The 71,629-nt window shown below is 43.2% G+C and overlaps 2 protein-coding genes across 2 annotated transcripts in view; one reads left to right on the top strand and one right to left on the bottom strand.

Moving 5' to 3' along the window:
* Positions 1–21,642, bottom strand: part of B3GNTL1 (UDP-GlcNAc:betaGal beta-1,3-N-acetylglucosaminyltransferase like 1) — a 123,951-nt gene extending 102,309 nt beyond the window's left edge. Inside the window, exons 1-5 of the mRNA XM_084298332.1 lie at positions 21,517–21,642; positions 17,286–17,402; positions 17,061–17,160; positions 11,506–11,570; positions 922–987 (exon numbers count right to left, since the gene is read on the bottom strand). Coding sequence (XP_084154458.1) covers positions 922–987; positions 11,506–11,570; positions 17,061–17,160; positions 17,286–17,402; positions 21,517–21,579 — 411 coding nt within the window. The 5' untranslated portion in view covers positions 21,580–21,642. The remainder of the gene's footprint in view (positions 1–921; positions 988–11,505; positions 11,571–17,060; positions 17,161–17,285; positions 17,403–21,516) is intronic.
* A 16,220-nt stretch (positions 21,643–37,862) lies between these two features.
* METRNL (meteorin like, glial cell differentiation regulator) lies at positions 37,863–62,176 on the top strand. Its single transcript, XM_084298210.1, has 4 exons — positions 37,863–38,100; positions 43,975–44,363; positions 60,547–60,606; positions 61,331–62,176. Exons 1-4 carry the CDS (start codon positions 37,988–37,990, stop codon positions 61,645–61,647), a joined length of 879 nt encoding a protein of 292 aa, XP_084154336.1. The 5' UTR covers positions 37,863–37,987; the 3' UTR covers positions 61,648–62,176.
* The last annotated feature ends 9,453 nt before the right edge of the window (positions 62,177–71,629 follow it).

The following is a 71,629-nucleotide window of genomic DNA, read 5'->3' as shown; positions in this document are numbered from 1 at the left end:
AAATGGTGTTTAATTCCCAGACAGTGATAATCTTCAAACCGTCCATTTTGTTCCAAGAACTGCAGGAAATATCTTCTTCACAGACCAAGTCAAATACCCTTTCTTTACCAGAAACCTCTGGCACACAGTTTTAACACCTCTGACATTTTCTCTTGCGAGATTTATTTCATTTATACCAATTTTTGCCAAACATTATTGATAGGAGTACAAGCTCAGTTTTCAGATTTATAAAGGAATGTATATGTCAGTAATATTGACAAAAAGTAACTGTCATAGAAAATTACTTTGGTTTATTATTTTCAGGTAAAGAGTACATACACACAAATTCTCTCCAAGGGATATTTGACTTAATCACAGAAATTGATTTAACATCATGATCAGACAGATCATAAAACAACTCTTTCATAGATTGCCTTTGATAGTTCATGTCACAAGAATAAATAATGGCATCCGACTTAATAATGTTTTCTTTTGCAGACACCAGGGAAAAACACTGATTTAACTGTAGGCCAGTTTATTAATGATAACACATGCATTCCTTACAGTTTCTTAAATATTTCAAACAGTTAGACCATTCTTGTAACTGATCCTTTATAGCTTTTCACATTACCTTGGAGAGCTATATCAAAAAGGCATTCTCCTTTAAGTTATACACACTAAGGAAACCTGTATACTTATTTGAGAAAGGGTACCACAGTCATAATGACGTTTGGTTTACTACACAGCGAAAAATAGAGGAAAAGAAGTTCAATCAAAGCTACTATTCAATGCAAGGATTAAAAATAAAGGAAAAGAATACACTGTGTATTGCTCTGCCTCCACCAGACCTACTGTGAAATTTTCATATCCTTTTAAAGATGTATCCGGCACTCTGTAAAAGAAAAAAAAGAAAAGCACAAACACACACAAGAAAGTACTCACACTGTTTGGGTGTTGAATGGCAGCTTCGTACTGCAGTCTAACCCTCTGTGGCATCATCACATCATCCTGCAATAAATAGCACACTGTTACTGAATATAAAAAGGTCACAGTACAGTACTCAGATACACATTAGAATATGCTGTTAAGTTAACATCATTTTACTGGCTTGCAGTCAGACGTACAAATGGAACAAATATGAAAGTCACTGTGCCCATTGCTTGTTTCTTTCAAAGAGCCGGAAGTAACACGTTTGCATCTAACTTCTTCAATGCCTCTGAGCAAGTGGAGTTAAAAATGAGAAAGAGCATTTTTTAAATGCATTCTTATTTTCATCTGCTACTTTGATAGATTAAAATAATTGAAAACCATTCCACTAAAGCTTCTCCAAGTAAGCTTTCAGTGCCTTCTTTAAAATGCACAAAGTGAAAATACCTATGTAGGTAGGAAAGAAGAGAGCCAACGGAGGAGTATATGGCAGGATGATAGTCACTAACAAGAAGTAAAATAATTTATAAAGTACAAATACCAATAAAACAGATATAGCTAATAACATTATCAACTCAAAAAGTTCTTCATTTTAAATGAAGCCCTCATTTCATGTGGAAACTAAGATTCTTGCTTTCTAACACATATTCCCATTCAAAGCACACAAACTTACTAATCAAGCAGATAGGCTACAAACTTGTATGTATACAGACTGACAGAATAAGGAGACAAGTCTAAAACAGTCTAGAGTATCTGCTAGTGGTATAAAAGCTGAAGACGTTAAATGATCTTGCTGTTGTCACCTAAAAGCAGACACAATGAGAGATTAAAGTTGCGTGTTAACCAGATTCATCAGAATCTTCCAGTCATAGCTGTGTATAGGTTGAGTCCTCAAACTTTAAGCAACATCAAAGAGTAAAAAACCCTTTCTTTGTAGGTCTCTGATTTTCCAAGCAATACTTGCACGTGTCTACAAAACCCAGCAAAACACTTATTTCTACCACTTTTCCACAATGCAAGTCAATCTCCAGTCAGATAAGAATCACCAGCAGTGCAATATATAGAATAAGGCTTTTCTTTCCTAGGTTGAGTCTTTCAGTGATTTCTGAGATAGCGTTACTTATCAACAATAACCTTGTTACTTATCAAAAACAATAATTAATAATAATCTTATTACTTAACAATAATCTTATCAACAACAATCACAAATAGCATTATTTATCAACAGGAGTTCAAATGCATCGGTGATAGAAATACAGACTGACTACAACCAAGCGAAGCATATTCTTGAGCACTGTGACAGCTCTGAGTACATACACTGAAGAGGTAACAAAACCTGAAACCTGCAGTAACTCAAAACACAGTAAAACGAAAAAACAAACAAAAAAAAAAAAACACACTGATAATGCGACTTGACACTTTACACTCTTAGTGGGTTAAACTCAATCCTGTTCAAACTGTAAATGGCCTAACTACTACATGACAGATGTTGCAATCAACACATTTCTTATGGACACTCACACATTTTACATTTCTAAAGACACCCAACATCTCTTTAACCACAAGCTCTAATAGCCATATATTGGCAGTGGATGTGGATAAGGAACTAACCTTGCTTAAAAGTATGAGATTTGAGACATGCTGGCAATACAAAGAAACATTCTTTGCGGTCTGAGCTGTACTGAGTCTCTCTTACACACTGGTTAAAGCTAATACAACCTGTTTCTCCTCAGTGTATTTCCAAATGTTTCTAGCTTATCAGGGAAACATAATTCATGGTTGGTTCTCGTTCCTGAGTTCCTGGTCTACATCCATTCTTTTAACCGTTCCTCACACTAAAATTATTCAAAGGAGATTTCTGCTAAAGCCAAAATACAAGTATTGAATTTCCAAAAACTTTCACATTAAAACTTTCAGTCAAATCAACAGCAACATTAGTGCTTGGATAAGTAGGGCTTGGAGGGTTGAATGATCTCGATATAAAGGTGACACGACAGTCTTACCAAAATCAACAGGAGAATGAAAAGAGCTTTAGAAGTAGCTCCAACTATTTAACACAATTGAAGGTTAAAGATAAAACAATAGAATAATAAAACTGACTTTTGTGGCATGCAAGTTCTTAAAAGAAGAAAGAGATATATCGGCAAAAGCATTTTTCTGTATCCAGGATATGGTTAGTAAAAATATAAGATTTTAATCATTTTCAAAACCAACAGTGGAAAAATTCTGATTTCTCAGCCTTTATTATAAAGGGAGAATGAAACTCTCTTCAACAGTTACTTCAGAACTTTGACAATAATATTTGCCATCTAATCTACTTTATCAAGAATTCATCAAGCAAACATTATAGCAAAACATTTACCCTTGCCTGTAAGAACAATAATCATATTTCTCTGTATACCACAGAGATATATTTTTTTTTAATTACAATCTGTTTTTTCTTACAAAATATAGGAGTTATATTTTAACTGAGCTTTATTCACACCTTGTTGTCTTCTTGTTAAATCCCTAAAAACCAAGAATGCAAAAAGAAATCCATCCAAAACTGAGGAATGAAAATGCTTAGAACAATGTTACTTTTATCGCTTACAATACACAACATAAGCTCTTGTGCTAAAAGGTTCCAGTTATGATCTTGCACAAGAGATAAATTTAAACGGGACTCATACACTCACAAAGATGAAAAATAATCAACTTGATTTAAATAATCCAAATGAAATCCAGAATTCTATTCACCATACAGGTCAATGTTATGTTTTTATCAACAGACAGCTTGGTCTGTTTCCCCCTAACAAAGCACTATGTCATGTGGACGCAATTGGCAAAACTAACAAGACTGCAGATTTGGGTCTTAGGCTATCACCAAGATCATCAGTATTATGTAAAATCCAGCCTAAGAGGGAGCACTATGACCGCAAAAACTTTAAAATGCTTTTTAAGAAAATAAATACATTTTTGTTCTCTAATATTCCAAAACTATGAACTCTTACCCTGAGTGACCTTTAACCTTTATTTAAAATATTTTTAAAAAGTCTCTCCATTTATCTATCAGTTATTATTTACAAGTTTTACATAATGCATTGCTGTTTAGTTCTGTGATTCTTCCTGGGATGTAAAAAAAAAAAAAAAAAAAAAAAAAAGAACAGTAGTTTAAGACTTATGTCTTAATCCCAAATAAAATAAAGCAATCAAATGATGAGGAAGAATGGTACAAAATACAAGTCACATCCCAGACAAAACTGAGTCAGTTCATCCACCTAGCTTTTTAATACTCAGGCTGGACAGCTATAAAAAAGAAAGCTAACTGCAAAATCAAACTTCAACGCATTTTGAAGATTCTTTACTGTGATGAAGTGGAAAAGAGAAAATAATCCTGAAGAAATAGTTCTTAGTAATGAGGTTGCATTCTATGTCAGTGATAGGAAAAAAAAAGAAAGAATCAAAGAAAGAAAGAAGAGATTAAGTTCTAATGAGTAAAAGCAGAAAGACAATGCCACAAAACCAGAGCACTTTACAAATTTCTCAATTTCATAGGCCAGTGATAGATAGCAGTGACACTCAACCACACACTGCACTGGTAAGAACTTACAGAGTTTCACCAATAGCAGATAATTAAGATGTTACATTTATAGAGCTGTACATTACATAATCACAGATTCCCTATCAAAGATATTGCATTTATGATACTGAATTCAGCAACTGTTGACAGATACTGGTTTCTACAGTCAACAGTTTGGATGTTTTTTGTTTAAAACTGTGAACAAAAGTTGAATAATTAAACCATTTTTCAGAATAATTTTCCCTCATGACACATCAGACAAAGAAGTGCACATCTGAATCTAGCTGCAAATGTATATTTAGTCTGTTTAGAAAAAACATACTACTGAATTTAGAAAAAGATGCTATTTAGAAAAACAGACTACATTTAGAAATAGCAAAGTACATTTAGTCCACTTCTGTCTCCTAGATGTGATTAGGGAAGATAAGGCTAGCAGTAAATTACATTGAATTTTAGTGGAAACTTCTGTTAAACTTCCTTTAAAAAAAAAAATAATTCATTTTTCCCTGCTAACATGAAAGCGTCTAAAGGTTGTCTCTTGGCGGACAGAAGGCAGACAGGATGAAGAGAAATTTTCCCTCACTGAAAGAATAACAAAAGAATATATTTAAAATAATGTTCAATAAATATGCTTCCACTAAGTATGTACTTACAGTAGGATAAGGAAATAAAAATAATTTGTTAATAAATCTACTTTCAGGTAACTGCATTCCCCAAACTTTGGAAAAAAATTAAGAAAAATCTCAGGTAGTAGCTGGGTTTACTGCCAGCTAAATACATACATATATACAATGCAAACAACGCCAAACAGGTAAATGACAAGCAATAAAGCAATATAAACAAAAGCCTACATTAGACACTGAAAACAACCCAGATTTTGTAGGAATTTTGTTGATTACAAACATGTTTCCTGTTCTCCAGTGTCCATTCTGAGTAGGGAAACAATTTGCTGAAAGATGGGAGAATGAAAAGGACTTTATTTCACATGAAAAGCCAGCAGGGATTTCTAAACAAGCCCAGATGTGTTTCTGCCAGTGGGAGGCCGTGATCTCCATCACCTTTCAGTCATACAGGCATTCTGCCTGCTTGCGGTCCTACCAATACATCCCTTCTGCAGAAAGCTGCCTTGCTCCTGTTGGGTTCTACACCACTTGCAGATGCTGTAGGACCAGAACCGCTCATTACACAGCTCTCAGCTACGTTGTTTTCGTTCCAACCAGAGGCAAGCACTCATCATAAACACACACAATTTACACTGAGCTAGTTCTTTTACTTTCCTCATATGTTTAGTCGAAGAAAAGGAAATCTAAGTCAATAATCCAAGTTTAAAGATACTATTCAAAGCTGTTTTTGCTTTATTATTTGCTTCTTAAACCATTCTGGATACATTTAAGTGACAAACATTCACTGGCCTCTTCAACCAGGCAGGCTGTCTGGACCACACTGAACTCCACAGTGATAATGATGATTTTCCCTTGAAACTGTTTTTTTTTTTACTGCAGAAAGTAAACACAAAACATACAACTCAACATACAATACGTCTTCACTTTTTAAAACCAAGGACAAGCTCACATAAATACTACACTAACTAAATACTACACTAACTAAAGCTCAGTACCGAAGTGCTTCCTTAAGCTCACATTATAGACTCAGCATCAAACACTTCTGCAAATTCCTTCATGATGCTGGAAAAAAAAAAAAAAAGCTGATATGCTCCATCCTGGCAGTAACAGCACTTTCTTGTCATTGCAGCTATTGCCCCTAAAATACAACCTGTAGCAGTACCAGGAGGAACATCTGATTCCCTAAGAAATGACACGGCATCTCCAGTCTTTCAATCCATCAAACGGGCATTCATTTACCCTGCACCTGCTCAGACTATAAGTGAAATCCTTCTTTGCTATTGTTCAGTCCAACTCCTTGAGCTAGAGAAGTAAAAGGCCTAAAGCCTCCACAAACTGGCCTGTCTGCAGGACTACCAAAGCAAATACGCTCATCATCGGCAGTGTTTTTAAAGAAGCCCCACGCTATCAAACCCATTAAAATCACACACTCGAGTTCCACATGTCTCACCTGAGCAAAACACACACACTGCCAGTACTTGCAATATCACAGGGAAAAAAACACTGCTCTTCAGATTCTACTTCTGAAATACCTTGAGAAAGAAAGGGACAACAAAGGAAACACTTCCAAGGCTAAGACACTGACTTTATGGTGCACCATTTCTTTCTTGAACATGGCAACAAAGAGCCCTAAATGGGAGGACATGTTTGGTGACCTTACACCTGGCTGACTGGCACATTCCAACAGCATAAAATTAACTAGAATCTTCCTATGGAATCTTTTACTTCAACATGACTATCAACTGATGAGAAATTTTTGACGTCAAGGCAATTCCCACCTTGGTGCATTTGTGCAGCAAGCGCAGACATATGCTGTTCTATACCTAACATTTCTGAAGTCACTGGGGATAGATTTTGGATCTTTCTCACAGTTCGATCGCTATAAAAAAGCATGGGAGTGCTTACAGACAGGGGAAGCAAGTCATTTACACTGCAACATCAGTAAACTCAGACCAGAGTAAAATCCTCCCTGTCAATTTCAATTACCCCCTTTAACTAATAAACTGATGAAGAAGTGTGGAAGGAGCTTATGGCAGCCAAATTCTAAAGGTTTGGTTATTTATGAAACAGACAAGTAACATTTCACATTCCAGACAGGGACATTTAATCCATTTTTAATACTGTTCTGTGAAGACATATACGTAAGAGGAATGATGCCTTCAAGTACTTCTTGTTTGTCCTCCACTCTCCCCCCCCCCCCCATTTTTTTTTTTTTTAATAATATTTTCGTTCTCCTTAGTGATTCAGAAAAAAGGTACAACTCTTCGGGGGAGAGGGAGCTTCTGGGAATGGAGTTCACCACTACATCCATTCACCTCCTGATTGAGTGACACTTTCTCTCAGTTTTTAAACTGAGGATCAAATTTGCAAGGAGTATTATGTCACAACAACAATAAAAAAGCAAATACATGAAGTCTGATCACTGCTGCATTTTTTAGGCTATACAAACTGTAATTTCCATGAAAGTGTTTCAAAAGGTTATTAACGCCTGCAAAGTAACTTAAAACACCAACTTCCAAAACCAGCAAGTGAAGGAGCCTATGTAACCAAGCAGCTATTTTAATAACTAAGAACTAGCTTGAAGGCTGGAGTCCCCGAAACACACCAAGCAGCTAGCTGAGGCCCAACCACCTTCTCCCAAGACCTTTAAGAACTCCCCTCACTGAAGTGTTTTTGAACCTGAAATTCAAGACAAGCTCATGCACCATTTGACAGCAACACTGACATTCTGCAACTGAAATCCTAAAAGCAAATCTCACAAATGGGAAAACACAGGTCGGCAGCTGCCAATTCAAACAGCAGAGTGCTGACTCTGATGGTCCACCCTCGATTTGGTGAATAAAGCTCAGCTGCTTCCCTGTGCTGGGACAGCACGGCACAGCCAACTCTGAACTGGCTAAGTAAGAATCTTGCAAACAGCAATATATTGCCAACAGAGCCTTTCAAAGGACTAAAACAAATGGGTCAAGGACTCAAGTAAATATGACTGGGCTAGAAATATTGCAGGTCAAATAAAGGACATGATTTTATATTTCTATATATTTACCTATATATTTATATAACCTCCAAAACCACCTTGATTAAACCTGAAATAATGGGAAACTACACAGATTCTTAGGATGGAATGAAAGCACATTCCTTTTGAAAGAAATGCAGTTTTATAGAAGGATAAGTATGTTTGGTAAGTGTCAAAGAAAATAGCACTTCAAAGAAAAAAAAAGAGTTTTCAGTATTACACCTCTCCTGTGCTAAATCTGGGTAAATGATTATAACAAAGATGGCAACCACCCCGGAGAGCTGACAAACTAAAATCACAATAAAACGCAACTGGTAGATAAAGTAACTACAGAAAATTTGAAAAGGAGGAAAGTAACTGTGAAATACATTAGCATAATTAGTGAACTCTGATGTCATTATGACCAAGATTTTTCTGGGAGTACAATAAGAACAATTTGTTAAGTATCTTCACATTTTCTGCTTTTGCTGGTGGGAAAAATGCCTCAGTAGCTTAGAGGTGAAATCTGTAACAACAGCTACAGCAAAGAAACTCCATAATAGCTATTAGTCAAACAGCTGCCACTTCATACTAGAATAGGCTGATCAAATTCTGACAGTTCTGAGCTCTGTAACCTTTTTTTTTTTTTTTTTTTCCCTCCACATTTCTTCCCAATTTGTTGTCCTCGCAAATCTGTGTTGAGAGACATAACACAAGCAGCTTGACTCCAGCTGGAATGGCAAGCAAAACAGTCTCTTCGGGACTAATACTCCCAAAGATGCGTAAGTGAAATGAACATATGAGGAGCCACAACACTTTTCTCCACCTATATGAAATGTATACAAGCTATTGACACAGCCCCATTTCTCTCTCCATCCACCTCTAGCAAAGCTTCAATTATGCCTGCACATCTGAAGGTCAATTCCTTGGCATTACTGCAGCACATTCCAAACGGCTGATATCAGCATTCCTTCCTATAGAGCCTGACGCTGGATTGGTGACTGAAACGAAGAAGGTAGGTGGTGTGTAGAAGCAGAGCTATTAAACAGCTGGCAACATCTGTGTTGCAGCTATTATCACACAGCATTTACTAACTATGGCCAAAATATTGAGCAATTTTTAGACTTGCAGCAGTTTCCACATTCATTTTTATTTCCTCCAATCTGTTTTCAGCAAACAATGGTAGCCACAAGGGGAGATGGTAGAAAATACACTTAAGTAATGCCAATCATTTAGCATTTCTTTGTACCAAGATTAGGCTTCTGCTAGATCAGAATGTCTTCTGTTCTGCAGCATGTAGCTCAATAGCAGGAACAGAAATGTGTAGAACAGAAAGCCTTGTTAGCTTCTTCCAAACTTATCCATACTGGAAGTCATAAAATTCTCAATCATAGCACTTTGACTAGGTCCTAATTATATGAAACATCAACTTATGCTAATAATAATCTTGCAGAAATTCAAAACCACCACGGATTTCATATTAGTTGTAATTTGTTTTCTCATATGCACAGCAAATAGAACAGTCAGCAAACAGAACACAGCAGCACAAAGAAGCATAGTTCATAAACTCCATAAAGCAAATAAATTAAGAATTCTGAAGATATCTCTATAGAAATATTAACTTGCAAACAACTACATCTGTCTGGATTGAAAGACTTACCTCTGTAAATTATTTTATACAGATTTGAGACAGATGTGAAGCTCTAAGGACAATACAACAGTATGTTAATTTCTCACTCATGCTTATGTGGACTCCAGCTAGCTTCAGTCAACGTAAGTATGTACACAACTCATCCCATGTATTTCCTGTAATACCCCATACAATGTAGTATTTATCCAAGCCTGGAACACCTGACCTTTACAAAATTTTAATATGTATTTCTTTCTTGTTTATATACGTAAGTAGTTTCACTGACTCACAATGTAGGAGAGTTAAATTCACAGAATCATTAATTTAACTGGCCCTGGCATCTGTGTCTACCTGAAGACAAACAAAAAGAACTGGATCCCAGGTATATTTGCATTAACAAAACTGCTATCATTTCAGCTACTTCATGGCATAATTTGTAAGACTCACACGCTCTTACAATCTGATGAATCATGAGATCAAAAACAGAGCAGTGGATTTCATGCTCATACTTCCTCAAAACAATCTGTTTATGAAACAGATACTGACACTCAGTGCTGAATATGAAGTACTTTTCTTTGACGTGTAAGAAGCTGACCTGTCCAAACACCCATTAATTTGTATGTGTGATTGTGAATTCCATGTGTCCAATAAATGCTCAAATTTTGTTTTCTGACATACCATTTTATACATATGCATATTGGATACTGCATTTCAAAGCTTCACCCTCCTTAAACTTGTACACAAAGATTTATATAAATATACTCTGTAAAAAAAATCACTAACAGGAAGATAGGATAAATTCAAATATACTCTTTTAAAAAGGCAAAGTGTTGATATATACTTTATAATTTAATAACAGCAAGAATAAAGGCCAGGAAAGCCAACAGCAAAGCTTAATTTCTTAAAAGTAAGACCAGAAACATATGCCAAATTGCCTTGGGTCTTGCAACAGTACACTGTTGGGAAAAAAAAACAACTGCATAGCTGGTACAACAAATAGAGTTTGCAAACTGAAAGAACATCCAAAGTGAAAGCTGTGTGATTATAAGGCTGTAGAGTTCACCTCCCTACTCTCATGAAAAAGATCACGCCACTTTCTAATGAGCACAGACAATCATAATGTTAACTTGTACCCTACCTGAAAGCCTACACTTCCTGCAGCCATTTCCTCCTAGTACTACACTAAACCATAGCCAATTCAGAGGAAAGTATCAATCTTCAGGTGAAATTACACAAGATCAGTGAGCCTTAAAGGTCTTGCTCTTTTTGCCTGATCCTAGCCACATGGCACCGTTCCTCAGATCAGCTATGCACATTTGTGAAACCCTTCACTGCATATTAAGCTGTACAAAGTCAGATAGCTATCTGTGGGTTAGTGAGCTGAATGGGTTCACAGAAGGTATACAACAAAGGATAAAGAAAAAAAAAAGCAAGATGGGAGATGAGACATCTCCTATTTTGCATTAAAAAGCCAGTAGATTAGCTCTTAGTTTCTCATCTGTATCATTTTCTGAAGCACATGGGAAAGCAAAAATTCTAAAAACAGCTAAACAGCAACCCTGCTCAACTCTGCTCGCAACCGCTTGTGAAATCCCATAGGATCAAAGAATGGTATGAGGCTGTGGACATGCTACAGGTTGGAAGGCAACTTTAGGGCTATAAATAGTAACCACCATGTTTAACACCCAACCACCTTTGAAGAGCTTGTCTTTAAAGCAAACCAACCATGACATCAAAAATGATGAGACAATCTTTTAGACAAAACTGAGTCAAGCATGATGTATCAACTTACTGAATCCAGAAAGCAGAGATAGGCTCCCGAGCTCTGTATTACTGCTTGATTTTTAGCAAATCCAACTGTTGAGAAAATAAAGATAAAATTATATAGTAGCTTTAACCTTTGAATTTTTAAGCTTACTGCAGTCAGGAACAGACGAAAGTATAAAAATCAGTACCAAGCAAAATACGGATTTTTCCATATTTTAAACCAGGTAACTTTTAAATATTTAAATTGTATGTTCATTTCAGTATTATTCTGTGTGGTTAATCAGATGTACATATCAAAATTCTACCACCAAGCAGAACTGAACTTTTACTACCCCTCCCCAAAGATATAATACATAATATAAACCTTGAAGAGTCCAGCTACCTAGGCCTCACATCCAGTACACATCCAGATGATGAAAAACCTTGGCTGAATATACATATTCATCTCTTTAATTGTAACAAATAGCAACAAATTCTGAATTAAAAAAAAAAATAATACTAATAATAAAAGAAAGCACAAGAGACTGCTAGTCAACTTGTTTTCCCTACCTGGGGGCCAAGTCCTCAGTACACAAAAACAGTTCTGTTCCATTTTGTATGTTAAATACAAAGGAAGCAAATACAAAAATTAAAACAAAAAAGTCTCATTAGGAAGTTAGAGAAAAATCAATGTTATGCAAGGAGGAGAGTACATGTCCAAAAAGCACAAATTTGTCTTATTTATACCATAACATGTTATACCATCTCTGGAAGACAACCCTAAAATATAAATTCAGTCAGATGACAATCCAGGCTTTTCTACCATGCCATTTCAGGAAGTTGAACTAGAAGAAAACTTTTTTGTCAGCTTAATTTCTGAAGCAGCACTGGACAGCACTGGAGGGTCAAACAAGCAACAAAGCAAAAAAAAAAAAAAAAAAAAAAGGAGGGAAGAGCAGGAATGCACGACCAAAGGTAAGGAAGGAACTGCAGCAACCAGCAGCAAGGTGAGTTCAGAAATGGAAACACATCTATGAGGAACAAGTATGAGCTGGTTTACCTGGGATCACTTTTTATACGTAGACAAGGCCTAAGTACATTCTGGTCTTTGAATTCTTGTTACAGACAGCATTACAAGAAAAGACCATGCTATATCATATTATTCTGAAAAACCCTACAGAAATTCTATTTGTTTTTTTTTTTTTATATATATATATATATATATATATATATATATGTAATCATTTAAGCTTTATTTAAACTATTTCTGAAACTCACTCAGAGAATCCAGCTCAAGATTGCTCTGATATGCTTGCTAACCATGTGATGCAATGATATTTAATACTGTTGTATTGATTTTTATTATTCTTTAAAGGGAAAACTGGAAAGATAAAGCCATGTCTCACCATGATATGGAGTCGGGTAGTTTTAAATATTATTATTCCTTAAGTTCCTGATTTGGCATTTCAAAAAATTCAAAAGCTTTCTCTGTTCTTTTTGTGAGATCCATGTTTAAATTTGCTCAGGAAACAAATTTAACTGGGCTCAAAGGTTCACTTAGTTTAATACACTTGCTCCTTGGCTATCTTGCTAAGTTGTCCAAGTAAAGAAAAAGACTTATGACTGCATTTCTGACTGCCTCAAAGGAACATTAGATCAACTGCCAAAGCAACAGTACTGATAAAGGCTCTTCCTTGTAACTGTTTTATTCTTATGTATTTCAAGTATTTTAATTCTCACTTTGTGGGTGTCTTTGAGTTACCTTAACTTCTCCATAGATTTCTTAGATTTATTACCTTAAAGCATATTTACATACAACTTTTTATACATGTATGAATATCTAATCTCATATATACAGTTACTCTCATTCTCTTTTTCTTTTGGCAGTAAAAAAGCAGCTGGCAAAGTCAGTACTTCACACAACAGCAGAGCTGGATCCTGGCATGAGTGATTTTAGTAGGAAACAACTGATGAAAGTTAGCAGGTCTGAACATGCCAAACAAGAAAAACCCTAATACTGCAGAGGTCCCTACTAAAGAAAGAGGAAAAAGTACAGGATAGAACAAAATTTGACCCAACATCAATCAAATCAATACTCGGATATACCATTACCAGCTGTAAAGCAGCCTGTATTTACATTTCAATCCTGCCATTAGTATACACTCCAACATTTCAACCATCTTCAGTATAAACTAACGAAGTCCAAGGAATCAATAACGAAGAAAAAAGTGAAGCAGATTCAAAGACAACTACAAGATGACAGTAATATTACTACATGAACTTTCTGAAATACCTCAGATCTTGTTTTCAAATAGAAACACTTAAAAAAAAATCTGAAGTATTAAATATTCATTATGAAAAAGAGTTGGAAAATATTTATTAAGATTAAAACAGAAACCATCCTGAAGCTTTTCTTACGCTAGCTTTTTTTTTTTTTAAATAGAGAATATGCATATTTAAAAAACTATTAAAATGAGATATAATTCCCTGTAGAAGAAACTAGATATTAAAAAGTTTTCACCACAATGAATCCTATGTTTGGCATGAGTTAAAGAATTTCTTTAATATTACTCTACTGAAGAAAATCAAATGTTTGTGCCAGGTCTCTGAGTTTTGTAAGGCCTGCTTACTTGGTGAAAAGAGCCTGTTACCATGGTTACAACCGTAAAAACTTAAGCCTCAGTGAGATATTAACATTCCTTACTCTTGGAAAGAAAAAGGTTTCCTTTTTTTAGGCGAGTGACCCTTTCTTTTTTTCTAGGTCCCCCCCTTTCTTTTACATGTTAGAAAAGAATCAGAAATAAATCCTAATCTTGTGTAAATAGTTGAAGATGTGAAGCCTGACTAGTACATTGTTTCTGTACTAAAGCATCTTCTATTAAAGGAAAGACTCCTTACAGTTGTAACTAGTCCTTAACATAATAAAAGTAAATCACTGAAAGCAAACAAATACTATGGATTTCAAGTAACCTGCTCCTAAAATGTAACAACCATGAAGAAAAGATGTCCTCATTTTAATGGTGACCTGAGAGTGACTTCCACATGAATAAGCTTTTTTTATTTAAAAAAAAAAAAAAAAGAACTATGCATTTCATCCTATTATTTAAAACAATGCTCACAGCTGTGCCCCCTTCCAACAATTTCTTAAAGATTTGTTCAGGTTTCAGCTATCCTAACACTGGCAAATACACGTTAAAACAAAAATTAATCTGACATCTCTCTTTAATGGCACAAGATACTCATTGTAGTTCACAACTCAAACTTAGTTTCAGTTTCCTAGAGTGCAAAGGTGAACTGACTTCGGAGTATTACCATAAATTATCGTCAAAACCTTGCACCTGTGTTCTTGCAAACTACAACTAGTTTACACATGCCATTAATACAAGTCTATTTGGAACAAGACTTTATACATAGGAAATATTTTATTAAAATGGAAACTATATAACAAGATGGCATTAACAATAAATCACAACCTCCTTAGCTTTTTAGATCATCAGCTACTAAAAGAGGTAAGATTTTAAAGAAGACAGATCACCCAGTAGTTAAGGTGGAAAAAAAGGAAAATAAATAAGCTTCCTGGAATACAAGAAATTCTTTACATTTTTTAACTCCAGCATATCAGTTGCCCAAAAGTATTTGCTCTACCAACCTTGTCTCATCACCAGCTCAACAGTGCTTATATTACAAGCTGCACTGTCAAAACAACAACAGATCACGCTACAAAGGTTAAAACATTAAAATTACTTATAGTAACAGATATGTTGCTATACTTCAGTACTGCTAGGTCTGACAACTGTTAAAAAAAAAAAAAAAAAAAAAAAAAAAAAAAAAGCTTTAAAGAAGTCTATAGTCAAAGGAAATGAAAGCAAATAAAGCCAGGGGCCTACACCAAGTCACAGATGAATTCAGTTCAGAAACTCGTAGTTATTTGTGTTTCAACAATGGGATGAAAATTAAGCCTTCTGAAACAGAACTGGGCTTTTCCATAGTAAGACCAATTTGACTGGTCTATAAATCTGGGTTTCTTTTCAGTTACAAACAGGATATTGTGTTAAAAAAAACAAGCTTACCAGATGTTGTGTTACAGTGTTTCCAAAATGCGTCTCTTAATTGAGATTATCTTGAAAGACACAAATTTTGATGAAATTTTATATTAATTCCTACCTGGCTACTCATTGTCACAAAACCTAGAATGACAGAAATATTCTATCTACAGCTCCCATAAAAATATGAGCAGTGTTCTGTTTGCTTCGTCCTCTTATTGATCTTCAGAACACAGTCGTGATCCTCCAACTTTAATGCCACTCAACATCTGCTTCTTCAAAGAGCAACATACTTTCATTTCTATTTTACATTTTAGCAAGCTTGTCTGCTTAAAAAAAAGCCCAAACATAAAACAAACAAAAAAGAAGAAAAAAATGATAGCGATATTTGTTTGTTATCTCTTCCAGTGGCTAAATGCAATTTGCAGTAGCATGTAAATCAATAGGGAATCCCACTACGGACCTGTCAGGTAGCTCACTACACATATTGGTTTAGCCTCTTGTGTAAATACCAAGGAGTTTTAGTGTGAGTTTTTAGCTCCCACATCAAAACTTGTTTTAAAGCTCTGTTTTGATCTGATCAAAGTGGTATCAAAAATGCATTTTCCATTTCACCCCAGGCCTCTGCCCCTTTAACAAAAGCAAACACTGGCTTTTCCTCCACTTCTGACAAAAAGAGTGAGATTAAAATTAAAAACATGTAAGTTTTACAGTTCATATCCCACCATCTGTATCTTCATCCTGCAGCAAAGTACTTCATAATTCAACATGATTGTTATTTACAGCCCAATTGCAAAACCCCAGAACCACCTCTCCATTTGGCTTGGACCACAAATTTAACTGTTTTAAATCAGTAGAGTTTTGCAATGGCAGCAGTAAGAAACCTGCAATCTCCACATTACAGAACATGGCCAAGTTTTTCCACAGCCATTAATAAGTAAAAAATAAAAATAAAAATCTGTGACTTTTAATTAAATTGCATTGTTTATAAAGTTGGACTTTACTCCAAGGAATGTATCTTGGGAAAGGGGGAAATCGTTCAAGTGACTGAGAAGCAAGACTGAGATTCAGGAGGAAAATAAACCTTTTCACATAATTTTGCTTGTTAGTCTTTATTTCACATTTTCAGGGTCTGCTCTACAATCCTGACAAGCACTTAAATGATTTTTAAATTATTATGTAAGAAATCTTGCATTTCTTTTTTCTTAAGACATATCTTCTGAAGATAAATCAGATATCAGAAAGCCACAGTAAAATTGTAAGCATTAACAACATTGTGTACACTTCAATTAAACAAAATTCTTTTGCTGAGTAGAGAATAAGTATCAAGCCAAGTTCTTCTTTCCTGGCCATATAAACAAATCTTATGGAGCCAAAAACAACAGGGCCAAATTCTAAATTGGAATGAGTTTTTGTTTTCCAGACCTCCGCGTCCAATGTGTTTTTTTTTTCCATTGCAATGCAAGTGGCTACTAAGACACTTCTCGAAGTAAAACAGTGTTGTCTATCATAGCAACCTAACTCTTTAAAAAAAAAAAATCACTATTAAGTTACATACCTCCTCGAGGCTGAGATGAATTATTGCTACCGATGATTACTGGAACACCAGCATCTTCCAACTTCATCTTCCATTTTGCAATGATTTCAGCTGAACTGTCCTAGAAAAATGATGACAGAGGTGCAGCTATTCTATTTTGTGTGGTGAACCAAACAGCCCAAATAAAAATTTCTGTCAGAGACAGTATTGACTTGGACAGCATTTTCAATAAGGTCTGAAACATACCTTGCTGGCATCATTAAAAACTGACAGCTCCATCGTTTGTTTAAAATCTTGTTCCCAGACAGATTTCAGGCACTCATCTAACCAGCATTCACTATCGTGAACAGGCACAATGACAGACTACAAAAAAACAGAAAAAGTCAGTAACACTATTTTTTGTCCTTACACTACAAGAATATTCATTAAAAAAGAGAAGTGCCAGATCTTTCTGAAACTAACTTTCACCAAAAAGGGATCACAAGAATATGGAAGTAGGCAAGGTACCTTTATTTTCCTTTTAAATACATGATTTGCTTTCACCTCTCTCAAACTTCACATTTTCTGAGTTCTACTTTTGGTAGATCTCCAAGGAAACAAGAGACTACTGAACAAAAAATGCTAACAAGCCATTGATTAAACTATACTAACTTGATTCCAGTATTCCTACATTTCATAAGACACTCTTTGCTTCTATCTTCCATTAATAGATCTTACTCATCAATTTTTCTTCTGACTTATTACCTAACTGGAGATGTTGTATGTGCAGCCTGAATCCTTGGACTCTAGACAAGTTTTTTAAATGGTTTTATCTAAAATTGATATAAAAAACATTAGAAGATGACTTATGACATAGTTCCTTAGTCTCTCATTTCAATTACAGGCTTTCCTCCTATAGCTTCTGTTGTTTCAGCCCCATAAGCATTGTGTGAAAACTTATCTGAAATCTTCATTTTAAAATTGGTTAGAAATCACAGATGAGGGATTTCTCTGTTTAAGTACTCATCAGTATTCTCATTTTTAACCCCCAAAATTGTTTCTATATCTTGAAAAAAGAATACCTTCCATTCACAGCATGCCAGTCCTAGGAAATTTGACGCAGTAACAGTACACTGGCAATGTCCGTAAAGGGGGAGGCCAAACCAGTACCTGCTAAGGTGCCTTATAACAGATGGAGAATTTAAGACAAAGAGCCCAAGTAACCTGTAAAAAGCCTCACAGGACATTTTAAGAAGTTCCTAGAAACAGAACTCTAGTCCTTATCATGTGGTGTAACCATAAACACACACTTGGAAGAACCAGACGATTAGTTCCTACTGTGAGCACGTGAGAATCTTGAGAAGCTACCAGAAGAGCACTGAAATGGACTTCTTACAGATCTGGCAAACACACACAAATGCACACATTAGGAGCTATTGTGCATACTGTTTTTTTCTTTTTTTTTTTTCTTATACACAGTACAATATATGTACACTCAGATATCGCAGAGTACAATGTACAGTAACAATGACTAACAAATAAAAAGCTTAACAGCACTGCACAGCAAAATAAAAAAATATATATACTGGTCTAAAATGAATGAACATCCTGATTTTTGGCAGGATGTTGTGACAGGAAAAAGGGGTATTTAAAACAAGTAGAGGCAAAGGTATCTACATTTTTAAGCAAAGAAAGTCTTTGACCTGTTGTAGAGAGATAAGCAAGTAAAATAAGGACAAAGTAAAAAAAAAAAAAAAAAAAAAAAAAAGTTGAATACAAAAAAATACAACAAAGAAAAAAAAAAAGATTATTTCATAAGTATGGCTCAATAGTGCATTTAGACTTCAAAAAATAAGCAGGCCTGAGATCCTAAACCAATACATCCAAATTGCTCAGGATTTTAATATCCCTTACCTTTAGATTGCAATTAAAATAAGCCCCTAAATGGTCATGCTAATCAATCTAACATATTCATTCAGAAAGAAGAGCATTCTCCATTTTTTCCAATGCAGTTTTGTACATTCAGAATAGCCACTGATTCTTCATCTTTTTTTTTTTTTTTTTAAATTACCTAACTTGGTACAATTTTGACTATACCGTCACAAACTGGCTTGACATTGGTTTGAAAACTGTAAAACTGGAACTTCTTTACTTTTTTCCATAGTGAGCTCCTGTTTTCAGTCAGAGCGGCAGTGCAAATCATCATTCAAGGACTTTTCTGCTCAGCTTGAACTGAAAACAGTAAAAGCAGTACTTCAACGGCAGCACAGATAGAAGCAATCCATAAATACCTGAGGTCACCAACTCTGATCTCAACAGAGCAACTAATAACAGATTAGCATGCTCTTGAACATTTTCCTGTGAGCAAGTTCTACTTTCACACAACTGTCACAGCAACGGAAAGCTACATGCCTGTCAAAATATGGTACAGCACTGAATTGCTGATGCTTCCACATAAAACTTGAAAAATTAACAAATCCATACAAATAACTGCACACCGCAATATGATTAAAATGCCTGAGTACTACTAACACACAGTAGTAAAGAAATTCCTTGGGTTCTACTGTTCTTAGTTTACTGTTCTTCTGCATTTGTGTTTTTTTTCTTGTTTTGTTTTTAGGCCAAAGAGAAATACACCACAGAGTTTAACTTTTCACTTCTCTCTAGTTCATTTGTACATTTGTAGCCAGGCTTAAAAGCTGTAGTTGGCACTTGCCCTAAGCTGGGTACCTATAAACTGACTTTTACCATTGTGTGACTGTACCAAAGCACTCCAGTCTCCTTGGTTCATTTAAAAAGGGAAAAACGTGAACGTGGGCACAATATTTCATGTACGGGTGCAGATTTGTAGAAAAAAGTCATCAGGTAGTAGCCTGAAGAGATCCTGTCTAGATGCTCTGTCCCAGGACAAAACCAGCAACAGCTCTGTCACTGCTGACAAATCACAGTCTCCAGTGAGAAACACCAGCCTTGCTACGGCAATCTCTAAAAGCAGGTCTCTAAGGGAGACCTGGAACACAGTTTTCCTAACGTCTTAAAGCCTTTCGCTCAGTTGATGCTAACTACCACTGCCCACTCACAGCACAGGTTATTGTTTGAGTTCTCTTTGCAGCATTTTTATATTTTAAAACTGTCACAACACAGAACGACAAATACACGTAATGCTCCTTTAAATAAACTGCACATGACTAATGTGTTTTTGTCATTACAAGGTCAACTGAGTGACAACTGAGTCCAAATTATTCTTTTATTACCTGAGACTGACTTACAGCGAAATCCAGCAGAGGAGCATTTCATGGCCTAATGGCCAAGCACAACAGTTAAAATACAGCATTATGAACCTGATCTGGATTGGAGCATTGTGACATTACCTGATTTCCTCTGGACTTCAAAGTTCTAGAATAAGGCCTGAAGTGATTTTAGGTGGTTTCAGTGAAGTCGTTTTGCTCTGACTAAGCTGAAGATGATTCATGGTTGCTCTACTAAGTGAGTTTTGATGTATGGAAAAATGACAGAATGCTAACTGATTAGCAGATACTTCAACCCTGTTTCTTCTACAAATATATTACTCAACAACATAACTCTTCCCTCAGCTACGCTACTGAAAAACAATACAACGATCACAAGGTTGGAGACATGTGAGTTAAAAAAAAAAAAAAAAAAGTGACAGAAACTGCGCAACTCACTTTTACACCCAAGAAACCTCGTTTCTGGTGTTACCTCCTCTATTGAGGGCATACACCATAAACAACCCCAAAGTGAAATGTTATTTTCAGCTTCAGCAAATTCCAGTTCACATTGGCTCCTACCAATCTCCGTATGTGAATGTGGAAAATAATTTTTTTTTAAATCATTTTAACACCATTGAAGATTTTACATAAGTCAGAAACTGTTATTCTTAAATGATAGCTTTCATATTAGCATTCCAAACCCTTTAAAAACTCATGGTTGTTGGCAGAAATCAGCTGGTTTTGCCAAACCTCATGCATGGGATACTTTAAATGAACCCAGGATGATTTTTAGGACACAAGCTTTGACCTGCTTTTAGACTCTGAGATTCTGTGAAGTTCTTCATTTTCACTTGCCTAATAATCTGTGTTATTTTGCTTTTTTTCAGGACCAGTGTGTTTGCCTCGCTAAACCTAAATATAAATTGCTGCCAGACCGTATCTGCGGTACTTGTATACGTTTGGGTACGTGTATATATTTGCTAAAGAAAAACTAATTAAAAACAAAACCTTCCAGGGAGAAGAAAGAGCTCTGTAGGAAAGTTTTAAGGCTCTCTTTTCAAACCCAGGTAACCAAACGTGCCCAGCGCCTCACTCCCTAAGGCCAACCAGGTCTCGAGGCTGCCTTCCCTCACAGCCCCTCCAAACCCATCCCACTGCCCCTGCACACCCACCCCTCTGCCTTCCCCCACAGCCCCTACCAACCCTTCCCTCTGCCTTCAGCGCCCCCGACCCCGACGAAGGCCCGGAGCCCCCCCAGCTCCACGCACCACCTGCACGCCGCAGCCCGGCCCCACCGGGGGGCTCCCGGCCGCCCCCCCCGCCTCCGCCATGGCCCCTCCGCCCCCGGGGGGAGGCGGGGCTGCCCGGGGGCTCCCGGCAGGGCGGGAGGCCGTTTCTCTTCAGGACCGGCCCCGCTGCAATGCCCCCCCCCACACTCCTCACGGCCGAGCCCCGGGGCCGCCACCGAGTTCCACCCCCCCCGTCCCCTCAGGCCCAGTGCAGCCACCACGGCCCGGAGGACCAACGATAGATGAGGGCGGTTGCAGAAAGGCCGGAAGCGCCGGCGGGGCGGGGCGCGCCGCTCTAGGAGACGGCGAGCAGCGAGGCGCTGAGGGGAGCGGGGCCCGGCCTGGCTCGGCTCGGTCCCGGGGCTGAGCCCGGCCCGTCAGTGCTGCCCCGGCCGCCGCCGGCTCTCTGTCGCCTGTCTTGAAGTTTACAAGCGTTGCTGCTCGTGTGTGGGGTTGCTCCAAGGGGTGTGCTGGCCCCGTGGTGCCAAAGCTGAAGGGCCGGTGTGGGGACGCGCTGATGTCTTAAATAAACGTCTTAAATAAATATCTGCACTTTCCCACATGTTCTTTAATTCAGTTTGTTCGCCGTGTCTGTCTTTAGTACTTTCCTGGGTTAAGACTGTCCTGTTCAGTGCTACCATTGTATTTTTAATAACCTTTAAAAAAAACAACAGAAATTGATGGTAATGATATCATTATTGATCATTTACTTACTCCAGCCATGACTGTGCAACCACTTACTCCCTTGAAAGTACTTACAACTAAAAGGGAGCGCGAGACCAGGCCCTGTACAACAACCTATTCAGAATTTTTAAAATTTGCACAAAGCAATCTTTGTCGAGCAAAATCCTGAGATTATCCCCTGTTTATCTGAAGAGCCTGTTAAACAGCTAGACAATTCAAGGAGCAAATAGAGCAGAGTTATCTTAAAATGTTTGTTGGCACACAAATCTGAGAACTGAGGAGGTGCGGAAGACAGCCAAGCAGTAATTCATCCTCGGAATCTATTTCAAATTATCTACACAGCTTCTTTCCATCTAGCTTTGGTTTAATCTCGCTGTGAACAGCATCGCTAAATATGATTTTTTTTTTTTTTTTTTTTTCTGGCGACAAAGACTGCTAGCGCTTTTACATTGCCTGCATGCCTTGCTTTATCTAAGAAAGTGTAGAAGAGTATTGCTTTACTCACGCTGAACCAAACAAAAGTTCCAGTCAGAGACCAAGGCCTCATTATGCAAACCAGCCTACAAAACCCAGAGCAAACCCCTTGCTTCCTTCCCCAAGGAAAGAGAACCCATCAAAACCACCAGAAATGTTTTCTAAGTTATATTCTGTAGCTGACCACAGAGGGTAACTAAATAAAGTTACTTAAAATGGGATTCTTATGTTGGAGGTTTTGGGACAGAATTTTAAAGGCCCACAAACATGAAAAAATTGTTCCATGGGACTTCAATACAACCTAGGCGTCTAACTTCCACTCTGAGAGCCTTTACCTAACTGGCTTTTGAAAACCTACCAGGAATTTCTGTGTTCTTGGGCAACTAAGTTGTTTTCAAAACAACAGTTCATTGTTTCAGTGCCTATTCTTCTTTCATGTGGGTCAGAATGAAAAGAGGTCTCCTAATGCTGCCATGACAGACTTATTTAGAAGCGAGCACAAATGCTTTGAGCCTAGTTGTACTTCCAATTGCTTTACTTTGAAAATTTTTCACAGTGGTAGGGAACAGCACGCAAATATTTGCTTCAACTAGAAGTGCTACAGAATCAAAGAATGTCTCCTTATACTTGTCTTCAGCTTTATTTCTGATCATCTCTTTAGGATCATTACTGCAAGCTTGCAAGTTCTGAACACTTCAGCTATCAAACAGATTTTTTTTCTTATCTTGGTGGAAAGACATATCTAGGAAGTAACCTTGTTTTCATTACTCTGTCACTTCAAATATGGCACAGACTAGTTATAGCATGAACAATTTAGACAGAGAGAGTTGTAAGCACAGATCAATTGATTTCACTGGAAATTAAAAAAAAAAAAAAAAAAAACACTAAAACACTGTTCCTGTAGGGTATCACTATAGGGTTATTTAGGGCAAATAATCTTGGGTTGAGTCCTTCTCCAAAGGACAAGCTAACCTGGGGGGGGGGGGGGGGGGAGTGGAGATTATCTGTACAAAGATGTTTGGTATTGTAGAGAATGGCAACTTTTATATTTATTGGAGAGACAGAATAAGCAAGTACAGGGGTTTCTTCTAACACATTTGCCTCTGAATTTACAAGCTTCAGTAATAGTCCCAGAGTACACCATGTTGAAAGAATCATTCAATAAAGTAGGTAAAATATTCAGCCTAGAGATAGTTTTGAAACCACTTCTATTCAAAGAATGCTTTTAGCCTCCAAAAAATGCTGTTATTTTCATAAACCATCACAGCTGAGTGGCAACAAAAGAGATGCAATATTCTTGGTTATAGCACTATAGAGCAGAATGGGACCTCAGAAGCTCATTTAGCAGTCCCACTGCCCTGAGATAAGATCAGCTTTATAATTCCCTCACAGCTACTTACCACCCTATTCTCAAAGTCCTCCCTTCAATAATGGAGGTTTCATAACATCCTCAGACAACTTATTCTAATCCTTGCTATCTTTACCCTTAGAAAGAATTTCCTGATATCTGACCTAGATCTTACTGTGATTTCAAAGCCCCCTGAAGTGTGCCAGGTTAAGATCTTTGCGTCCCATTCCGTCCCCCCCCTCCCCCCCCAGCAAAAAGATCCTGGAACTCATCACCTCCTGGTTTCAGAGCTAGTAAGCCTGAACCTCTTGCTTAACATTTTCCCTTTTATATAGAAGCCACTTGCTAGCCATCTCCATTCCCTGAAAAAGGTCTTCAGCCCTCATGGTACAGTTCCTCAGCTGAAGTCCCTCGGTAGTAGTAAGAACCAAAATATTTTCCCTTAGGCAAAAATCATCCTCTTTTTCTCTTCCTTTAGTAGATTCAGCACTCTGATCACATTTTAGACCAAATGTTGAAAGCTCTATTTTATTTTATTTAAGGAAAGACTTAGCATCCTACACCACTTTTTTGGAGACCTAAAAAGAATGCCTACTGTCATAATCAAACACACCAAATCAATGCAAAAGACTAGGATAAGCCGATAACCTGCCAAAGATAAGAATAGAATCTCTTAAACCAACCCACTAAGAGACACAGCCCAACACCCTCCAACCCTGCACCTCTCCCCCTAAGAGTGCCTGAGGACCCCCTCCTTAAGAGTCCTCTGATAGCCCTCTCCTGAGTGTTTCTCTCCCCTGCAGCTGTGTGCCTTCTCAGCTGCTTTCTCACTAATGCCTCCATTAACCCCTCCTTTGCCTGCTAGGCCTTGCAAACTCTATCCCAAATCTCTTGTTCCTTATCCACCTCGCACAAAGGGAACAAGTTGCTCCCTTCCCCTCCGCAGCCGTGATTTATGTGTTTGCAAATTGTTGTTACATTCCCCTCTCTTGTTTAGGTTATATGCATTGGATTCATTTGGTCTTTCCTCACCGGCAGTGTTTTACACCTCTGTTTATTCTCATCTCTCTTCTGGACTCTCTCTTGGCCCTTCGCATCTCGGCTGCAGGAGGGCACCCAGGGCCTGGCCCTGTGCTCCCGCTGGGGCTGCTGCAGTGCTGAGCAGAGCAGGATTACTGCACGTCTTGCAAGCCATACTCCTGTTTGCACAGCTTAGTGCAGTGTTTGCCTTTTTCACAATGGCTTGACACTGTTGACTCCTAATCAGCTTGTGATCTATTATATCCCCTAGATCTTTTTCTGCATGAGGGAAACAGTATTTTAGCAGTTTTATTCCAGGCAGCCACATGAGAAGAAAATGACTGAGGTAGTGTGAGTGAGATTATCTGCTTTGTGCTTCAATGCCAGAATTGTTTACTGGTTTCCAATTAGTTACATGTGTACAACCTGTTAAGGGAGTTGCACAAGTGTTACTAATGCCTTCCTTTGGCCTTCACCTCCTTTGCTACTACCAGTGGGGACCAGTCCCTAGGACCTGTTTGAGCCAATTTCCCTGTGTACTCAAGACTTCAAACGCTCTGCTGAAATTGCAGGGTTAATTGCTTGAAAGAAAACATCTTATAATTTAGACATATTGAGTTTGATTAACCTCTCTGAAAAAAATGTTGCTCTTAGGAGAAGAGCTGTTGTGTGATGCATTTCTCTCTTGAAACATTAGCTGTCGTTACAGAGGATATTGTTGTTGCTTTTTTTTTTTTTTTTTTTTTTTTTTTTTTAATGAGTCAATCTGAAGAAGCCTGTGGTTGTTTTTCTGTGTTGGCAAATGTCATAAATATTCTGTTAACTTGAGTACTGGACTTAGGTACCTCTGGGGGGGAACTGGAAAGATACGGTTCATTTCAGTACCAGTCCACACCCCCAAACCTACACTCTTCTTGACCGCTGCCAGTCATCCCACCCGGTGCGCACTTTCATTTCTTGTTCTCTCATCAGCCTGCTGGGCCATGCTGTAGCTTTCTGAAGTTTTTCCTTGTTCTGTTTGAGTGCTTCTCTTAGCTGCTGCACGTTAGGCAGCCGAATATACCTTTATGGCTAGTGTGATTTTATGGCATGGTGGCTGGAGATGCTTTAATTCCTCACAGGCAGGAGGTCAGCAGTGAAAAGGGAGAGGCATGGTTCTTTGACAGAGCAAGTTCTTTGCCTAGTGCTTCAAACACTGAGCAGTTTTATGCAAAGCTAGACTTCCATTTGGCAGTCTTTTCTGAAATGAATGTTTCTATATGATACCACATTTAAAAAATGCAATAATGAAGCATCTTTGCTTTTTAGCTGGTGAAGCTGTTTCAGAAAGTCCTCTGATAGGCAACTGCTTGTGGTATAACCACCTCGGTTAATATGGTTTGGTTTTGTTATTAAGTAACCAATCTGAAACCCAGTAAAGTAATAATGGTAATTTCCTTACTTACCGAAAAAGTTTTATAAGTAAGTTATTTGAGGGAAAAATGTTATTTACAAGAGATAACAAGATTCAGATAACGAAGATAGATAAAAGTTAGCCTTGAAATCCCATTTTCCTAATCTTGACAAGTTCCTGTGCACCACAAGCGATAACTCTTGAGAATCAAAGTGTCTACTTGAAGAAGAGTAAACTTTTAGAAAGTTCAGTTTGGGTTCTTTGTTTTTCAAAGCCATACCTCTGTTTGATCTTCTTGATGACTGAAGTGTGAAGCACTTATGAAATAAAGTTACACTAGAGAGCTGAGGTAAAGAGGTGGAATTGTATATTTCCCAAGGATTCACTGCAGAATTCATATTGTCCACAGTGAGAATTTTGTTGAACTTCAATACCTTTGGGAGGCTAAACTTCTTTGTATATAAGGACAGGAAGCATCTGACATTTTAAGATGGGAAAGTGCTTAAAGAAATAAATCATATTCCTACAAAGGAATGTATACATAACAGGAACTGGGACGTGTATAATATGCAGAGATTCACAAGGCAATGTATTGGACATATGCACATCTTTATATGACATACTGACAGGAAAGGAAATTAATAACATTTTGAATGATGGATTAACCAAAGGCCTCTGAAGAAAATATTACAAGAATTGTATAGCTCTAGAGAACATGGCAATATTTACTTAATATCTCTACACCAAAAATAGATTTCAATAGGTTATTTAAATCTTTATACTACCCCATAAAAGACATCTTATTATATCATATCTTATTATATTTTTTTCTATCATTCTTAAAGTGCTAAGCTACTCTGAAAACTGGGTTTTAAAGTATAGTTTATTGTCATTAATTCCACTTCAGTGTTGTTTGATTTTCAAGCAAAGAAGGCTTTTCCATGTTCCTGTAAATGCCAGTTCTTCAGACTCACCCTGGGTTATGAAATTCAAAGTTCTCTGATGTTCATACATCTTCAGTAAAACAGATTTTACAGCTTCAGTTAAGTTAATAATTCTGCTGATAATACAAAGGCTACTTTAGTGAGCAGCGTACGCCCTTAGAGCTGTATTGGCTGTGTGTTGTAAAAGAGTAGTAAAGATGCAATTCTTGTCAGAAAATTGACCAGATGTGAGCAGAACAAAGACAGGAAACTGTTCTCTTTCAGTGAAAAGCTGTTACCCCATTTGTATGTGCTTTTCTGACTGTAACTGGTCTCAAGGCCAGGAAGGCCTTTGAGCAGCCTGACAAGCATGCTGCTAACCTGGGAGCCCCAAGATCTATTGGGATCAAGCCAAAAAGCTGCTCAAGGGGTATCTGTGATGCCTTGTCAGTCTCTTCCCCAGCAGTGCATGTGGCTCCTGGGCTGTGGGAGGGATGGAGGCACAGCCCAGTGAGCTCATCTGTCCCATCCAGGCTCATGACAATGACATTCCTCATGGGCCCTTGTGTCCAGCTGGAGGAAGTGGGGGCTGCGGTGGGAGCGGGAGGTGATGACACCCCCAAGCTCTTGGGGCTGCAGCTCTGCAGTTTTTCCTGGGCTTCAGGGGAGCAGAGAAGAAGCTGTGGCCCCATATAGCACTGGGGACAGTGGGAGCTGCCAGCACTGGGATGTGTGAGAAAGGAAAGAAAGGCCTGGAGCCTTTCAGACCTCAACAGATCTGACTGCTCTTTCTGAATCCTCTTAAAAAACATTACCAATTCACAACAATTTTGTGTGAATAAGCTGACAATGGTTTCAAGTATGTATTTATTTTTTAGATAAAGTTATGACATCTTCTGTGATAGAGCACTACAAACGGAATTAGGTGATCACAACTGCTTTAGGACAGGTCTATGGAGACCACATTGTTGTGCTAGCAGGATATAAGAGATGACAGTAAATTATTTCATTGTGTAGAAGCTCCTTGGTAACATCAGCCTGATGCCATTAGAGCCTGCAATAAACCACCATACACAAAAGACTCTGCTTCTCCCTCCCTGTGACAAAATCCTTACTCTACTTCTGCTGAATACTCTTATTCTTTCCATAATCAGCCCAGCTACTTAACTTCTATCTAAACTCTTCCTTCCCAAATAAGGTACTTTTTTTTTTTTTTTTTTTTTTTTTTTTTTTTCCTACTGAGAGAGAGAGAGGAGAGAGAGAGATTTAATTTCGTCGTCTTGGAAGCCAAGATCCTCATCTTGACTTCAAGTGAAATCAGCTAAAAATAACGTTTTGCTAACATTGCTTCTTGTGCTATGTCCGATACTCTGCCTATTGAGACAGAGCCCGAGGGTGTTTAGGTGTCCAAATCCAGCAATAGCACTGGCCTAGAAGCAGATCCTATGGATATTTAAATACTAGGACATCTGTATATGCACACAAACATTTCATTTTTGTTTTAAAACCTCCAACTGTATAAAGTTATATTTGTTAGTGTCCTCGTCTTGGGTTCTCAAATTATTTATGCACCCAAAAACCCATGTGTCAGTTGTGGTTATTATGCATGTAAACTTGAACTTTGACATTTCATACTGTTGCAGAACCTTGGTATGTGCATTCCTTTATCTTCCCACCATCTCTGCAGTTGCTCTTCATTATTGTCAGTGCTTATTAGTTAGAAAGCGACATTCCAATTTGTTTGGGCCAATTAACTGGTTGGAGGGAGCAGTTCTTGCAAGATCCCTGCTAACTGTGCATCACTAGCCATCATCTACTGATTCATTAAATAAACCTGCACTCAAATGCACTGTTTAAAGAAGCAAGTACTTGTTTTTCAGTTGACCAACTTGCAAAAACTCTTCATAATTTTGGGTATTCCACTCTCTTATGACAATTAAAGGGGAAAAGACATTGTGTAACCAGTTAAATGAGAACTGTTAAGTGAATTATGGCTGTAATTGCTTTATGTGCATTTCCATGCATTTAGGATGCTGCCTTCCTAAATGCGAGGGAAGAAGAATACCAGCAGAGGAAACAGTCCTTGTGCTGCTTCAATATTGTGGCTTGCAGCCTGTCTGAAAGCATAACAAAGGCTTGATTGTGCAAGTGCCCAGCTGATCCAACAAGCAATGAATAAGTGAGCAATGGTCAACAGTGAAGGAGTGGATATCACAGAGGGCAATTCAAAAAGGTTATAGTACTGTGAAGTGAGGGAGGCATGAAATGAAATAGAACTACAGATACAAAGATAATCAACAGTTTGTGTTAGCTCTACTTTTTTTTTTTTTAACTTTTTTTTTTTTTTCCCTCTCTCTTGAAATGATCTTTTTTTTGTATAAAACAGATTTAAAAAAAAAGATGTCTGATAACTGATAAGAGATAAATTTTCCGATATGGAAGAGAGTATTCTCCTTCTTGCAGTCTAGAAGAAGGAAAATTTAAAAACAGCACCCAATCTAAATGATGAATGAGAACTCTAGAATTCTACTTATAAGACATGTTAATTAGCATAAGCTAGGTTACCACTAGGAAAAAGAAATACAGACTGTCAGATTCTCATGTCTGTTCAAGCATTTGGGTTCCCATAGGGCCCAACCCAGTCTGGTGAGCACGAGGCTAAGGAAGAGAAGAATGAGCAAGTTTGATACCTAACAAGAGATTTCCTGTAGCTCTTCCTGGGAGTGTGAGTTATCTAGTGAAATCAACAGGAGGGAGGTTTCCCTTTCCTTCAAAGCTTACACTACTGTTTTTACTCTTGAATGGATTTATGGATTTGATCAGAATTTCAGCCAGAATCCTGTCTGAGAAAGCAGAAGATACCTATATGTGTGTGTGTATATATATATATATATATATATATATATATATATATATATATATATACATTTCCTCTCTGCTGTTTTTATATACTTTGGATGTTCCTATCTGAAATTACCAGGCTAGGAAACTATAGAATTAATATGCAAGTACTGCTCCCAAAAGCATTAAAAGAAATAAAATTTTGTTGACCACAACATCCACTAAAAATATGAAAATTTATTCTGGCGTCGTGGTGTTTCTGCGTAAAGATACCTTCTCATTTACACGTCATTGCTTGCCAGTTTTCATTAGAGTTCATGGCTTGCCATTGTCCTTGGGACATGCGGTATTAAAACTTTTAGCCTCAACAAGGCATGTTATCATACCTTCAGACTTTCATGTTGTTTTGCCATTGCCACTGCTCTTACAATGCTAAATAGCCAGGGCAACATGAATTTGTGTCAATTGATCTTCAGAATTTCCCACTGGCTAAATTCAGAATCATAATGTAGAGAAATGACTTTCAGAAGGTCTTGCAAAGAACTGAGTAGAGACTTTGACAGAGAACTTAACTTGCCTTATCCTCAGTCCCCTACTTAATCACCGTGGCAATTCTGTGGTCACATTTGTAGGCACCTAAATGACAGTGTAATGGCCTAATGAAGCCGCTGTAGCCAAAACATGCTTTGATCTAAGGAAAAAGAGGAAAAATTTATTTATTTGCCTAAATAAATAAATAAAAATCAGAAACTCTTTCAGCCAATATATTGTTTGTTATCTGGAAACTTTGCAAAATAGAAAGACTCCCTTCTGAGCTTTCGGGACTCTGGAGGGGTGTTCTTGCTGCTGAGCTCGGTGGTGCTAAAGGGGACCGGGGATGCGTGGCCCTTTGCCCCTTCCTTCAGCTCCCTCTGCCCTGCAAATACTGCCACAAAGCAGCACAAAGGACCCTACTTTGTGGAGCAGTGTACATCTGATTCTGTGATTTGATCCACTGTTTTTCCTTAAGCAAATATGTAATAATGTCGGAATTTATGGATTAGTTAGGCAGTCCCTGATCTGCTTTAATCAGAATTAGTGGTCTGTCTCCCAGAATGTTGCTGATAAGAGCTCTGTGCAGACAGACTGGATATGTACAGAGAGATCTTTTATTTTTTTTCTCTGCTAATGCTGCAATACTTACTAAGAAGTCTCTCATTTAGTGAGTGACTGAGTTTAAAAAGAAATGAAAATATGTGTGCTGTTAACAACAATGATGCAAATCTCACTGCCCTTTTTCTAGAAAAACTGCTGCTGTGTTTTGGGGGAAGTTTGTCATATTAAAACTACCCCATAGGCCAAATGTGGCACATGGGAGCTTGTCAACCTTGATCTAAAAAATTGCTGTCATCAGATCTGAGGTTGGTCTGGGCTCTGAAAAGGTCTGCTATTCAAAATTAAGTGTGAAATTTGCAAATGATTAAGTTGAATTATTTACCTTGTTAGTTCATCATGTCTGCAAAAATATTCTCTTCCCTTCTTGTAACCTAGCAACGAATACACAGTGCACAATTATTTTTTCACAATTTGTCGGAGAGTTGCATTAAAATGCATGTCAGTGTCTTTATTTCATGACAGGCATGTAGCAAACAACACTGCGAATGTTTGTTTATCCTGGCAAGGGCTGGATTTGTTTAGCGTAACTTGCATTAGTTTTGTCTAAATTCTGAAACAGAAAGGAAAAAATATTTTTGTTTTCAGGCCACTGTTACAAATATTCTCTTTAGCTTTGTTTTTATTATGAGAACTGACTAGTACCAGGCTCTCTCCCTTCGCATTGGAAACTTGCAAGTAGGTTTGAGGTACTGCTGACTGCATAGGCTGAGCCCACAGGTTGCAGAGCGCACGCAGGCTGGAGGAGATGGAGAAAATGAAAAACTAAGCCAGCCAAGAGGATATGCATCAAGATAAATATCAGCTTCACCAGTGGCATAAATTACGTTTTCTAAAACAGGAAATTAATGTTCATTAGATAGTAGAAACAAACAATTGGTCCTCTTGAAAAGTTCTCAGATTAAACACGGAGTTTCTGAGTACTTTTTGGCAGGCTTTTTGAATACCTAGGTTATTGTGAAATGAAAAGAAAACACTAATTTTTGTAGATGAAATGCGCAGGACTATCCCCAAAACAACAATATGCTGAGGCCTCCTTAGAGGTTTTTGTTTTTGACTTCAGCTTTATCTGGTCTCAGGCATGCAAGCATGAGTTAATGCCTGCAACCCAGAGGAGTCTCTAGGCTTAGGCACTAAATCCTCTGCCTGGGTCCCCGGGTCCTGAGACAGCATTGCTGTGTGGGATGGCGAATGATTTGTGTTTCTTAGCCATCTTTTGTGCTTTGTGTTACCTTTTTGATCATCTCAATAGGCTGCTTGGGTCCAGACATGATTCCCTTCACTGCTTTTCAGTTTGATGTGCACAGGGTAAAACGCAAATTCCTGTCTGCCTGGGCCATGTTGCTTAACAGTTCAAGGTGTTTGAAAGGGGGCAAATGGGGAGAGAAAAGCACAGGAACCATTGCTATGTGATGCTGTGGCCCTTAGTGTGATAAAAACCAAGCTGTGTGTTCAGGGAAAATGGTCCTTGGTGTCCTAAAGCTATGGTTTTATCACAGAGCATGAGATTAAATCCTTATTCTACCTGAGACTCCTTGACCAAGATTAGAGTTTTATTTAGCCTCTACAGCCTGCATGTGTTTTAGCTGGCTGGGGGGCTTAGATGAAGATTGGTGTAGCCATGAGTGTCTGCCCCAGTGAGGAGAGGCCAGCACCTGCAGAAGGCAACATAGCTCCCACCTGGGCTGAGCCACCTGTCCTGCAGAGGGGCTGTGCTCTGTGCCAGGGGCCACAGGGGAGCAGAGAGCTCCGAGCTGCTACACTTCAACCCCTGTGATGGATAGTCCTGTGCTTTACCCTGCTGTGTACCCATGAGATGGAAATAAAGGCCACTGGGACAAAGGAACATTTATTTGCCAGCAACTGAAGTGTAGAAATTTAGAAAATAAAATATCCATACCTGAATATTGGCCAAACTACTGAATTGCCTTAAATACCTTTTAAGTGTTCAAGGTAAATGAACTTCACTGCCTGCAGAGGTAGTGTCACTGTTTTCACATTCCCTCATGCATTGAGAGCCGATAGGTGTGACTTTAGGTACACCTACTGGTTTGGCCACATCACAAGTCTGGGCATCTCCACTTTTCATTTATTTATTTTGATGTTAGGTCTTGCAGTTAACACGTAAAAATAATATTTGTTTTCCAGACCTTTTCTGTTTATGGGACAAGTAGACACTGAAAACACCTAAGCCTCAGTTTTGTGCTGACAGCAAAATGCATTGGTTTGGGTGGGAGCTGCTGGGGATGCTAACACAAACATCCAGCGGCAGAAGCTCCACTGGGCTTGCAGCAGGAGCCGCCAGTGCAGTGGGCAGCTGCCTCCTTCCGAGCTGCCTGCGTGGCAGCCTTGCTCCCGGCACTCCCTGGCCCCCTCTGCCAACACTTCTGCAATGCTGCCTTGCTCTTTAAAATGCCATCTTCACATTGACCCTTTTCCATCTGAAATCTCATTGTTCTATAGCTTGATTTTAGGCATGCAGTTAACTGTAGCTTCCTTTAGGAAAATGTGCTTAGCTTCCTTTAAATACCTGTTGTTTTCTGTAATATTCTAAAGTTTTCCATCAGAAAACAAACAAACAAGCAAACCAAAAACAAGAAAAACAAGAGGCGAGTGGCAGTGGTTTAAGAGTATAAGGAACTATGCTTGGATATTAGTAGTAACAGAAGTAAGCAGGAATGATCAGAAGGGTGCAATTATGGATGAAAGTATTTTCACTACTAATTTTAATTTTGTGAGAGCAAGTGGCACTTGTCCATGCTCACCAAATTAAAAAATTTTCTGCTCATGCAGCTGCTGATCCTCTCTCTGTTTTATTACTCTGCCTATTCCTGTCTGTCTGCTGGATTTACCTTACATTTCTATCTATTTAGTATCACTCCTGCATTAATTTTCTTGTCCTCTCTGTGGCTAGTTTGAATCCTTACACCACTCTCTTCTCTCTCCTGCCTTGCCATGCGTGCTGGTTAGCTATGGCTTCGCCTTCCCAGAAAACACCCTCCTGTTCCTCCTTCCCCCTCCTCCTCAAAGTTTCAGATTTCCCTTCGTGCAGGCAGCGAGGGGCTGCCCACCGCGCTGGCGGCTGGCTCTGCTGGGTTGCCACAGGACCTGATTCACCTCCCGCAAGCTGAGTAGCGTGAAAATAAATCAGCTGAGAGGGAGCTGCCTGGGAGTTGCAAAACACGGGGACGCATGTCGAAACCAACACACGGGCTGGGTAATGACCAGCAAGGCTCTCAAGGAGTTTGCAGCTCTCCCGTATATATTCCCTTCGGGACCACAATGCTGAGTGAGACTTTTCAACAGATTAGCTCTGCCCCACTGTTTAAACCAGCTTTGCGTGTTCATCTGAGATGTGCTTAACCCAAAATCCTGCCACTGAAAGTGCCCTTACACTGTGCCTTCCGGCTGGTTCCCAACTTGGCAGGAGAGTTTTGTCCTTAATACCCCAGATCTAAACACAGCCGTGCTTTGAAGAAAATGTAAATCCGGACCTGAGCTTGAGCCCATCTCTAATCACTGCTTGATTTTGTTTTCTCCAAATGTGCACATCTGAGTGCTAAAGCAAATTAGCCATCTCTCCTCGAACAGGTTCTCCTCCTGCAGCCTCCTGCTCTCTGAATCCTTTAAAGTCACCACTGTTTGTGCCTGCGCTTGTAGTTGTGACAAGCAAACACTCAAAGTGGCTTTGAAAGCAAGTGTCCTGAGTGACTGTGTAGATCCTCATCTTTTGAGTTGCTCCTTGAGGAAGGTGAGGGAGCTCTATTGGGGTTCGAGTGTTTGAGTGCACAGAGCTGTTTCCAGAGCCTGTATCTCCAGACCTGCCACATTAGGCCAGTGCAGTAACTCAGCGACTGCTGTTTTCAGGGGAGTGCAAAGCCTTTGCTGTGGAGGATTTATGTTTCCTCTTGACATTATACAATATTTTCCTCCCAGATTTCAGTGAAGTTTTGCTCTCTCTGACTTGTAAATGCAAAAAATTACTGTTCCAAATGTTCTCTCTTGAAAAGATGTTTGCTTTTCACAGCTCAAACAGAAAACAGCTCAGTGCATCCAAAAGCTGCCTCACCCTTTGAGCGTGTTCCCAGATCTCAGCCAAGAGCACTACTATGGAATAGCTGTGAGTAGCCGGAAGAGCATTGTGGGGATTGAGATGCAAATGAGAAAACCAAGCAGCCCCTTCGCTGCAGAGGTTCCCTATCTCCTTCTGCCCCTCACTTTTGAACTGGGGGAGGCTTAACCTGGGCACGGCTCCGCAGCCACCAGCCCAGACTCTGCAGCCACCGTCCCGGGCTCTGCAGCCACAGCCTCTGGCTGTGGTCACTTTTAAGACTCGTCAGCTTTGGGCTGATGAAGAACTGTAGCAGCATCATGAAGGCATGGAGATCAGCAGTGCTTTCAGAGCCCCTGTGTTGCCGTTACTGCCTTGGGCCCCCAGCACTAAGGGCCACTCACTGCCTTTTCTGAGAAGGAAAGCCAGAGGCAGCAGCCACTGCAAAACAGCTCTCTCTATTTCAGTGTCTGAAAAGTTCCCAGTTTTCAGGCAGTTTCAAAAGTTCCAGTGTAATGTGAGTGGCTGTCTGGGCACTTGTTTGTTTTAACAAACACAGAGAGTTAGAGTATTGCAAAGGGAATCAGATACAGTAAGTTGGGGGGCATTCAGAGGGTTGCACATATAAACACACCAAGGAATAAAGCAATATGGTGTTTTCTCTGTATGCTTTTCTTTCCAAAGCTAGGGCAGGAAGCAAAACATTCTAACAAAACCTCCTTCTAAAGAAATAATCAAGGCACTGAGCTCTAAAGCCTGTGTCGCTGCACATGACCAGGAGAATAAGGCGTTTTGCATTATTGCATGTTGTCATCGCTTTGCTCAGTGTTGTCCCTGCATGCTAATTACATGTTTACATGCATTGCATCATTTGACATAATTACTGTAATTATGTTAATACTTCATAATCAACAGAACAGTACCTGTAATTTACAAAACAAAAACGACATGAAAAGCTAAACCCACAAATGGAAGGGGATATGCTGCTGAGGATTTAATCCTCGGTGCAGAAGCAGGCAGGAAGCACTCCGAACTGGAATATCCTGGTTTAGCCGCCCGAGACACTTCACAAGGTGTTTTAAAAGGTATTAACGAGGGTAACACCAAACTGTGAACAAGGCGTAAATGTTTAATACTCATCCATGAACTCTCACCTAGAAAAAGCTGTGCAGTGCCCTTAACAAAGCTGCGTGACAGACACTTGAAAGAACAACGGGAGACTAAGAAACTCAGTGATCTGGAAATATTTTAACCCCTCTCCTATCTGTGGATGTATGATGTCAATCTCGATCCCCTTCTTGCTGCTCCGAAAGGAATGTGTGGGGCCTGGCACACCAGAGGGCTGTCTGTGAGCACTGGGATCTTCCCCCCATCCCCACATCTATTTTTTTTTCCTGTTTATCTTGGCCTGGGGTGATTGGTTTTGGGGCCGATTCACCCCCTGCAGACCTCACGCATCTTTAGTTCTGGTTTCTTGCAGAAGGGCCTCTGCCATGAAGTTTAAGTATCCAAAGTCAACTATGGATAAAACAGGGATATTAAACCAGGCAAGGGGGTAAGCAGAGTGCTCATTAAGCATTGGAGACTTTACACATATGATTGAGCCCTGAGTGCTTCCTGTTGAATGGTGACCCAAGAAGCTTCCAGCAAAGTTATCAACCAGCACTCTCTGACGGAACGTGGCCCAGTGGGGATCCCGCTACGGGCCGAGCCCCCTGCAGCAGCACGGTGCTGCATCAGTCCCAGAACGGGACAGGTTGGAAGGGGCCTTGAAGATCACCCAGTCCAACCACCCTGCCGAGCAGGATCACCCTGAGGACATTGTGCAAGATGGCAACCTGGTTGCTTTTGAGTATCTCCAAGGAAGGAGACTCCACAACCTCTGTGGACACACTCCAGAGAAGAAGACTCCACAACGCCTCTGGACAACCCGTCCCAGCGCTGTGTCCCCCCTCTACGTGTCCCTGCTGGCACCCACGGGCAAAGGGCAACCCGGGGGCTGTGCAGGTCCAAGGGGGGGGCCTCGGAGCCACCGGACTCTACGGGCATCGCCTTGCCCCACAGCCCCACAGCCCCGGCCGGGGCAGGGGCAGGGCGGGAGGAGGGCCCGGCACCTGCCGTGGGGGACCTGGCACAGCACGGCCCAGCGAGGCTCGGGGAGACCCGGGGAGGCAGCGGCCTCCCTCTGCCGGGCAGCACACTCGGGGCTGAGCCGAGCCGAGCCGTGCCCACGGGGCAGATGCGGTTCCCGATCCGGCGCCGCGTTTTGCTCGAGCAGCAAGTGCCGGGGGAAGGAGGGAGGGAGAAGGAGGGAGGGAGGAGGAGGGAGGGAGGAGGAGGAGGAGGAGAAGGAGGAGCCGGCTCGGGGAGGCCGGACCTCTCCCGCCCCTCAGCTGGGAGCCCGCAGCGAGCCGGGGCAAACTTCAGAGCCGAGGCGGAGCGGAGCGGCGCGGAGCTGGGCATGGGGTAGCCGCTGCGCCCTGCTGCGTCTCGCCCCGCCATGTAGGCAGAGCCCCCGGGGGCTGCGCCCGAAGCTCCGCGATCGCAGCGGGCCGGGGGGCACCATGCGGGGCGCCCCCGCCGCCGGGCTCCTGCCGCTGCTCCTGGGGCTGCGGCTGCTGCTGGGCGGCGGAGCCGAGGCGCAGTACTCCAGCGACCTGTGCAACTGGAAGGGGAGGTGAGGAGAGACCCCCGCCGGGCTCCTGGGGGGAGAAAAGCGCGTTCCTTCCCCCTTCTTCCCCCGGGAGGGAAGCCGAAAACAAAAGGGGGCTCGGGGGGGGGTGGGCGGCCAGCGGGGGCTGCGGGCCGGAGGGGGCTGGACCCCCTCTGCCCAGCGGCGAGGAAGAGGAGGAGGAAGAGGAGAAGGAGGAGGAGGAGGAGGGCGGTGCCGTGCCGTGCCCGCCGAGGAGAAGTTTCTCCCCGCGCTCATCTTCCACGGGCAGGATCCGGCCGCTCCGCTTTCTGCAGCGGCTTCACTTCGGAGCAGCCCCGGGAGAAAGGGGCAGCCCCGGTGCGGCTCCTCCCGGGACCCTGTGCACCTGCGGGGCAATCCCCGGATCCCCCCGGCTGCCCCCAGCTGTCCCCCGATGCTCCCCGGGTCCCCCCGATGCTCCCGGTGCGTCCTGCCGGCTGCTGGCGGTGCTTGGTGAAACCTCTCCGCTCCTCAAGTGGTTATCTGGCGAATTATCTCGCCTTTAATTGCTCGTAATAAGTTTAGCGTCTGTGGTTGGGTCTGGGACCTCCTGGGCTGTTGGGAGTTTTCAGCGGGTGTTGGGGATCAGGCGTTCCGTCGGCTCGGAGATGAGTACTCGGGGAGTCCAAAATGTTGACTCCGATGTTCTGCTTAAACCTCAGTTTCCTTAAAATAAAGGCTTGGCCAGCTTGTGTCGGTAAGGTAGGTTGGAGCAGGGAGAGTGCGGAGTGGGGAAGCAGCTGGACTGACTCGCAGCGGAACAGTTTCCTAGCTGTTACTCTCTGAAACGCGCTGATGCCTGCTATTTACTTTTTCTGAACTTTTTTTTTTTGTCTCTTGACCATTGAAGTGTAGTTAATCCCAGTGAATCCACTTGAAGGTGAGTCCATTTGACATGGACCAAACCTATTAGTTCTCTGGCAAACCCCTAATTGTATTATTTCACTTTTCCAATCCCCCTTCTACCCCCCCCCCCCAAAAGCTGTTCCTCCTTTCATCCCGAAGCCCTCTAGCTGTATGTAGGTACCTGGACCTTACCACATGGTTACTGCACCATTTATTAAAAAAAAAAAAAAAAAAAAGTGACAAAACCCTCTGTTCCTGTCCTGGCAGCTTCTCATTTTTGTTCTGTTTTTGCAGAGCAAGCAGTGACCATCCGTGTCACCTGAGCAGGGCTGGAATAAGTAATGCCTTGTGTGTCAGCTAAGGGGGTGATGCTTGAAAAAAAAAAAAAGTGAAATATCATTTCCTGTTACTGAGTTCGGGGCAAATGTGTGATGCAAGCTTGGACTCACTTGCCTGTTGTTGCTCTTGTGAGCCAAGCAGGACCGATGATGACAGCTCCACACTGATGCACGGAGGAGGAAGAGCTGCCTCCCTGCACGCGCTGTTCAGATGGGTGCTTCCACTGGTGGGCAACAGTCCTGATGCCCAGGTGGACAGGGGTCTTGGGAGGTGTAAACCAGGCTGGCTCTGGCCTTGCTGGTAGCAAACAGGTGTCTTCAGAAGTGCTGGCAGTCCTACTGGTGTTAAACAGCATCTACTTTGTCCTGCAGGACTAGCAGTTAAAAAGGAAAGAAAGGTACTTTGATGTACCAATAAATACTGTCTAATTAAGTATTTCAGTGTGGATACTAATAGCTACTTGGGTCAGAAAGGATTTTTATTATGTGGAATATAATGTTCTGAAGTCATGTGATATTTTTTACCTTAACTGTTTGGAAAAAAAAAAAAAGAAAAAAAAGAAGTGAGCCAGAATCAAATGAATGCCAGAATCAAACCTTTCTTCCCACAGAAAAGTTCTAGGTTGTCTTGTACAGGCAGAATTGAGAGTCTAGTCATCTCCTACAGTAAACCTGAAAGTGTATTCTCACCTTTATATACTTCTATATTAAAAGCAATGCCCTTAGAAGTAGAATATATTGGATGTGATTTTTTTTTTCCACATTAGCTTTTGGAGAAGTGACCTGCTAATATCCCTGAGTACTATGAAGAGCGTTGCTAGGATTCCTATCCATATCCCTCATGCTTCCAGGGGAGTCTGATGCAATGCACAATGCGACACCTGCAATTTAAGTACACTCAGTAGGCCATAGCAGCATCTTAATAAATAGTTTGGTAGAGAACTTGCAGGAGAGCGTTGTCCAAAAGCAAGCAGAAATTTCACTGTGGTGTGCATCTGGTTATTACTCTCACTGCAAGTTCAGGTTTTCATGTTGCAGTGACTTCACCATGCTGTGGGCAAATCTGCCCTGATGACATGGGAATATGCTAGTCTGGCCTTTTTGATATAGTCTGGAAGAGCAAGAATTCAGCTCTGATGTGGCTGAATCCGTTGGTATTGCCCTCTGCACCAGAGGACACTCTGGGGAAGTCTTGATGGTCGTCTAGATTGTCATCCTCAATTAGATCCCCCAAATTAGAATCTAAAATTCCTTCCTTGTGTTTGCTGAGGGGTGCTGGGAGAACATGGGTACTCTGAGGACTCTTCAGAACATCTAAAATAGAATAAATAAATGGCTAGAGTAGATAGTGTGAGCATTCCCTCCCTGTGCCATCATTTTTTTTCCCTCTGAATGACGCCTGTTGCAAGTTACAGTGTCGCAGCTTACTGCACTGATACACCAATAGATCTTCCAAGGTAGACACAGGGACAGGGCTGAAACCAGAAAGAGAAAAGAGTGAAGAGACAAGTGCAGTGATTCAGGATGTTCTCATGGATCAGTATGAGGAAGTAGTACTTGTAGATTTAAGTCCCAATAAACTGCTCAGATCTGAAGGAGGTGGTGGATGGCTCATCCATCACTGTAACCATGCTGCCCTATCTCTTTGCTATATAAGTGAAAACAAAAACAAACCTCAAACAAACTTGGGGAAAAAAAAGGCTCCTGGACCTCCATTATTATGTGGATGTGCTGTGTCATATGGCTGGCTACTGAGAGCTAAATATGACATTAAACAAGCTCAGCGTGGTGACAAGTCATTTTGACAGAAAGCAAAGTGACAGGTTTTACTGGATGATGGTGGTTGCTATTAAGTAATGCCAGCATGTATTTTGAAATCTGCTTAACTTTTGAGTCATCCTTTATTATAAGGCTTAATGCGTACAGGTACTTGTGCTTGATGCATCTGTCTAATGGCATCACTCTTGCCTGTGGGATATAATTGGCTTTCAGAAGATAATTTCAGAGTCCACCCTGTTTTTTTTGTTGCTGTTTGAACAGCATGAATGTTTGAACAAAATTAATGTTGAGGCTTTTTTCTCTGGCAGAAATGCACTGCCTCATTCTCGGTAGGATCACTTGCTACAGCAGTTTCACTACTTAAGTTCAGAGTTTTGCCCCTGGTATCTTCCTTCTGTTTAAGCACTAAGGCTTCGGAGTGGAAGTTCCCAGTTGAAGGTCTGCAAAACCTATGCAGCTTGTTTTGATGTCTGGAGTAGGAACAAGTGATGTGTGAGGGTTGTTTTTTTTGCCTCTTTGCTGCAGGATAAGCTTTACGCTATTTCATTTTACTTATTTGCTGCTTGTGAGTGAACAGACTTCTGTGTTTTCTGTTGAGTGGCATCGTGCTCATGCTGCAGTGAAAACTGACTTTGTGGACCAGATGTGGATTTACAGTCAACTTGAAATATCCCATTGAAAGTTAAGTTTCCTGAACATGTCAAGTACTACTGAATTTGAGGGCAAGAGACTAGAGGTCAAAAACTCGTCCCTCATTTCTCCTCATCTGTGTGCTTGATGTGGCTTTCAAGATTATTCAAAAGCACATGTTTGCAGGCACTATTATTATTAAATATGACTTTTTTTCCTGAGCTTCCTCATGTAACCTCTATCAAGTGGGTCACACTGACACTCACAATAATGAGTCACATCAACAGTAAATGCAAACCATATGTTGGCTTGTGTGTGTGGTTTTTTCCCCCCTTATTTTACACATGGCTTCTTGTTACTTTCTAAATGCTGACTTGAATTTAAACCCCGTTCAGCACCTGAATATCTCTTTGGGGTGGGGAGCTATGTAGTTGGAGGTTTCTGTTGAGAAACCAGAGCTTGATGTCATTGCTTGAGCTATGCTAAAATACATTCTGTCTTTGCCACGGATTTCCTGTGTACCCTTAGACAAGTCACTTAATCCTTCTTACGTTTTTCTCCTGTCTTGTTTCATCTGCCTGTAAATGGGAGCGTTGTAAAGCTTCTCCAGGGTACTGCAAAGCAGACCAGGGAACTGCGTTGAAGGGTCTCATGTTGGGTGGTGCTCTATGGGCACAGAATAGCTGTTTATATTTGGAAACTGGGTATGCAAAGTGTAGGAGGAGAAAGAGGCTTAGTGGTGAAATGATTTGCTTATGCTCACATTCTAGGTTTGTGACAGCTCAGGGACTGGAACTGAAGGCCCTGATTTTTAAGTAAGGGCCCCAAAACCTTCACCAATAAACCAGGCTTCCCACAACTTTCTCTTTTAACTTAAGTGTCTACAGCATGTGGCATCATAGAGTAGATTGGGTTGGAAGGGACTTTAAAGCCCAGCTAATTCCAAGCCTCTGCCACGGGCAGGGACACCTCCCAGCAGCCCAGGCTGCTCAAGGCCCATCCAGCCTGACCTTGGGCATTGCCAGGGATGGGGCAACCACAGCTTCTCTGGGCAACCTGGGACTTCATCACTCTCATAGCAACAAAATTCGTCCTGATGTCTAACCTAAATCTACCCTTTTTCAGTTTAAAACCATTGCCCCTTGTCCTATTGCCACGCTGTGACAAAAAGTCCCTCTGAAACTTTCTTGTAGGCCCCCAAGTAATGGAGCCTCCCTTTAAGTACTGAATATTAGTGCTTTAAATCACTGGGTAAAGATTTGTGGGGTTGGCCCAGCAGCAGTGATATGCAGCAGGAGTTGTTCAGAGCTGTTCTCAGTTTAGGCAATGGTGAATTTTCCATCATCTTGCCCTGGTGGGCTGCCCTTCTCTCTGGCAGCTGGCCTGGAATCCCTGTGTTGCTCTTCTGTCCCATCTCTGTGATCATTGGCACTCAAAATGGCTGCTGGGGTGTTATTTTTTTGCTCTGGTGCTGGGTAAGGATCCAGGAGCAGCAGTAGCCTGGTGTCCCAGCACTGGTAACTGGCCACATGCTCGCTTTCTCTGCTGAGCACTCAGAGCTGTGTGTCTGCTCATAGCCTGGCAGAGCTACGTGGTGGGCTAAGTTTAAACTTCATACTGGGGAGAAGTGGAAGAGCATGGCACACGTACAGAAAAAAGGAGCATAAATCAGTGTCTTCTCTCCCAACCTCCCAGTTTGGAGACTGGGGCTGCCCAGCTGGGGGGTGTACCAGTAGCACCCAGAGCATCCCTTTGCTCCAGTTCACAGGGTGAGCTTGGCATCCCTCCCAGTTTCAGATCCATTGGGAATATAGACTTGGAAGGGGAACAAAGTACTTGGAGAAAGGTGGAGTCTGATCTGTGAAGCTGAGTCCGTGCTGGTTTAAGCCACCAGGAAGGGAACTGAAGCGTACGTGTTTAAGTTAGCATGCGCCAAGTCATTTGCCACAGCTCAGCTGATGGGCAGTAACTGAGGCTCTAGTAATTTAATTGCGTTTGATCATGTGCTTATATCCTATTTAATTTTGGAGTCAATTACTAGTGGTTTGACTTTTTCTTTTGGGAGATGATTTTAAATTGTCCCATAACATTAAGCTTGCAGCCTTGCAAGAGATGAATGCTTCTGACGGCTGCTGGCTGGGCTAATACTCAACCCTGCTGCAGATTTCCCGGGTTTGTTGATGTGGCTCTTTGAAGGTTTGAGGTTATGACAATCACTTTACTGGCTCTGTCATTTGCCTAACTTTCTCTTTCTTTCTTCCCTCAGTGGCTTAACTCACGAGTCTCACAAGAAGGATGTTGAACAGGTCTACCTCCGCTGTTCTGAAGGGTCGATAGAGTGGATGTATCCCACGGGAGCACTCATAGTCAATCTGCGACCCAATACTTCACCTGCCTCATACAAACATTTGACTGTTTGCATAAAGCCCTTCAAGGACTCTGCAGGAGCAAATATTTATTTGGAAAAAACTGGAGAACTGAAACTCTTGGTCCGAGATGGAGAACGCAGCCCCAGTAAAGTGTACTGCTTTGGCTACGATCAGGGGGGCCTGTTTGTTGAGGCCACTCCTCAGCAGGACATTAGCAGGAAGATTACAGGCTTCCAGTACGAATTGATGAACAAGGGGATTGCATCTGATTTGCACACAGTTTCTGGTGAGTTCTGGGATAATGGTCATATTTTCACGTACTGTATTGAATGCATAACAGATGGTGGAGTGAGTGAGTGGGAAAGTGGTTGGGTCTGAATTTCATGTGCTTTTAAGGACATGTTTTATAAACAGGCTATTGCGGAAGAATTGATTTTTTTTTTCTTTTTTTTTTTTCTTTTTTTTTTTTCTTTTTTTTGCCTTGTTGTTGTTTTTTTGGAAGCTGGTAGCATAGGCTGAATTCCAAATGATTTGTTAAGGGCTACATTGTGAACAGTTCTCCCCTTACAGGCATGGGGTGAATCACAGGAACTGGCTTTACCCTGCAGTGAACTCCAGTGTGAACTGGGCTTCCGAGCCTTGCTGTAACAGTTTTCTAACCACTATTTTACTCAGTTTTTAAGACCCCACTGCATGTTTTGAATAACAAACATTTAAACAAGGAGGAACTCCTTTTCCGTGATTTTTTTTTTCTTCTGCAACTACTACTGCTTGCTGACCTAATTATTGCTTTTTTTTTTTTTTTTTTTTTTTTTTTTTTTTTTTAAACAAGGAAAGTGGTGTGTTCCTTCCTCAACTCTGGCTGGTACACTCTCTGGAGCATTACTGTGTGATGCTTTAACACGGTGTCTTCTCTCACCCATTCTGTAGAGCAAGTTCTGCAGTGTTACACCAGGAATGTTTGTAGGAAGGGGGTATGGACAAATTGAAAGAGTTTACAAGCCTGAAAAGTCTGATACTAAATAAAAAGCTAAATACTATTTGAGAACAAAAGCTCTAGGTGTAACCTGAATTATGCTAATCAATTAGGCAGTTTGGAAAAAAAAGAGTAACTAGCATTTGTGGAGGATGGCAAGGGGAATGGGAAATTCTTTTCAGGTAGGCACTATCTGATCCCTGCTTCTCCTCTGTGCAGAATTGCCCCAAACTCTTACCCTGAAACCTAGGAGGGGAGATTTCCAGTACAGCTAGAGAACCAGCAGGCTGAGGACAGTTTGTCCCAAAGGACTAGGAAGGCATCAAGGTTTGGGTGTCCTCTGTGGGGAGCTGTGGTGGCAGCCAGGTTTCTCTTTTTGTAGTGGTGTGGGGTGAAGGCAGCCCCACAGCAATGCACACTTGCAATGTCTTGGCACAGGGTAAAACCCAGCTAAAAATCAGCCCCAAAAGCAGTATGTAGGCTGCCGAGTTTCAGTGGCATGGATGCCCCGTGCTTCGGCTGAGAAGCTACTTGATACGCAGTGGTGTGGCTAATTAGACTGCAGCTGTATTTCTAGGCAGCGCATCTCTCATCCTTTTTTGGGATAAATGATTGCAGAGCTCGAGTCCCATTCTCCGTCCTCCCCTCGCTCCCTTCCACAACAGGACCCTGCATTTATACGGCTGTATATTTGTGCATACTTGCCCCTCTGCTAGCATTTGGATGTTGGCACACTGGTTCAGATGTGGCTTTGTTTTACACAGATCTTAGTTTGACCCTGATAGACGGTTCCTAACTTAGCAAGACGGTAGTTGGCTGAGGGCTAATGCAGTAACCCCAGTAACTGATAGATGGCGTGTTTGCCATTAAAACCAAAAAACTATAAACACAAATATTCAAATATTTAAGTCGCCCTCTTTTCTCCTGCCCTGTGTGCAACTTGCAGGGCAGCATCGAGGGTTGTGCATTTAAAGCAGACTTCCCTGCTTCTATGTTGCATGAATGCTGCAAAAGAGGTTGGGTGTCTGCAAATGCAAAACTGCAGAGCTGTTTTCCCAGCAAGATCATTTCTGCAAAGATGAATATACTGTGCAGAATGCTAGCTATGTAGTAAAATTCCATTGCAGAAGACATTAAATACATTGTTTAATCAGTTATTTGGAGAATGTTCCCAGATTCAGTGCTTCTTTCTTTGGCTGTGAGGATGGAGACACAGGCAGGCTAGCCATAAGCAAGTCACTTAAACTTACCAAGGAAAGTCCTAGACACTTTTTTTTTTTTTTTTTTTTCAAAGAAAAGTTGAAATTGCTTTTGCATATAGGTAAAAATACGCGAGAAGTAATGCTCATTACTGCTGTTTTTAATTTGCACATAGATACGGTTTCTCTTGAGCTTTGCTAAAATCAAGTGGACTTGCTGCTGGCATGCTCACTATCCCCACTCGGCACAAACTGCAGTGTTTTTAGAACTGAGTGCTCCTCATTCCACATAAAATCTTGGAGATTTCTGAAGTTGATGGGAGCTTTCTTCAGAGACTTTCAGAAGTCAAAGTGAGGACTGAATCCAATTACAGCCTTCCTCTTTGATAGGCATATTAAATCACTTTTTCTGTGACTGCTGTATTTTCAGCTGTAACAGACACTGATTGAATTTCAGTGCTGTCTTATAAAACAACGTGGTAGGCTATCTGCTTCACGCTCCAAGTGTCTTGTTTGGACAGAAGAAGCTTTTTAATAGTTCATCAGCAGAGCCTTCAGGGCAAACTAAGGATCTCTATTGTATTTTAAATTATTTCTCTTCCCTTTTTTTGGATCCCTGGACTCTGGGGAGGGGTGGCGGGGGGTGAAAACATGATGAAAATGCCATACATGACTCTTTCCACTACTCAGTCAGATGAGCACTTTTATTCTCCTATAAATATCTATATGTCTGGGGAAACTGCCAAATAGCTGCCTTGTGAGGCTTCTATGGAGCAATATATTTGGGGCTCTCTGCAATTTGTGGACCTCCTTTCTTCTGTAGCTGCTTCTAGTTTTTCTGTGAAACCTCCGAATAAATGCCCTTTGCCGAGCCGTTCGTTTGGAGAGGAAGTTTACGAGTGACTGACTGAAATCACCGGCGGCCTCTTTGTCAGAGGGGAGGCTCGAGCCAGGAGCAAGTGCTGACCTTAAAGGAGCTGAAAACTGGATTTGAGGCTCTGTGTTTCCATCCAAGAATACTTCATACTCAGTCACACAAGCGGCTTGGGGCGCTTTGGTGGCAGATTGAACCTGACCACCCATTTATGGTAGATCGGTGGTGCGGGAGGTAGGTGTGTAGATGCTGCCGCAGAGCGGGGCAGAGGAAGCTCACCCGCTTCCTGGCCTCGGTTGGCGAAGAGCTGAGGGCATGAAGGGCACGTTGTCATCTGGGCTCTGCTGTAAAAACCCCAGGTGTGGGGTGCTCCAGCCCTTTTCCTTGAGCAATAACTGCTCCAGCAATCACCAACGATTTCTCTCAACTTTCCTCAAATGGTGTGTTTGTTTCCTGGTGATAATTATTGTACTCTGCCCCTGAGTTTACTCTCTCTTCCTAACCTGGCATCCCCAGCTCTGATTAAAGAGTGTAAGTCATCTGTTTAATACTTTAATGACCTGTTGTGTCCTCGGAGCCCTGACATTGCAGGGTGCATCAACAAATCAGCAAAGCTTGGCAGGGTGCCTGTGGTTTAATTAGAAAACCTCAAGTTTTATTAGTTTACAGTCATTCTTTCCCACTTAATCAGAGCCTAGCAAATAATTTAGTAGAAAACACACATAGGTTCTGAATAGGCCTTTCCCTTTTCTCGGGAAGGTTGAATGACACAGCACACCCTTACAATTTTCCAAATCTGGGGGGGGATTTACCCCTTTTGCTGGCTCTGAGTTTGCCTAGCCACATTCTCTTAAGGTTTCCCTAGCCGAAGGAAATACTTGCTGTGCACCAGTATGTTTTAATCTGGATTGCTGAAGTTTGGCACAGGATAGTTTTTAGTATGGTAGTAGCCAGTGAATAATGCATTTCACAGTGCTGGGAGTTTGCAGTTTCTTGTCCTGGGAACAGCAGCAAAGGCAAGGATGCTACAGAGCTGGTTTTCTGTAACCGAGTGCTCCCACAGGAGGGTCACCTTGACAAGTCAGGTGCCTTGGTGGGCAGGTACTCCCCTTGATACCCAGAGATAGGTGACTGAAAATGCTTCTGATTTCAGATTAGGTTTTGGATTGGACCCCTGTATAATTCCCATGCATGCTGATGGTCCATTAACTCCAGTTTATGCTTTCAGTAGGCTCTGGAGCCTCGTGTTTGCCCAAGTGAAGAACTGAGGCAGGGTGACATTTTGGCCTGAGGCCATCCGAGAAGCTGCAGAACTTGTTTAGGTTGTTGAGTTCTGTTGATTCTAATCTGTGCTGCTTGGGCTGGAATAAAATACCCCGGGTCTCTCTTATACTGGCAAGAAGATGTAGGTCTTGCCAAAAGATGTCTTAATCCCTGCAGTTGCTAGCAGTTTTCTGAGGGCCATGACCCACCAGAACTCGGCTGTGGTGGAGCACACGTGCTCGGTCTGGGTCTGCCTTGCACCAGGGCTGCTTGGGTTAAATTCCTGTGAAAAGTGTGAAGGTCCCTTGGGAGTCATTTGCTTTTTCAGTTCTTCAGCTTCTGCTCAAATAATCCGAAATGAGGATCTACAGGTTTGACCAAGCGTTGTGGAGGACTCAAAGACCTTTATTTTGTTACCTGAAGTCTGCTTTCAAGCTCTGGATGCAGCTTTGTGCAAGCACAGTTTGCTTTTCCCATTGTACACTCCCAGGGATGTCTATAATTTGATTGTTGGAGCTCAGGAGGTAAATGGAAAGCAATTTCGTTACCCACCCACTTTTGTGTAGTAAAGAAGTCAAACTTTAACAAAAAATGTCCCTTTATCTTGATGGCATCTACCCACTTAGTGCAGGTTCGGGTAACTGTTTTGTACGTTTTCTTTATTAATGCTGGGCACCTGGCTGAGAACAGTAATAGATAGAAGGCACGGTGCTCTAGTGGGTATCTGAAAAACACCACAAAACTGGATAAATCCAGTTAAGTAATTAAGAACAGTATTCAGCTATTTCCTGTATGCTGTTAATTCACTAGCCTGAGAAAACAGATTGGAAATTAAGAAAGCTCATAAATATATGGGTTATGGCAGTGTTTCTCCTAACAGATAGCTTTCTGAAGCACCCTTCTTAACTTCTGATCCTTCCTTTCCTACAGTTTGGGCTTGGCAGAGGTGGGGCACCAATCTGCCTTATCTCGGTGTGTTCTCCCAGAGCTGTTGCCATCGCAGCTCGGAGGCCCCTAATCTCACCCTTTCGTCTGGTTGCTCCCAAATGTCCAATTCCTTTTACTTCTTGCAGGCTGAATGCGCTGCTAAGCTTTGTAAGCTGAAGCAGCAGATGCACTGCTGTGTTTTTCACTTCTTGCTAAAGTCAAAGCAGTTTTGCTTTTCGTACAAGAGGCTAATTAACAGGAAGCTGTGGCTGGCATGCCTGCTCTCTGCCAAGGTGCATGCAGCATGGAAATCGCGGTTCAGCCCCTGGTGTGCTCATCACTGGCACTAGCAGCAGAGGTGATGGAAAAAGGCTCTTGGAACACTTAAACTGAAAGTCCCCGTGACCTTTATGCACAGGTACTCTTGAGTCACTGTGACCATCCGAGGTGCTGGCACAGAGCAACATGGCAGGGCTGGGAGCACCGTGGTGTGCATGGGGCAAAAACATTCCAGTAGTTCCCATGACTTCTGAAAATTTGTTTTCTTGACCTCTTTTTTTCACACCCCCTCCCCACAGTTTTCTGCACTGCATAAAACTCACACCTATTGGGGATAAGTTGTGTTATGGAAAAAAAAATAAAATCTGAACATGGTGTGGTGTGAGTTGCAATTAACAGAATTTAAACAGCACTCCTCCCACCAGGATTCGCTTGTGAAATGCATAACGAGCAGCAAAGCAGCATGGGGGGGATCTGCTGTTTAATGCTGAGCTAGTGTTGGGTGGCATGCACACATGGGATGCCTTCTGGTACAGCTGAAAGTTTGCTGCTGTCTTCTATGCTTTTTTATTTTTTTTATTTATTTTCCCTAAGAGATCAGCAGCAACTCACCAGGAAGCAGCCTATAATGCCATTGCCCCGAATACACCAGCTTCATTTGTTGGCTTGCAAGGGACCCTTTTGACACTCCCACTTTAAGATATGTTATTTTCTGAATACTTCTTTGTGTGCTTATCCTCTTTGCAGGAAGGTTTTCTTTAGTAACTTTCATGTCTTTTCCCATGGTAAGAGATGATAGCACCTAGAAACAAAGTAACTCCTAATGGAAGAGAAAATCGGATTTCTGAAAAAGCATTTTAAAATAAACTAGTTTTCAAGGGGATGTTGCTTAACGGGGTGTCATGGGTCCACATCTGAATAGATCACGCTGTGGCTGTTGTGTAACTACGTCTGGAATGGGATTAAATTTGAGGAGCTAGAAACCTGCTCTAATTATTCATGTGCCTAAAGGGGCCAGATTTGCAGTGAGTGACTGCAAGAAGAGTTAAAGAGCAGAGGCTATGGGGGCTTCTTCCTGTGCGAAACAATTTCAAAGTGCGTTTCTGATGCATGGGTAGCAGAAATGCCCTACTTACAGTCTTAAATTGAGCAAGGGAGACAATTTTGGGCATCTGAGCCTCAATAAGATCAAAAATATTGAAGTGAGAAGTCTTCAACAGAAAAAATAAAAAATAAATAAAATGGAGGAGTGCCCTAATTTAGTCTCTCCTTTCCCCAGTCAAATGGGTTTGACAGCAGTCTCCAGTTGCCCCGTGTGTCTTTTGATGTTGCCAGGACAGTAGCTCGTTCTGCAGTGGGCAGACGAGGTGACAATGGAGCTGCAATGATAAATACACAGCTGCAGGGGAGAGCATGTAAGAAAATAGCTTATTTTTGCTAGACTGGCCACGAATGCCGTTAGCTTATTTCCCAACTCAGTGGGCAGTCAAAACCAATAAGCAGTCAGGTGTATTGTCCGGGCAGCTGGGGCTCTGCTTTGCTCTGACCTTTATGTACTGCAGGAGATAGTCCCCACAAACAGATTTGCAATCCAGCGGAGTTGCTTGGCAGTCTTTAATAATGCTCTGTGCTTGCTCGGCAGAAGTGTTTAGTTTGCTAATTCCTGAGGCTGTAGTTATAGAGGGGATGGGGGGGCTGCATTCCTCACCCCCCATCTCCCCCCTTCCAGGAGGAATAAGGAACTTAGGTCAAAATGTGCCTATGTTAGGGGCTTGATTTTCAGGGCAGAAAATCTTTTTAGTTCTAATCTGTTGCAGAAGTCAGAAAATATACACAGTAATATTGCATGGATACTTGGCAGCTACCCTGGACCTAAAGCTGTCATTTTCTAAATCTGACCTTGGGAGGCTTAATATTGGGTCAAAAAAGCCGCAGCCATACGAGACACAGCTCTGATCTGGCATTAATTTCTGCTGATGATTCAAATATGATAAATGAATATTATTTTTTGTGTATGTGGTTCTGTGGGCTTTCTGCCCTCTCAGGTATCCTACACCACCCCAACTCCTGTATGGGGTCTGGGCACTGACTCCTGCAGTAAGCATGGGCTCTGCAGTGGGCTCATGCTACCTGGGCAGACAGCAGTTGTTGCCCGTGTGCTTTCTGCATCGATACTGTGCTGCTGGTAGTCTGGCAGTGAAGTTTAGTGCTGGGATGTGCACACAGAGCCTGCCCTGGCTTCCCAGTGCCTTAACCCATCCCCAGGATCGTTTGTTCGTGCAGGAATGGGCTCTGCCCCAGCAGAGCAGTTGGTAGCTTTACACCACCATAATCTAGGTCTAAGTGGAAGTGAGAAATGTAAGGCAGAAAAAGGAAAGAAAAAAGTCCTAGCTTCTATAGGACAGGTCAATGATCTTAAGATGATGTAGAAATGTATGCTGTTAAGGTTAAAAAAAAAAAAGCATATCTGTCTTAAGGCTTTTCCTGTTACCAATGACAAACCTGAAGTAACTTTTCTAGGGTTAACTGAACAGTGATGTTGCCTGCATGAGACTTAGCCTGTGCACAGTCCTCTTCAAGAACAGGCTGATCAAATAAATGTGGTTTTAAAATGAAAACTGGCCTTGTTCCTTCAGAGCTCTCCCACATACCAAAAAGAATTTGATTTCTAGAAACAGGAAGAAGGGCCTGTGTGGATGTGAGTGCAAAAGTGCTTTGCAAAAGTGCCTTTTTTTTTTTTTTTTTTTTTTTTTTAAGAGTCACTTCATCTTTGATCTGTCATTACTCTGCTCTCAGGGTTTAAGTTTAACCAGGCACTTGTTACTTAATTCTATTCCCCTGCTCCATGGGAGGCATTAATGGCCTGAAGAGGAGGGGAGGCGTCTGGCTCAGCTCCTGCCAGGCTGTAGGTGCTGTTCCAGCCTCTCCTGGGCATGGGCTCTGGCACCTGAGCCATGTGCCTGGCCACACAGCTTCCCTGGGACACAGGAGTGAAAACCACATTACTTTTCCAATTTCTGCCCTGCAAGCATCGCATGCCATCTCTGCTGAGTGTTTTACTAGCTGTCTGTCAGAGACAAAACCAAACAAGACATCAAAACTTTCTTCATAGCTTTATGTTTTCCTAGATCTCATTAGGGCGTGCTTTTACAAGGCCACGGAATGACATTTTCTTTAGAAGAAAGACATATTTTCTGAGGGAATTTCAGGAGTGGATGAATCAAGCCATGAATCTTGTTTGAGTCAGGAGAAATATTTGCTGGGCAGCGGAGGGGCAGCGCAGAGGTGCAGTGCTGCAGCTGTGTGTGCTGGTGGGGAGCCAGGTCCTGCCCAGCCCTTCCAGAGTCTTCCCTCAAGCACCCAGAGGCACTGCTGGCTCCTCATGCCCCGACTGTCCCAACCTGCCCAGTGCCTCCAGTCCCCTGTCCCTGCTGGGGCAGCAGCACTAGGTTCGAGGAGGGAGAGAGGCATCTTCTCTGGGATAAACAGGCCATTTTTTTTTAATATTGGTTTTATATTGGTGTCTTGTGCACAAACACCAGGAGAAATTCCTAGCAGTTACTTGCTGTCTGTTTTTCTCTTAAATTGCAGGAAGAGAGAGAAAGCAAAGAAATGGCAGATGATTGCAAATACTGCTTGTCCAGGAGCGTGTGCGAGCATAATTGCAGAGAAGCTTCTTGTTTGCTGGGCTCTCTTCTCTGGTGCACTTTGAACAGTGGAAATTCAACTGAAAATTTGGTTTGCTCAGTAGGGCTATTTGGATGGAATACATTTCAGGCCTGACTGTAACTGAGGGTTTTTATAGGGCTGGTGATGCAAGGGGTAAATGCAGGAGCCTGGCGCTGGCCTTGCTACTGTGGCATCGCCGCCTGCCCCAGCGGGGCTCTGCCACGAGGTTTGTTGCAGCAGCCTGGAGCCCAGCACTGCACTGGGAACAAGAGGGGAGGCAGCAATGGAGGGTAAGCAGTGGTTACATACGGCAGGAGTGGAGACAGGGCTGGGAGAAAGTGTTTGGGACATGCAATAAGCAGCCCAGAAGAGTTAGGACAGCAGGAAGTGTCTCGAAGGTATAACACTTTGCAGAATTTCTCCTGGGTTGATGCAACTTGTGCCTGGAGGTCGAGCTTAACGGTATCTGATGATACTTGAATAAAAACTGCTCTGTGATTTTTTTATTTTTTTTTAAACAACAACAAACAAATGGCTGTTTGTGTTTCTTGCTGACCTTTCAGCTCATTTGTTAGAATGGGTGCTGCATCTTGGAACAGCAGAAAGACATTGACTCTGCAGCCCCAGAGGACCCTTATGTGCTCTGTAGCTGCTGAGCCAAGTTTCGTTTTGAAAGCTGTTGCAAATGGAGCTTGCCTAGTACCAAATCTCTTCGTCAAACTGTTTACATAAATAGTCTTCTTTGGTGCTTAGGATTTTAATACCCTCTTGGAAGACATTTCTGTGAAAAGATAAATTTCTGGTTTATGGCCTCTTGTCTTAACGTTTCTCAGAATGCAAAGGTCATCACATCTCTAATGGTGAGGTTTACAGTATGCTTTTTTTATTCTTTCTATGCAGGAAGGAAGTGGTATTAACTCGATTCTCTTGGCACAATCCATGGCACAGCATGTGAAAGTCTGCATTTCGTTAAACTTATTTGCAGGTTTAAATAATACTCAGTCATGGTCTCTATTTTACAAGTTACTTCTGGAAACTTGTATATACGTGCAACTTGGACTGAGTGTTAGAAAAGAGCTAGGACAAGGAGCTAGTAGAGTAGGTGCTTTCTTCTCCAAAAATGTAAAATCACCAATGGCCCTGCTTCAGGTACAGAAGTCAGGAGAAAATCTGCAGTGCAGCAGCATCCTTGTTTTGGTCCAGCTGTTAAATCAGTGTCTTGTCCTGTACCAAGCAGTGGCTGAGTTGTGGCTGTAGAAGAAGGGAGACCTCAAGTTTTTTATCTGTGCTGTGTTTTTTTTGTCAGACTGTTGTTCTGAGCTCCCTTTTCTGCTCAGCACGGGAGCTCAGGTTAACTTCCCAGCAAACGCAGGGATGAATCCTGCCTTCAGAGGAGCACTCTGCTCCTAAGCTGCCTCAGTACCTGATCCAGAGCACTGACTTTCTACTGGTCTTAGAAGCACAATTCCTCTGGACCCTGTGTGCAAAGTATCATCAAGCCAAGGATCTGGGAACAGCGTGGGTCCCACTGTTGGATTTGCTCCCTGGCTTGGCGTTTTCCTACTGACACGCTGGGAAAAGTGCAGTGCTTGCAGAAAGCCGTGTAATCCTATCCGTCCAAAGACAGGAAAGCCCTGTAAAACAAAGGAGTGATGAGAGAGCTCCTCTGTGTGTTGTGACTGGGTGTCAGTAACTTCCAGCCCAGCTGGGGAGATGCTCTGTGTCGTCCGGCCACGTTTTCCCCATCTGTGTGGCTGCAGGTATTTTGTTAAAAGCAGGTGTGCTCTGTTGGCTCGAGCTCCTGGCTAATATCTTCATGTTAAATGTAAGATGTATTGAGCTACAGATATATTGATATAGTTCAAGGTGGTGTTTCAGTGTGGGGGTAGTGAGTGCTTTGAGGCTCAGTGTTATTTTGGCTTCCTCAGGAAGAGCTTTCTGAGGGAGTGAGGAAAGTTGAAGGTATATTTAGAAAGGAGGTGATTAGTCAGAACCTGGTAAACCAGAGAGTTGTCAAATTCTTGTCTACCTCTGCTGCAAAGTAGCAAGTATTTTAGCTTCAGATATGAGCTGTGAGAGGCTGATTTCATGGCAGAAGTGATGCTCCTTCAAAAAGGAAACCTAGATAAGAATTAGAAGGATTTATTCAGCTTATTAATTTGTGAAAGCAGGATCGGGGGAAGATTTTTTTTGTGTGCTCATATGATGTTTGCCCTTAAATCCTTGTGCCCAAGCTAAATCACTGAGCCCGTGATCAGTTGCACCGTAGTCATTTCTGCTAAGGACTCAGAAAAATGACTGAGAAATGCACCATCATTGGAGAAACCGCATCTGTATTTTTATAATATGCTCCCGGAAGCCTGCACTCTGTCCTTCCAGGAAGGAGACTCATCCTACGATGCCCTTTTCCAGTATGGTTGTAATTACAGAGCTGCCAGCAAGAATGTAAAGGGTGTGGGTGGGTGTTTTTTTGTTCCATACGAACCGGTGCTGATGTCAGCCTGAGAGCTTTCATCCTGGAGACCAAGGTCTCCTGTGGCCCCACACTTGAGCTGCTTGAGGTCCTGCAGCACCAGCTGGTGTGGGGTAAATCAGCCTGGCCTGCGACAAGGCCCATTTGAATGTCTTCTGTTGAGCCTGGAACCGAGAGGAAGAGCTGCCTGTTTTAATCATCGATTCACACCTAGGGCTGACAGAAAATGCTCCAACGCTGTTTGTATCTCCCCTGTAGCTTTAGGTACTTAAAAATGTCTGATTGCTCTTCAAAGGGTTATTCAGAAATACGAATGTGTGGGTGACGTACGCCAAGGAAACTGGGAGTGCAGAGAAACCAGTGGTGTGCTTCCCTCCCCCACGATCTGCACCTCTACCGCACCGCACGCGTGTGCAGGCTGCTTAATAAAACCAGAGGGTATTCCTCGGTAAAGCGGTTTTCTGCAATTACTTTGTGTTAAACAATTTCACTTCTGCTTAAAGGGCGCCTCTCTTCCTGTGCATGCTGTCAGGGTGATGATGTTGTTCAGCTACCCGGAGCCATGGTGCGGATGGGGAAGGCTGTGTGAGCTTGGTAAATGGAGCTTTGGGACGGTGTGTGAGGGACTGCAGCCCGGTTCTTCCAGGCTTTTTGATATCTGTGGGGTTGGGGAGCATGCTGAGAACATGTGGGACAGACTGGGTTTTATTATTTGTTGGTTAGAAGCTGGTTTCAGAGTAAGGTAAGGTCGGTCTGAGCCTGGGGGGGCTGTTGAAACAAAGGATATGACACTTGCTGAAAGGAAGACCAGGCCTGTTCTTGTGGGTTCTGTGATATCTACAGCCAGGGCCCACACAGACCACTTTGAACGAGTCCTGCAGGGAGCTGTTGTCCTACACCACGGTGATGGCCCTTCAGATAACCCCAGCTACTGCTTTCACAGCATAGAGGGGTTGTGCACAAGTGCCTCAAACCAAGGGAGGAAGGGCTGGAAATGTATGTGTGTGCCCTGAGAGGACACCAACACCTACCCGCAGCTCACGAGGTGGTGGGGAGACTCGTGCTACCTTGCAGCACTGAGTGCACCCTTAAATCCATCCCCAACATAGCAGGAGATTGTCCCTAGACAGCTCAATTCTTCGATACTGACTGGGTTGGGGGCCTTCTGGAGCTCAGGGCACCTCCTCAGGGCATGTCCCCCTCTCTTCCTGAGCATTTCTGCCTCCCTGCGGAGAGGACCAGCACCGTGTTCAACAGAGCTGTTGGCCAACAAGTGCAGTCTATTGTTAGCATCGCCACGTCCTCCTCGGTAACATCAGGTTCAGAGGGCAAATCGCTCAAAGCAGCTGGGACATGACTGCTGGCTTGTGAGGAATGATGTAATTACATCTCCCTCTGCGGGGAGGTGAATAGAGAGGCCTTTGGAGGCGCTGGACGGCGGGGTGGAGGGAGAGGGCTGCCTCAGGTTACTTCAGGTCAGGATACTGTCAAAATCCATCAAAGGCATTCCCAGGGGAGTCGGCAGCCAACGTGCACAATGCAGGCTTTATGCCACAAGCGGTGTGGTTGAGTTATAGGCATCTGGACTTTAGAGGGCTTCAATAAAATGTTGCTTTTCTCTCCCTTTTTTTTTCCCTCCTCCCCCTGCTGCTGTATGAATTAAGACTCTTTGGCTTATCGAGTTTAAAGGAATTAGGGCAGCTGATGTTGATGTTGTTGCTGCTGGAAGTTCGGAGACTTGCTTTTGGACACGAGAACCTGGGCAGCCCTCGAGATGTCCCCAGGGAGTCGGTCATCCAGCAAACACTGTCTCGTGTTTAGCAACTGAGCTGGTTTCCTCCGAAAATGAACATCTACGCCTGCTGTGCATGTGTAATTTTTTATTTTATTTTTAGTTTTCATATAAATAAGAATGCTTCCTCTTTTAGCTTGAAAGTGTGCATGCCGTTTTCATCTGCTGATGGAGAAAAACACCTGCCACCCAATCTGGAGTGAATTAGTCCCGAAGTGCACCCCAAATAACTAAACTGCAGCATAAACACACAGATTCCTTTATGGCTGTAATTCAAAAGAAAGCATAGGCATTCCCTCCTTCTTAGGACTTTGTTTCTTTTGTGAGACTGTATAGGAATGAAGCTTTGGTTGTAGTGGGTGAGTGTTATTTGCTTTTTAATGGTCCATTTACCTCAGCAGTAATCCTTCACAACTCGCTTTCCATCTGTGCTTGCATACCTATTTTTTGCCACTTGCACGATGTATTTGATACTCTGTGAATGCAGATGTGGGAGCTGTTCCACAGAAGAGGATTTCTGTTCTTCATATGTCTGGTATTGCAGCGATGGATGGTGGTAAATGGTTGTTAAATGAGCTTTCATGCCACCAAACTGCTGTGAGTCAGCATGGATCTGAAGTAGGTTTTAAGTAATGATCTAGTGTGAGCAATACTGAGCACTTTTAATTTCCTCCTGCATTTAAAAAGGATGCAGGATTTTGCCTAGAGTCCACAATTAAAATGATTTGGTTCCGTGTATATGTGTGTGCTTGTTCATTTGATGTATTACAGTGTCAGTCTATTTAAATTGAAGGAACCACTTAAAGTATTTTCTTTTTCATCTTTAATGCAGTTGCTTGTGTTGCACTCCTTCTGAGAACAAAAATGGCTTAGTCATTTTGTTTTTTCAATTTTCTGATGGGGTTGGACGAACTACAGAGATGTCTGGTCTAAACCAAGACTGTTTTCACTCAGACTTAAAAAAGCCGGGATGCCTTTTTATTATTAGATCTTTGCAGAGCAAAATATCTGAAATCTGGCGTCAAAAATCCAACTGTGGATTTTGTGGATGTCCGTCAGTTGTGCTTTGTTTCAGAACTTCTCTCCATGTGAAAATGCTGTGGGATTCCCACGGGTTTGCAGGTCACCTCCATTTGGGGGATCTGACCCAGGTCCCGGTTTGGGCAGAGGGAGGCTGGGGAAGAGGGGAGTTGGCCCTGGATGGGTTCGGTAGGTGCCATGAGTGAAATGACTCTGCGGTAGGATGTTGTGTGACTGTTAGAAGTTTCTCTGTCAGATGAAACTTGGATGTTTGGTCTAGCCACTAATCAAAATCTCTTGAGTCTAAAAATTAAAATACCTTTAAACTGACTTTATTGTAGTACTCAATTATGTCCAGGCTTTGTCTGCTTCTGCTTTTTTCACGATATTAAACAGTTTCCAAACTTTTCCAAGAAAGAGATGAAATGGTATGTAGGGCTGTGGGGGGGGAAAAGAAGGACAGTAAAGGCTGACTTTTTCTAAAGGCCCTGAAGACATTCAGACTTGACTAAATAGAAATGCCTGGAAGATCCAGATGCTTTAATAAAACTATTTTGCCTATTCCTATTCTCTTCTCTTAGAGCTTTTTAACCTTTTTGAATTATTCCTTCAAATATCTCTGCCCAGAAATGTGTACTTTACATCCTCTTTAATCCTATTAAACAGTGTGTTACACTGTGTATTAATCATCTGACTGGAGCAAATCTGGTGGATTTGGTTCAATAATCCTTCTTTCTGGATCACTGCCTTTCTGGGACCTTGGAAAAAATAAGAGGTTTGCCCTGTCTTACGTTGAAGACTGGCTTGTGCTGACTAACAGAGGAGGGCTGATGGCTGAGTGTCAGAGGCACCGGCTCCTCATTGTTTAGGCTAGCTTAAAAGTACTTCGTACTGCAATGGATAAACTTCTCCAGAAAGCAGGCGGGGGTGAGAGGAAGGGTGTGACAATTTGGGAATCCGGTAACTAAGTGTTTTCAGATGTTGAGGTTCAAAATCTGCATTTTTTTTTTTTTTTTTTTGGGGGGGGGGAGTGGGGTGACTTCAGCTTTGGGTTTTTCGGGTTTGATCTCGGACAGTGTGATGACATGAGCTGTAGCTCCAGTGCTTCGCCTTTGGCTGTGTTAATCCAGGCAGAACAGCTCGACGGGTTTGCATTTTTCTGACTGATGTGCAAGTGAGGCTTCGAGATGACATCAAGTGAAAGACGTGGACTCTGATCCCTGAGCCTCCAGTGGACAGACTTAATTAGCATCCCTAGGCAGGGCAGACCCTGATAGTAAGCAAATTCCTGAACTCAATGGGGTATTATAGAAACATCTGTACTGCAACTACAGTACCTTCTCCTCAGAAATAGCTGGCTGAGTACAAAGAGGAGCCACATTCTTGCATTGATTAGATTAGTGCAGATATCCAAATGTTTCCAGCAGTACAGGAAATGGTCTTTGTACTGCTTGAGCTCTACCAGATACAGGCTTGAGTTTCCGCTTTGCCTTGACGCCCTCCAACACATGCGTGTTTTTTTTTTTCTCCCCTCTTTGCCTCCCCCTTTCTGTAACCTCCTGGATCTTTGATGTGGTGATAGAGTAAGTGGCTTGTGAAATAGCCCAACGACGCTTGATAGAAATTGTAAAAAAGAAGCTTTGCCATCAGCCTGTAAAAGGCACATGATCTTCAAAGCATTTTCAAGAGCTTTGAATTTACAGCAGATCACTCTACAAATGCACCCAGTATCAAAACATATTTTGCATAAGAGCAGTGAGCGTGTGGGGTGTTTGCTAGATAATATATCCCATCAGGAGCGTTAAAGAGATCCATATTCCGTCTTAATTACAAAAATCTCATGGGGCTAGGGTTAGCCGGCATTTCTTGCAGCATTATTGATGCCTGTCAGGTCTTTGGACCACTTGCTCCCCCCCCATGAGATTCTGGTTGGTTTAAAACTGGCTATTTATTGCCTCTCTTTTGGTCCTGTGCTAACTCTGCCCCTTTCTCTCCAGCTCCCTGCCGACCATGCAGTGACACAGAGGTCCTCTTGGCTGTCTGCACTAGTGATTTTGGTGAGTTGTTGCTTTCCCCCTCTCTTTGCTGTCTTTCTTGATAGTGGTATCTGTCGCCAAACCTCCACAAACAGCAACAGAAACCTGCTCATGCCTGACAGCTTCCACCAGCAGTAAATGCTGTCCTAAGGGGCTGTGTGCCTGGGAGAGGGAGGAGGACATGGTGTGAAGAACCTAAAAAAGTTCATCTGGCACTTCCCCAGGGTGGACAGAGAATGACCCTGCTACCACGGTGGAAGTAGAAGTTCAAAGACTTCTTGGGTGCATCTATTTGCTGCCCTAAAATGGGCTGCTGACGAAACACCAAAAGTTTCAATAATTTTCTGTGCTTCCCTTTTAAAAGGGGAAATTAATACTGGCTGGTATCCGTGATGGCTGCAGAACAGAAAGTACATTGTCACAGAGCCCTAAGCATCTATCTTGTTGTTATGACTCTTTGCTGGGTTTGATGCTATTTTTCCAATGAAATTATTTTTGTGTTTAAATTTAATATGTGGATGCCCTTTCTGGGCAGGTTATGAATATAAACTGTAACAAACACAAATATGTGCTGGAGGTTACTACTATAAACTCAGTTCTAAAAATAACAAGGGACCAAAAACAGGGCTGCTGTAGTGAAATCACTTCCCCTTGAGCTGCCTAGTTATAGGGGGCTGAGTTTGGACCCCTTCCTTCCAGAGGGGGCTTTGGGAAACCCTTCCTCATGTCCTTTTTCTGTTCCCAGTGATCAGAGGCTCCATTCGAGATGTAACGAACGAGGCAGAAGAGCAAGAATCAATAATTCATGTCGGCGTCAACAAACTGTACAGGCAGAAGAGCAAAGTCTTTCAGCTCACGGGGGAGAGTGGGAACTGGCGAGGACAAATAAAGACCCTGCTGGAATGTGGGGTGAGACCAGGAGATGGAGACTTCCTCTTCACGGGACGCATGCACTTTGGGGAAGCCAGGTTAGGCTGTGCCCCTCGATTTAAAGACTTCCAAAGGATGTACAAAGAGGCGAAAGACAAAGGGCTAAATCCATGTGAAATCGGCCCAGATTGAAATCCCCTGTTTGGCTGAAGACCGCTTTTAGCGTCTGGCCGGGAATATTTCCTGGCCGTGGTGAACACTCTGAATAAAAACGGTAACTGAGAGCATGGCCAGATCTGGATTCAGGCTGAGACCCCGCAGGACACATCTGCAGCCTGCGGTGCTGTTAGACTAATGGAAGCAACAGAGGTACGAGCTCAGAAGGCTGCCAAGCAAGCAAGGCTGGATTTTTAACCAATCTTGTCCTTATGAATTAAGTTATTATATTTTTTTAGTGACTTCCGTAGGAAAACAAACCAAGAAAACTCCCGTGTCTTAATAAAAAACCCAAATGAAAGCCAACATGCCTTTGTATCTTTTTAATACTAATTTTTAAAAATGTCTTAAGCTGATGTAGCATTTGGTATGGTGTATTCTGTATAAATGGCCGAGAATGTGATAGAGCACGGTAAACCATCCTAACATTGATGCTTTGTAAAAAGCTTGGTGTACAATTCACAGTTGTTTCTTACGACAGAAATTTATGGAGCCAAACTCTTGTGTGTGTGTTCTTTTTTTATTTGAAAGAATGTACAATCGCCGCCTGCAATTTTTCGTCCAGGCTGGCAAATTCTTTCCATTCCAGAGAAATAAAGGTCCCTGGATTTGACACATGCTGTTGAAAATCTGTCTTTTTCCTTCTCCATAAGGCCGATCTCGGCTGCACCAGATGTGCTCATGGATCAATTTCTGGGCTGCTCCCTTATTTTGTGGCTTCTCTGAGCAGAAGCAGAGTTCCTGTGAGGCATTGGGAACCGCAAAGTTTTTCAAAGGGGAAGCGGGAGCTATTTTTGGAGATTTTTAAACACGTGGCCAGGCAGGGCTCTAAGCGTTCTTCTCTCTGATGCCTTTGGGGTTATTTTGGGAATGGCTCCAAGGAACAGGCTGCCCCTTCGTGTTTAGCTCGAAGCCTTTGATCACCCTGGCTGGTAGCTGGGCATGGGGTGGGTGCCTGTGCCTGCCTGGGAGTCCTAGGGCCAGGCCACCTCATAAAAATGAGTGCTCTCATCAGGGTCACTCGTGTAGGCAGAGCCCCATGGGAGCTAAAGGAGCTCTCCCCTCCCTATTCAGTCCCATAATTCTCTGTAACCTGCAATATATCATTTTAATAGTACCTTCCCAAGGATTTTTAACCTCTTGCCTGTGCTACTTCTTCAGCACTTTCTACTGCTCTGACTTTTATTTTAGGCCATCACCTACTTTATGTAAAAGAATTCCTCTTAGTGAGTCTTGAGCCTTCTCCCTCAAATCTCCTAAATCTCCTCTGTGTGGTTGTTGCTTCTGAGGCTCGGGGAGGAGGTCTGGAGTGATTTGGAGGCTGGTCTTCTCAAGTGGAAGCAGGAAGTTCTAAGATGGATGGGACAGAGATGTCCTATGAGACTTGTTAGTGGTTAAAATAAAAGGCTGTACCAAAACATTGGTACACTGTTGCCTGCCTGAAGTGGGACAGAAATCCCTCTGAAGCTATGTCCAGGGACTTCTCCCAGACAGACTTATTTTGTGGGCTTACGGAGGAAGGGGAGTTTCTTTTGGTCATGCTGAGAAGATCTTAGGAGACTTCAGGAGTCTGCTGCTGCTGTTCAGCACCCGTCTCTGCTGCCCTGCCAGCAAACACCAGTACCAGCTCTGTATGGCTCGAGGTTCTTCCAGCCTACTTGGAGTTTTAAAAGGGATGGGTCAGGGCTGGTGGACAGGGAAATGACTCCTTTGTTGTCTTTGGCCTGCCCCAGCCCCTCCACTGGAGGGTTGCTTTCCCTGTGTGGGATAGCCCCCCTGGCTGGTTTCACCACTACTTCAGGGACCTTAGGCCAGCCTGTCTTAGACCATTGAAAATGATTCTGTGATTTAGCACCGAGAGGTATCCCAAGTGCATCTAAGGGGGCATTTTGGAAGCCTTGTACCTAACCTCTCCTCCCCTGTTGTGTTTCATGAGTATTTTCCAGCACAGAGTGGCTGCTGGCAGGACAAGGAGGGGAGAACAACATGTTCCTGGAATTGTCTCCAACCTGCCCACTCTCCTCTTCCTATGCGAGGCTGTGGGAATGAGGGGCAGAGGCCGAATTAAATGTTCAGCCAGTATTTGTGAGAGGACTGTGCTAGTAAAATACTGTCAGGGAGACTTTGCCCACTGGAGCTTCAGCTTTGGCTGCAGTTTGATTTTTTTATGGCAATTAAAGTGGTAGATTTTTTAGTAAAAACACTTTTAACCAAGCTTGGAGCCAAATGTTGATCTGGTGCTTTTCTTCACTCTGCTGTCCTCTTTGGCTCTCTGAGGAGGAGCAGGGCTTTGTCTTCACCCTCCTCCAGAGGTGCTGGCCCTGGGGCACTCCCTGCTGAATTCCCCTGAGATGCTGCCCACATCCTCTGAGCTCAGTGGAAATCCTTGGCAGGAGAAGAGATACTGCACTGCTTCTTTGTGCTGTGTCCCAGCTCCACACCACACTGCTGGGGTGCAGCCTTAATGCTCCGTGTTTGCTGCGTGCCCGTCACGCTGCTGGGGTGAGCACAATGACAGAACGTCGGAGGAGTGGCTGGATGAGCAATCACCCAGCTCAGAGCCCAGATCTTTAATCAAAGCGGCATTAAGGTCTTGCTCTACAACATTTTCTCCCCCCCCTCCGCCCTTGTCCTTGGCCTGAGCCCTGCTTGCAGCAGCAGGGTTGGTTGATGTGCAGCATCCCCAGCAAGTCATCAGTAATTGCAGGCGTTGTTCCTGGCCGCGGGGCCCGGTGCCACATCTCTCCATAGTGAGGTGTGTGCGCTTCATGCAGCGGGAGGTTAAAGGAGGGGTTCCACCCACAGCCCTTAAATCCATTTCCAAAATGCTCGCCCTTAAGACTTTGAAGCATGATTACAGCTTGACCTATATGTTAGCAGAGCTGTGGGTAGAAAGGATGGATTAAAAATTACCACCTTTGCTCACATGTGCTGAATCTGCTCTATAATGAGCAGCAAATGACACACTGATGTAGTGCTAGGCGAGGACATGCTTGCTGCCACGTAATGAAACACCTTGGCTGAAGGTGACCCAGGACAGAGGTGGGGCAGGTGCTTGCACAGCATTGCCTGTCTTGCTGCTGCAGCTCTCTGAAGATGAAGAGCTTCCTCTTGATACCTAATTAACATAATTAAATTCCTCTTAAAAGCAACACTCTGACTTATCTGTTCTTAAGAAAGCAGAACTAATGAACTTGAATTGCCTTTGTTAGAGTCCCCTTCGGTTGGGCAATACTACCCTTACATACGCACAAGGCATCTGCTGTGCTTTTGCATCTGAACTCTGGCAAGTGCGTGGTTTGGGTTGTTGGTGAAAACACTCGCCATGGCAACTCTCTACTTCTCTGATTTTTCCGTAAAGCATCAGTAATTAGCCCTCTGGTGAGCACTGTCACCTCTGAAGTAAGAGCTGTGCCAAGCCTACTGCAGTGGCAAATAAGTAGGTTGAGAAACTCATGTGGGTGTCTGCGCTGGTCTGTTTGAGGTCTGTCAGATCCTGCCTGCCTCGGGGAAAGTTTGCTCTCTTTCATCCTGCGGAGAGACAGGATCATCTCTGCTCAAAGTACCATGACCTCAGTGCCCAGTGCTGGGAGGAGGAGATTATTGCTTGGTTTGCCTACAGCCTGACCAGAGGATCTTGATGAAAACACCAGTTTGCTTCCCCTTCAGGGAGAACAGGCTGTTTTCCAAGCTCCACTGATAGGCTTTGCCTCTTGCATGTGAGCCCTGGCCAGCTGCGAGGCACGCACCTCCCTGCAGCGTGGCTGGGCGATGCCCCATCACATGCTTAAGTCAACTGTTTGGAAGAGCAGAGCCATTTGCAAGCAACTTTTCAGCAAGCTTTTCTCTATTACTGAGTCCTCTCCCAGCTCAGTCCTACTGCTGGTGATCCCAGTCCCCATGCTGGAAAGCCCTGGATGCTGCTCAACAGCAAGGCACTGCTTCTCTCTTCTCCCAGAGGGAACTGCCATGATGCTAGGAAGCACCCTGCTATCAGCACAGCAGCACAGCTCAGCCCTGATATATCTACCATGTCAGGGCATGCTGTGGTCACGGTGTGGTACAGCTGCTCTGTACTCCAAGGGTGCATACAGGCTGTGGGGGAGGACGCTGCGGCAACACTCAAGTCAACACTCAAGCCAAGTTGTTGGCAACTTAAACACCAGCATTGGTGTGTTCAGCACAGAGAGACCTGCTTGGTCCTGTGCTGCTCAAAATAAGAGGAGAAGAAAGGTGATATGAAGTTAGTCACTTGGCAGAAGGTATGAGAGGTGATCTGGCTCTTGCATTAAGCTCCCTTGAGCATCCCAGAGCATTCACCATGCTCGGGTGTGCTCCCAAGGCCAGGCAACGCCGCAGGTGTTTCCTGTGCATCCTGCCTTTGAAGTGCAGCAGGACTCGTATGAGCTCTGAGCCTGGCCAGATGACGTGGTGCAATACCTCCAAGGGAGATAGGAGCTCTCCTTTTGCTTGTCATGAGCCTAATTAGAAGATAAGTGTTTCTGAAACTGGAAAAGTCTCTTAGTGATGCCTGTCAGAGATGCTGATTGAATGCTAAATGAGGGTAGCAATGTTGGGACCAGCTGTTCCAGGTGATATCAAACTGGGAGCCAGACTGGTTGTCAAGTAAAGCAGAAAAATGTCTGGAGGGAGATATGCACAAGTTTCTAAGAGAGGTTGGAAGCAATACAAAGCCAAAACAATGTGTAGAAACTTCATGGCAGCAAGTTTCAGGCCTGGAGGAGTGGAGCTGCTGGGGTGAAGGAGAAGAAATCATGTTTTACCTTTCCAGCTTAACAGCAGCAATTCTCTTTCACCATCAGTCCACCCCAGGGCTTCACTGAGAGCTGCCAAGGGCCAGGCCCTAGGAGGAACCATGAGCGCTCTCCTCCTCCCCTGCTCCTCACTCCCCAGCAGCGAGATGCTGCGGGGCAGCAGAACCACCACAGCCCCATGGACTTATCTCACAGCATCGCATCCACCTCTCAGCATGACCCAGGTGCCTTCATCTTGCCCCAAGCAGCCTTTGGAAATCTGTAGCCAAGGCTGGGCAGAAATTATCACAGAGTAAACATAACCTGTAGCTGCTGCCTTGTGTCCCTCCTGGGCTGTGTGCTGGAGCTGAGTGTGGGTGGTGCGGATGCCCTGGGCAGGCTGGGAGCCACCAGCCCGCAGCGTGCACTGGCACCAGGACGTGCTGGCAGGGCTCTGGGTGGCTCTGCAGCAGTGTCTGCATGGAGACATTCCTTTTGGCTCTCTGGGATTAGGAGCATGGAGATAACCAGCTAGATCTAAGGGTAGCAGTGGGGAAGGCAAAAGAAAGGCTTCTTCCCGGTAGTCCTCACCTAGTTTAAAGAAATACATCTCATATTTTATTACTTTCCCTGGTCCCTGCGGGGAAGGAGATGCAGAACTTCCAAATATAATAATCTGGAGGAAGCTGTGGCAAGCAGCTTTCGCATGCATGGGGATTTGCAAAGCCTCAAAGGGGCCCAGCTCGTAGGGAGGCTTTGAAGAGACAGCCGTGGCAGTTCCTAGGATGGATGGCTGAATCTCTGCTTGTTCGGGGCCATGAAGCACAGCAACAAGCACTCAGCTTGCTGTCAGTGAATGCTGCAGAGGGCTGGGGCAGCTGGGACCTCTTCATTTGTCTCCTTTCCCCAGCTGAAGCCCATTGCAACTGAGGCTGCTGTAGGAAACAGGTGCTATATAACCTGGCTCACAGCCCCTTTCCCAAACTCTGCCCTAGGGGGTGGTGGTGTGTGCTGCTGGGGGCTTTCCTAGGAGCTCTGTGGATGACCCTGGTCCCTGCATGGTGTCAGCTGGTCCTGAGCTGTGCATGCTGACGGGTTTCTTGATTGTTTGGGGTCTCCAGCCTGCGAAGCCCCTGGAATGTGCTCCTTACCCCCGTGCTCTCAGTGCAGAGGCTGATGCAGTGCTCCCAGTGCCAAGGGTGAGGCTGCCAAGAGTGCTGATGGGGAGAGGAGCAGCGTGTTGGCTTGTGCTAGCAGCAGGGCTGACTCAGGGCTTTCTCCCCATGGCTGGGAGCTGACTCAGCTGCTTTGCCTTTTTTTTTTTTTTTTTTTTTTTCTGGGGGCATCTCCTGGGGCCCCAGTGCTGCAGCAGGGGTGAGTGGTTAGTCCTTGTTGGGAGAGTCACATCTTGGGTGTTTTGGGGCACAAGCCAAGAAATTTGGTAAATGGTTCAGGGCTGTTTTTCGTCTGTGTTTTATGGTGTAGCTGGTGAGCCTGGACTAATTACTGGGGAAAATGTGTGCTGCAGTAGTGCTGTGATGTCGTCCCCCCCCCCCATGTGGGGTGGTGATGGATCAGGGCTGCAGAGGCTCTGCCTTCCAGAGCACTGCTGGACTGTTTTTTGTGGTATTACTCATGCATATGTCAGAGCAAAGCTGCTCTGGAGGAGGCTGGGTGAGGTGCTGACCAGCTTGTGGGTTAAAAACCACCCTGGAGGTGGTCTCCTGCTGGGAATGGGGGCAGGCTATGATGGGGGGGACACAGTGAGCTAGCTGCCCCTGTGATAGCTGAGCTTTGGCTCTGCCCTTTGCAGATCTTGGCCGTGTCATATTAAGCTCTGAGCTGCAGTGTGTGGAACATCTTGTGTGTCTAATTAGGACCCACTTGTGCCTCTAATCTGCTGGAGTCATCTCCTGGTGACGGCAGCGCGTGGGGTGCTGGGTGAGGCTCTGCCTCATCGCTTCGGGTGCCACCTCCAGGCCCTGTGGCAGTGCAGGCCTTGCAGGCAGCAGAGTGCCATGTGCTGGGCTGCTTCTGCAGCACTGTGCCCTCCTGTGGTGTTACAGAGCTCCATCTTTGGGGTAGGGAAGTTGGGACCCCCTCGGGACTGCCACCCACAGTGACCTGCTTCAGGAGGGGAGTGATTTCTTAGCTTGGAGCATGGGATATGCCAGGTGCCCCCATGGCCAGAGGGATGCTGACCTCGCCACCTCCACCACTGGGGTTGTCCCCAGTGGTCTCTTTTGGGTGGGTGAGGCCATGGGAGTGCCACGGCCACCCCAGTGAGTGCTGTGCTGCTGAGGGAGCTGCCCCATCACCAACCAGTTTCTCCAGTTCCTTTGTGCCAAATCCAGTCTGTCGGGCTGGTTTATGCCTGTTTATTTGCCTGGAGAGGGGGAAAAAATAATAAAAGAAGGTCAGCAGTCTGTGGGTGGAGGGGTGGGGGCTTCAGGCACCCAGGCTGGGCACTCCAGCTGAACTGGAGCCGTCCCGAGCTGCCTTACACTGTGGTTTTAGGGAGGACAAGCATGGCCTCAGCCAAGACAAAGAAACCCATCTTTCATTCTGCTCTGGATGCTGGAGCTTCTTGGAGATGTGTCAGCGCTTCACAAGGGAGCTGTGTGTTGGACGGGGACACAAGATGTGGGATGCCTGCGTGTGGATGTGGTGACACATGGGGACAGGCACGTCTCAGGGATGGCACGGGCAGGATTTGTGGTCCTGTCTCAGGCTGGCCTGCAGGCTCCCAGCAGCGTGGTGTTATAGCCCTGGCTTGGGCCCTTCCTTGGATTCCTCTGTAGTAGGAGCAGACAGCCTGCATGCTTCTGTGTCCTGAGCGCAGGGAGGCCTCATCCATTAAAAATCAGCCCACGGAAGAATGATTTCAAAATCCACCCCAAATGCTCCTACTCTGAAATAGTTTTACTTTAACTCTCCTAGGAATGTTTTGTTCTGTGGCTGCATTTTGCTGGCAGCCACAGCCCTGACTCCGTGTCAGTGCCTGGGGAATGGGGACATCTTGGCCCCAAATGCTGGGCACGAGGAGTTGATTTTGGCCAAGGAAGACCTGTGCCAGGCAGGCTGGCTGAAGTGCCAGTGACCTCATGGTCACCAGGGAGGGAGACAAGTCCCTGGCTGACTGGGTTTGTCTGATTTGATCCCCGTCTGCATGGAGAGGACACCAAGTGTCTTCTGCTGACTCACAGATGCCTTCTTACGCAAAGGTTGTAAATGCCACAGAGGCAGCTCCCAGAAATGACTCTAGCATGGGTGCTGGCTGTGCTTAAGAGACCTTTAGATGTTGCCAAGTCTAAAACAAGACCTTGACGTTTCTTAATTTTTTTCAACTGTTTCTGAAGACCCTTTGAGAGGAAGGGCTGAGCCCAGCCACATGTGCCCACCTCTGCAGCCTTGCTTTCCCTCCCGCTGCCGTCTGCACTCTGCTTCCCCCTTCGTGACACGGGCCCATGAGTGAGCGGGCGATGCTGCTAGCAACCCCTGCGTAAGCAGCCTGGTTTTGGGGAACTGCTGCAGAGGCAGCAGAAGTGAAGCTGGGTGGAAAACCCCTCTGCTTGTTGAACTTCCAAAAACAAAACAGCCTTAACTAAGCAGCTGTAAATTAAACTTTTTCCCCTCTCAAAGGCATGGTTATCAGCGTATATAACATCTGGAGATACTGGGGACAAATTTTAGCTGCTGTGACATTATATACCAGCTGTAGAGATATTTGACTGCCATGATTTGCAGAGCTGTTGGGCAGCATTCCTTGTTGTCTTGTCTAATTTTTTCCCTTCTTTCCATGTCTGTAGGCTGGAATCAGCCTGGATCTGAACAGCCACACCTTGGGATGCTGCAGCTTACTCATGGCTTTTTGGGACTACCTTTGCCTTGTTTCCCCAAACTTGCAGGTTGACTTGGCCACTCTTGGAAGATGAGGCTGTGTTTGGGGACATGGGGGCGAGCACAACTCAGGGGTTTCACTTTTGTTTATAAGACAGCCCCTCCCAGGTCAGGTATTCTGATTCAGAAGGACCAGAGCGAGCCTGGGGAGTCTGCCTCATGGCAACCTGCAGCCTTGGCATTGTGGACCTGTTTTGTGATGGGGTCACATCCGCCTTCTCCCCATGGGGAAAGGGAGAATCCTGGAGAATGCTCATGGAAACCAGGAGAGATGGAAATGTATGCTTAAAAAACAAAACAGAAAAAAAAAACAGGCTTCACTCATTCAGAGGTAAGTGGACCAGGGACAGGTGTGGGCACTCCATTACCCTGAGAGCCCTGCTACTGCTTGGGGTTATGGGGAGCAGTGAAGGGCCAGGCTGGTTGGGAGCAGAGCCCACAGCTCCTCAGTGCTGCCCAGGCTCAGAGTCACTTGCTGGGGAAACAGCACAGTGGTGACTTGGGTCAGAATGGCCCGAAATCTGATGCTTAGGCACAAAATGGAGCCTGGGCTGCCCCTGGATGGCCCCTGAGTTGGAGACCTGCCCTGCTCGTGTCCCCGTGCAACATCTCTCTGAGTAAATCATGCGCATTGCAAACTGTTGCTGTTGTTTAGATGGATGTGAGATAGTTCAGCCTGGAGCTGTGTTCAGCCCTGTAAGTTTAACACACACAAATGCTGCTGAAGAGTTAATGGGAAACAGAGTGCAGGAAAATAAAGAAAGACCTTTTGAGGTCTCAGCTGCTGAGGGTAATATTTGGGTTTGGTGACTGTCCGTATCTTAGAGATGGGAATGCAGCACAGCTCTTTGAGTCCAGAGTATACATGGAGCCCGACAAGATTGTGGGCTAATATCAACAAACCTTTTGGAAAAGCAGATCCTGTCTGCTCCAGCAAAGCTGCAGTGTTATTTTTCTTTCAACAAATGTATTGAGACAATAATAATGCTGTGCAGATTGGTTGTCCCTGGCCTACATGATTTATTAGGAAACAGAAACAATTGCAGTTGCTGAAAAAAGCTTTGGACACGGATTTTTTTTTCTTCCTTTTATTTCCTCCCCCTTGAATTCCTCATGAACTAAAAGAGGCCACCTACTCTGGTCCCCAGGGAGGGGTTCCCTCCCTGCCTGCATTTCTTAGTGGACCACCAACCCTGGGCTTGCGGCTTAAATACTTCAGTGCTGGGGAGGAGAGAGTGAAACCGCACTGGGGGAGAGGCAGGGAGGAGGTGACACAGCCCAGGACAACAACTCCCAAACAGAAG

The sequence above is a fragment of the Netta rufina genome, assembly GCF_964035555.1.
Source record: "Netta rufina genome assembly, chromosome: 19".
In the NCBI taxonomy this organism is placed as follows: Eukaryota; Metazoa; Chordata; class Aves; order Anseriformes; family Anatidae; genus Netta; species Netta rufina.
This window is presented reverse-complemented; position numbering and strand designations above follow the sequence as displayed.

Coding starts and splice junctions, on each gene's coding strand:
- METRNL (XM_084298210.1), top strand. CDS start 37,988: ATGCGGGGCGCCCCCGCCGCCGGGCTCCTGCCGCTGCTCCTGGGGCTG. Junction 44,364..60,546: donor TGATTTGCACACAGTTTCTG/GTGAGTTCTGGG, acceptor CTTTCTCTCCAG/CTCCCTGCCGACCATGCAGT. Junction 60,607..61,330: donor TGTCTGCACTAGTGATTTTG/GTGAGTTGTTGC, acceptor TTCTGTTCCCAG/TGATCAGAGGCTCCATTCGA.